At 46.2% G+C, this 72089-nt stretch overlaps 1 protein-coding gene and 1 pseudogene across 3 annotated transcripts; both read left to right on the forward strand.

The window, feature by feature from the left end:
• Positions 1-11531: 11531 nt before the first annotated feature.
• On the forward strand, positions 11532-19936 carry LOC117184542 (uncharacterized). 3 transcript variants are annotated; one of them, XM_033382722.1, is made up of 2 exons: positions 11532-11969; positions 18674-19935. In XM_033382722.1, exon 2 carries the CDS (start codon positions 18692-18694, stop codon positions 19637-19639), a length of 948 nt encoding a protein of 315 aa, XP_033238613.1. In that variant the 5' UTR covers positions 11532-11969; positions 18674-18691; the 3' UTR covers positions 19640-19935. The 3 variants fall into 3 exon arrangements, with proteins under 3 accessions (XP_033238613.1, XP_033238612.1, XP_033238614.1); XM_033382721.1 differs by lacking the exon at positions 11532-11969 and adding an exon at positions 12812-13201 and having other exon boundaries at positions 18674-19936; XM_033382723.1 differs by lacking the exon at positions 11532-11969 and adding an exon at positions 18514-18605.
• A 3646-nt stretch (positions 19937-23582) lies between these two features.
• Positions 23583-57009, forward strand: LOC117185140 (uncharacterized; annotated as a pseudogene).
• Positions 57010-72089: the final 15080 nt, after the last annotated feature.

Here is a 72089-nt window from a genome sequence, read left to right on the forward strand (position 1 = left end):
CTTGAAGCTGGTTACCAGGTGGCATGCAACAAAGAGGATTGCCGCAGGGTCGACATCACATCGTTCCAAAAGCTAATTGGAGAGTTATCTTATCTTGCTGTTATGACTCGTCCAGACATTGCGCATTCGGTGAACAAATTAGCACAACGTAACAAGGATCCTCATTCCGAGCATGAAGCGGCAGCCAAGCACATCCTTCGATATTTGGCAAAAACTATCGACTGGGAGATATGCTACACAAAGCAAGGAAAGGCAATTGAGTGTTTTGTTGATGCAGATTGGGCAAGTGATATGACGAACCGAAAGTCATTCACTGGCTATGTATGCATGTTGGCAGGAGGAGCGGTTTCTTGGGAGTCAAGAAAGCAATCGACGGTTGCCCTCAGTTCCACGGAGGCAGAGTACATAGCCTTATCATCTGCAGCAAAAGAGGCGATATACTTTCGCAGCCTACTGATTGACTTAAAGCTGATATCCAAGGAGTCAGCTATTCAGATGTACGGCGACAACATTGGAGCACAGCAGCTTGCTAGAAACCCCATGTTTCATGCACGTACAAAGCACATCGACGTCAAGATACATCATATTCGAGAGGTTCTCAAGAGAGGTGAAGTCAACATTGCATATCTGCCAACCGATGAGATGATAGCAGATGTCCTCACAAAGAACTTAGCCAAGGTTAAGCACCATAAATTTGTATTCGCATTTGGTTTAAAAGATCGTTTATAAGTGCTTGACATGTTATTGAATATTAGTTAAGTCTATTTAAAGTTAGTAAACATGCGTTGTGTTGAGGAGGAGTGTTCAAAGTGACCGCCACGATAATTAGATATTGATCTGTAACAACACTGCGCATGTGCCCTGCTGCATATCGATGTTCTCATATCGATGTTCTGTATATCGATGTTCCCTTTTCGGTGTCTCTCTCTTGCGTATGTTACTCGGAAGCACACATAATTCTGTATACTGATATTCTGCTGTCTTACAAATAAAATAACTTTAACAATTGCTATTAGACCTACTAGAAAATTTACACCGTTGTTCCTTCCACTTTGTAGATTGAATTATTTCTCGCATGAACCGTTGGGTCTTATGCTCGGATTATAATTCCCTCTACCATTTTATATCCACCACTAATTCTTTTCCTCTTATTAAATTACTAATCTTTTCACACTTTTCTAGTAAATAGTAATTGTAGTGGTATTTGTAAGTGTATTTTGAAAGCATGCTGTTCAGTTGCAGCAATATTCTTAATTAATAGTTAATAATACCCGTCGGCATAACACAGTGACACCGTGACACAGTGCTCTATATAACATGTAATTTAATACCTCACGACAACATACTAGCCATTGCAGTGAGTTCTGCTGACAATGCACTCTCTCCGCAGAGGGCGAAGACAGCGGTGCAATTGCTGACCATCACAATGTCGCAATTGCCCACCAGACATTGAAATTAACCATAATACACAAACATATATTTTTACAGACTCATCCCTTTTGTACCTTTTGTTACCTATAAATAAGAATCAATTTCATCAATAAAGTCAGTATCAGAAACAGTACCATAGCTGCCTGTCACTCATCTTCCATCGCAATCATCAAAGGCTGTCGCCGTGTCTTCAGACCTACCCAGAGTAGGATACCCACTCCGTAGTCCAACTGGTTCAAGTTCTAGTAGCGACGACCAAACTGTAGACGGTTTATGTACCGTATGCAACCCAGCTTCTTACACACACACATTAACATTTGGTGACCCCGATATTGGTCATGCTTTCAAACTGTCAGACAAGCCACAGTGAAAGGATTCGATTTGGACATCAGATTGAAGCAGTCAACAAGACATATTCAATAAAAATTTGGCATCTGGCCATACACTTACGGTAACATCTCCTACCAATGAGTATCACTTTGGCAAATCTGACATATTCAGGTTATCAGCCAACAGAAAAACAGCTATAGAATTCGATTACCACCGAGGCAATCAATTTTTGTTGTTTCGTGCGTTCCATAGATTGGAAACAGCACAAATCCCTCCATCCAACACATCACCTGTACTATCACTTTTCTGACCGACAACGGTTTCGATTCGGAGCGTATCTAGCTGCAAAGCAAATAAAACACTCCCAACGGGTCAAAAGTAATAAGTACAAACAGATAGAATGGATACACAAATGGAGGCAGAAGCTGCCGCTACAATGGCAATGGATGTGCAGCAAGAGATTGGTGAGTAAATATCGAGGTGCATTCGGAACTTTAAAAAAGATTCCCAAGAACGAAAGCAAACGGCCTCTTATTGTCAAGCCAAAATATCAGCACTCGAAAATGCGTGGAATCGCTTCAACAAAAACGACTCCAAGCTTCGCGATACAGACAAAACGGATGAATACGTAAAATTCTGTGAAGACTTACGTACAACATGTAAACAATACATTACTATTTTTACCGAATGCATTGATAAGCTATCGCAAACGTCTAGTGCTCTTGGGGAACGTCGAATCGTCCCTAAAGAAAAGCATGAGAAACCTCCAGTAGGTCCCAAAGAAAGCGATCTGATCCAGAAGTCCTCAAGGGATTACAGCAAATTGCTTTCACTATGTCGCCGATAAAAGGCCATAGTAGAGTCCGTTAAGCGAAATCTGAAACAACTTTCAGAAGCGAAAGGACACACATCAAGTGATTTGATAAAATCACTATGGACTCAAGCACAGGAAGTCCACTTCACAATTCATGAGGAATACGAGGACCCAGTGGAAGGAGGACATGGTATCCTACCTAACACTGGAAAGTAAGGTCCAAAAAGCATGGGCAAAATCAGCCACACCAAACACGGATAACGTGCAGCTTCCACGCAGCAGCATCTCAAAGTTTGATGAGGATTTATTCAAATCGACCCAGTTCTTCGATCTGTTCTCATGCGTGAAGCCAACATACCTACGGGGAACAAGATGTGGTATCTTAAAACCACCGTTAGCGGGGAGGCAGAAAGATTGATTCGACATATCGATCTAAAGGAAAAAAATTATGAAGCCACTTGAGAAATACTAGTTGACGCATACAACAATCCCAGAGATGTTTCGAATACAGTACTGAACCGCTTCCTCAATCATCAAACAACTAATGACGATCCCAAGCCATTAAATGTGTTGTACATAACAACCATAGAATCCCTTGCATCACTAAAGGGATTGGCCATCAATATATCTACATGGGATCCAATATTGATTGCCATTATCAGCAACAAACTGGTTGTTACAAATAAGGCCTTGTATGAGCAATCATTGGGAAGCTCAAAGGACATTCGAAGAATTTCGTCCAAATCTCCATCAGAACGACTGAATTGGGTACAAAAACAAAAAATGCGCGTTAATTGCTTTAGAACAAATCACAAAACAAACGCATGCCCAGGTCGAAACTGCTTCAATTGTGACAAGAAGCACAACACGATGCTACATTTGGAAACAGCATCGGGCGCAGCTACAGAATCAAGAGGCCCGACGGTTGGTGCAGCAAGTAACAACAGTTACAATCTACTGGCCACAGCAAAGGGGGCAGCAGAAGCCAACAACGGGCAGGCTGCTAACTTCAGAGCACTGCTATATTCAGGATCACAGATAAACTTGATCTCTGAACAAATGGCATCAATTTTGTCATTGAAACTAAAAGACACAACATTACGGATCGAAGGAATTGGAGTTCAATCAAAGACTAGCAAAGCACGAGTAAATGTGCTCATGAAATCCCTTCACAATGGTATTACGCAAAGAATTGAAGCTTTCGTATTACCACAGATAATAGCTGATCAACCAGCTCAGGCACTCGATACAGAGAGCTTAAACGTACCAAGCAAGATCTCACTGGCAGATCCAAACTTCCATAAGCCAGGCAAAATCGAGTGCTAATCGGAGCCGAGCATTACTACTCGTTGCTGCTACCAGATCAAAAGCAGCTAAGGACAGCAGGCCCGTCGCTACAAAACACGAAACTGGGATGGATTGTGGCAGGAAAAGTCAAATCTGCCAACAGTTTGACAACCCATTTGTGCAAAGGGAGTAAACGAGCTCATGGAAAGATTCTGGACTCTGGACAATCTAGAGACGGAAGACAAACCACGCACTGGAAACACGGTGCGAAGCTCATTTTATAGAAAATCTTGTATTTATTGTAAATTGTAAAGTTTTATTGTATTGTTTTTTTTTGTTTTATTTAAAAACTTTATTGTATTGTATGTTTATTGTAAAGCTCCCATTTTCCGAACACCCTTCAGCCCTGGGGGAGTCGTTGGAAACCGCAACAAAAATATTCCTAGCGTGGGAGCGGCGAAGCTCAACAGAAACTTGGAAGAGTTATGTGGATTTCATGGAAGAATATGAAGGACGAGGACAAATGAAGATGGTGCCAGCATCACAGGTTCCTAAAAAACACTACTTCATACCACACTGTGTACTTAGATCTCAGAGCACCACCACAAAGCTTCGGGTAGTATTCGATGCCTCATGCAAATCAGCAAGCGGGAAATCTTTGAACGACATTCTGCATGCTGGACCCACAGTTCAGAGCGGACTTATGTTTTGCTACGATTTCGACTCTTAAGTGCGTATTCACAGTGGACATAGAAAAGATGTACTGAAAATTGTGGATGAGTCCGGAGGATCAATTCCATCAGATGATAGTCTGGAGAAACAACCCTTCCGAAGATCTCAGGTACTATCGCCTGAAAACAGTCACATATGGGACAACAGCTGCTACGTTTCTAGCAACGTCATCATCCAGTAGGATCATCAACACTAAAAAACGATTTGTACGCTGACGACTGTTTAACTGCAGCAAACACTATTCCACAACAGTCTTGTCTTTGCAACAGTGCAGTCTTTGGTTCCGAACTCACAAACCGAGTCCGACAGGATCTGCACATGGACATTAACACGGTTCCAGGATGCTTTTGGAGTGATTCCACCATTGTGCTATCCTGGATAAACACATCATTATGAACATACCATACTCGCATAGGCAAAATCCAGGCGTTCACAAACCAGTTACAATGGCGTCACGTGCTATCGGCCAGCAAAGAGCAGCAAGAGTCAAACAAGCGGGTCCATTTCTTATTGCAGGCGTCGATTACTGTTGACCAATTTCGATCCACCATAAGATAAGACCAGGTAAAGCATATATCGCCGTATTCTGCTGCTTTTCCACAAAGGCAGTGCACCTGGAGCTGGTAAGCGACCTGACCACAGATGCATTCTTGGCAGCCCTGCGTCGATTCTTAAGCATTACAGTCACATTATTCAATGCGACAATGCAATGGGTGGAAATAACCAGCTCAAAGAATTAGTAGAAGCTATATCAAGCTCAAAGGCAATTGCTCTGATCACGAATCATTGCCACACAAAAAAAGTAGAATTCAAATTCATTCCCCTAGAGCTCCGTCGTTTGGCAACCTCTGGGAAGCGGCGGTTAAATCAGCAAAAAAGATTCTGATAACATTCATTAACACAACCTTCTTGCCATTTGAAGAACTAAGCACAGTGATGATCGAAATTGCAGCGATTCTCAATTCTCGAATAATTACTACAATGCCAAATGATCGAACTGATCCAACAGCGCTCACTCCAGGATACATTTTGACCCGATGTCAACACTGATTATCATGGAAAAACATTGTTAAAGCGCTGTGAATTGGTATCGCGCTGAAAAAATTCATTCTGGAAACAATGGTCTACGGAATAACTCCAAAAATTGCAAGCTCGGCATAAGTGGAAGACCGCTTTACCAAACGTACCTGAAGGATTATTAGTTTTGGTGAAGATAGAAAACCTTCCAGTATTGAAGTGGCCAATGGGTCGCATCATTAAGACATATCCTGGACAGGACAACCAAGTAAGAGTGGTTGATGTTAAGACAGCATTTGGCGTAAGCAAGCGCCCGATGACTTGTCTAGCTCCGCTATTTCCAGAAGATGTGGCAATCAAACTTTCCAACAACGTGATCAATGACATCACGGAAAATGATGAGCCACTTAAACAGCGAACAAGAATATTTTTACCTACAACATTATTAGTGATGTTGCTCATACTTCCATTAGCATTGTCACAGTCAATAAACTCGCATTAAAGCCTGTAATATTCTATGGGGAGCTTGGTACATCAATAATAGCAACTTCTGGTTGGACCATGATCGTATATTATGACTTGGAGGGTATGCAACTAATGTCTGCTGGAATGTCAGAATTACGACACATGTGCCCTGAACTAAAAAATATTCCGGCATGCAACTCCATAGTTCAACACTTTCAACATGTGTATAACGAGCTAAAAACAGGAAACGTTTTAGTGAAAAATTGTCGAAAGCGCAGATCACCGCTGGATATCATAGGAAATGTAGTAACCCGTTTTTTTGTGTTCTCGACTCAAAATACGCTGAGGAGATGACTCAATTAATTGAAAAAGTTAAAATCAATGAAGACTTCCTACTACATCTGCTTCAAAATCAAACAGCAATTGTCCACGTTACAATAAACGTACTCAAAAAAGACAAAGGACCCACGGATAATCGCGTAAAAGTTTTGGAACAGCAATTGACTACTATCAACCGAGAAAGAGGGTCATATCACAACGATAATCTGACTCAAGCGTATTTAGGATTCTATTATTCTATTCTAGCCCTTTGTTGGCTCCCTATACTCTATTTGGTGGTTCTCTTGGGAGAATTACCCTGGTGCATGATCTGGGTGCTATGTTAGACCCCAAGTTAAAGTTTTCCGGTCACATTTCTACCATGGTAAATAAGTCCATGGGCGTGCTGGTTTTATAAAGAGGTGGTCAAAGGAATTTTACGACCCCTATACAACAAAGACTCTCTATACCTCGCTTGTTCGTCCGATCTTAGAATACGGCTCCTGTGTATGGTGCCCTCAGTACAAAGTACACCAGGATCGTATAGAATCAGTACAGAAAAACTTTTTACTCTTTGCTCTGCGGGGCCTTAACTGGGATGAAGGTGTGAGACTCCCATTTTACTCTAGTAGACTACTATTAGTAAACCTCCCATCCTTAGTTAACCGTAAAAAAATGCTTGGTGTGATATTTATGCACAACTTGATCAGGGGTGACATAGACACCCCTGATCTGTTGAGCCGCATACACTTCACGATTCCTATTAGACTGACTAGAAATTTTATACCGTTGTTCCTTCCACTTTGTAGATCGAATTATTCCTTGCATGAACCGATTAGGGTCTTATGCTCGGATTATAATTCCCTCTACCATATTATATCCACCACTAATTCTCTTCCTCTTATTAAATTACTAATCCTTACACACCTTTCTAGTAATTAGTAATTGTAGTGGTATTTGTATTTTGATTGCATGCTTAGTTTCTTAGTAAGTTTAGTGCTAATTTTCCTCGAATATTAGTCTAATTGCTATCTTTCTTGCATGTTCGCGTTCGGTTCGGCTACGCACCGTGCGTCATGCGGCAGTGCCCCTCGGTCGGTTGGACGGGAGGAGGGCTGCGTTTTGCCTGGGATCCGCGCGTAACAGCCTTCTGCTGGTTTCACACGGGCCACTTGACGGTGGGATCCACTTTTGGCATCCTACAAGCTGGTGTCTATTTGACCTCAAAACCACCATAGTAACTGTGAACATCCACCGAGACCAGTTCATGGGCAATACCCAAGATGAGTTATCCTAAAGTACACAACGAGGAGTTCATCTGCTTTTACCATCAGACGATCTTCAATGTGGACAATCGCTATAAGTTTCAGCTGTTTAACAATAAAACAGAAACACTGTGTCAGGTAACACACACAAAGGCTGACATGGTGTGGCTAAAAACTCAGCATCCAAATAAATGAATCTTCGCAACGCATTCCACAACTAAACTTCAAGCAGTATGCAACGGAGTTCCGTCAACCAGAACACTAGAAGGTCTACTGTCCATGTCCCCTGGATGCACTGCTCGCAATACTGAAGTAAGCATCAGCACCTTCAGCACCTCAATCAGCGAAGTAAAATCGACCTACACTCGGTTTGGTGACGTGAGCCCACCGGAGACATCACCCTCGCCACCAATGTGGCAACTGAAGAATCAGACATCAGACTATCTACAAGAAATTGATGATCTTCCAGCAACTATTAGCCATCAATCGTCACGTGCTGCCACACCATCTCACCACCTTGCTGCACCATCAACTCCCTGCCTATGCAGGCCTAGCAATATCAATTCTATTGATCATTGCCTACACTTTCCGGAAGAAGTATCAACTATGGAAACCAAGGCCATCAAATCCCGATCCAGCCGTGTCATCACCCCCTATCCCCCTTGCACGCCAATTTGCCGTCGACTTGAGCGATGGTTGAACACGGTTTCAACGGCCTGGAGGATGTTCAGTTGCAGAAATATGCTTAATTAATAGTTAATAATACCCGTCGGCATAACACAGTGACACCGTGACACAGTGCTCTATTTAACATGTAATTTAATACCTCACGACAACACACTAACCACTGCAGTGAGTTCTGCTGACAATGCACTCTGTCCGTAGAGGGCGAAGACAGCGGTTCAATTGCTGGCCATCATAATGTCGAAATTGCCCACCAGACACTAAAATGATCCATAATACACAAAAATATATTTTTACAGACTCATCCCTTTTGTACCTTTTGTTACCTATAAATAAGAATCAATTTCATCAATAAAGTCAGTTACAGTCAGAAACAGTACCATAGCTGCCTGTCACTCATCTTCCATCGCAATCAGTAAAGGCTGTCGCCGTGTCTTCAGACCCACCCAGATTAGGATACCCACTCCGTAGTCCAACTGGTTCAAGTTCTAGTTGCGACGACCAAACTGTAGACGGTTTATGTAACGTATGCAACAGAGTTTCCTACATACACACATATTAGCACATGCTTAGTTTCTTGGGTCTGTAAGTGTGTAAGTGTTCTTGACAGTAGTTGAGCGTTTTCAAGTGCGGTTGTTTCGAATCACGGGCTCCTGATTTTCCGTTTTCAGCATCCGCGCTGCGCGTGTTACCTGGAAGAAAAACTGTTGAGAGCAGGTTGCTGTCGCACCGGTACGTACTGCGTATAAAAACCGGCCCCACCGGCATCCCGCTCTGTTGCAGGGGCACAATCAGTGCGCTCCATCCAGCAGGGGAAGGGGGGGTGAACCCTTGTTTTGGCGCCTTCCACTTCCACTTTCCACATTGTTGGTGGAGGGGAAAAAAGGAATTCTCACTCAACTTTTCTTCTTTCTTCTTCTTCTCGTCCGGAGCTTCACACACAGCAGCTGACTGCGCCGCCAGACAGGTGATCGCGTAGAGTTGCCACACGGACGGTGTTGCCAGACAGCCCCGATCTACCCAGGGCTGCCAGAGTGTTGGAAAGAGCTGGATTTGCGCGCCAACGGAGGGAGATTTCAAGTTCGAAATTCAAATACTAAAGTAATCAACGGAATGGAGGAGGAGGAAAAGCTCGCCTTCAGGAAGGGTAGCATGCTCGCCCGATCGCCGGCACCCGAGCCATCTCCATCTCCAGCAGCAGCGGCGCAGAGTCGGGACCTTGACTCTAGGGAGACCCCCAAGAGGGTTCGGGACCCAGCCAGCCCGGGAAGTTCCCAGAGGCAAACGCCGCCCAAGAAGAGCAAGGCCCACCAGGAGGCCACCTGCCTTGAGAACCTCTCGGAGCTGGGAAAAATCCTTGATGAGGTTCAGACCAGGATGATGGACAAAAATACGCGTCACATCAACATGGCCACCAGAGCACTGTTCGTGCGCATGAAGGAGCTGCACTCGAACATCATCCAATCGAGCCAAGAGGCTGCAGCGGGTAGGTGCGCGCCGCAGGAAGGCTCCGACGCCCAAGGCCTGTGCCCGAAATGCTCACAGAGCACGCGGAGCGCAGACAAGGAGCAGCAGACAACGACCGTCTGGAGGAAAGATGCCGCAGCGCAAACCGAACCGTGGCGCAGACTTAGCCAGCCATCCGTGGCCGAAGGTCCATTGGGGGAGCCGGGAACCCCACCTACGCGCCCAAGGCAGCGAAAAGGAGCTATCGCAACCAAGAGGACCCTTAAAAAGGCCCCGTTGCGGCCACGCGGAGATGTGGCGACGACCAGCGCCACGAGGCAGCCCAAGAGCCCCGGAATCCCGGACAGCGAATGGAGCGTGGTGGCCAAGAGGCCGAGAGCAGCGCGCCGCGCTCGCCCAGACGCGGTCATAGTTCAGGCCCCCGGGAAGTCGTACAGCGAGGTTCTGGCAATGGTCACCAGACGGCACGACAACCAGCTTTCTGACCTGGGAAGCTGCGTCTCCAAGGTACGCCGTACCACAAACGGCAACCTGCTGCTGGAGGTTGCAAAAGACAGCGTGGAGAGTGCTGAGGGCATGAAGGCCTGCATCGCACGTGTCCTCGGCGATGGAGCGTCTGTGCGAGCAATGACGGAAGACTCGAAGGTGGTCATACTGGAGATACGGGACATCGACTCCCTCGCGACGGAGCAGGAGATCTGTGCCGCTCTAACTCGCCAATTCAACATTGACGAGGGTCGAGTAAGAGTCCGCAGTCTGCGCCGCGGATACGCGGAGTCCCAGCTGGCGGTGGTCAGCTTGCCCTTCTCCCTGGGCCAAGCGGTCCTGAAAGGCGGCAAGGTGAGGATCGGCTGGACCATATGTAGGATCCGGGAAAGAGATGGACTCCCAAGGTGCTACCGATGCCTGGAACCCGGGCATATCGCACGGAACTGCAAGAGTTTAGTGGACAGGAGTGGCTGCTGCATCAAATGCGGGGAAAAAGGGCACAAAGTTGCAGAATGCAAAAAAGAGCCTGCGTGCTTCATCTGCTCAGCAGCTGGAAAGAAGGAGGTCACGCACCAGGCAGGCACTAAAAACTGCCCAGCCACGCGAAGCGGGGTCGGCAAAACCAGGACGACATGCAGTTGATTCAACTCAACCTGAATCACTGCAGGGCCGCACAGGATCTCCTGACACAGACGGTGCGCGAGCTTGGCTCTGATGTGGCACTCCTCAGCGAACCACATAAGGTGGGCAGCAGCAGCGACTGGGCCACGGACCTTACTGGCAAAGCGGCCCTGTGGCTCTGTGGCGTCGACGCGCCGCAATTGAGCGACACCAGGTCGGCTGACGGATTCGTCCGAGGGTATGTAGGCGGCATATGGTTCTACAGCTGCTACCTGCCACCCAGCCTCTCACTGGAGACTTTCAGCCGCATTATGGACGAGCTGAGCTGCGATCTGCGAGGACGGAACAACGTCGTAGTCGGAGGCGACTTCAACGCCTGGGCCCTGGAATGGGGGTCCTCCCGTACTAACGCCAGAGGCCGCACGGTGCTGGAGGCTTTTGCCTCTCTGGACGTCGTCCTTCTGAACGAAGGGTCCCAACAAACTTTCAGCAGGCCAGGTGTAGGGTCGGTCATCGATCTCACCTATGCCAGCAGCACGCTGGCCCGGCACGCCCGATGGAGGATCCATCGGTCGCTGGTTCAGATCCGGCTCGAAGGACCAGACGTTCAGGCCAGCAATGGACAGTTTCCGGGCACTGTGCCGGCTCCGCGCGCCTCGGTCCCGGCTCGCGCTCGCGCGCTCGGAGGGGCGCTCGGATCCACAATCCACGATCCACACGGCGCTCACGGCAGCACAAAGGCAGCATAAAGCATAGAGCATAAGGCATAGAGAGTTAGTTACGTTTTCACCCCCGCTTCAACCTGTCGACATACCGCGCGAATACCGAATCAATACATGCACAATATATATATACATATACACACAACGAAACCCATCGGCCTTTCCTTTCTGTGACGACTGCTAGGAGGGTTACTGGAACATACACCTCGCCGTTGGATAATTGATCCTCGATCCGCTCCACTACAAACATTGGTCCTTCGAGCCGGATCTTCGCCTTCCCCATAAGGAGAAGCTCACCCCAGCCAGCATCGGCGGATCGCTCCAAGTGTAAGATAAGTACAACCCTTCGATTGTGCCCAACACCAGTGCAGTGATTTTGTGCGAGTTTCCCATCCCAGTCCGAGTGCCCGCGGCATACATATGTACATATATGCCTTTCTCGCTCTAGCTCCAAATTAAACCATACTTCGTTCTGCCAACGGTTGTGGCCTCCTATTTCTCCAAAGGTTTAATTTGATCCGAGCTAGCTCCTGCGTTCCTCCTCCGATCCAGTGCCCACATTAATATATACATAGCTGTCTGTAAATCATATTCCTACCGCTCCCAGCTACCAGCTGAGCTTTCGCTGCTGACAACTGCACATGCACACCAACATACATACATATGTACATATGTATGTGTAAGCAACGCAATCCAAGCGGCTGGCAACAAACAAAAAGACATATTCTTGCAATTAATTTGGTGTTCATTCCGTGCATGCTCAACGGGTTACAGTTCTTTCGTTTGTTTTAAAGAATATAGAATAACAAATCACAAATCACAACCAATCTTTATTTAACTCATTATATTGCCAATAAAAATAAAACACGACTCCATACATATCATCTTACATATGCGCACGCATTTTCAACTAACAACTCTTGCACATCTGTATATACATACATATATTGTACTACCTCATAAAACGGTTACTCCGTTTTTTTTTTTACCCGTTGTTTCAATCTCGTCAAAAGGGGGGGTCGTTAATCCAAGCCACGGTACCTAGCACTTACACCCATACACACACACACATACAAGCAACAGCAGCGACGCATTCTGTTCATTTTTCCTTTCGCTTTCGCTTCTCCACCGTTTGCTTGCGTTGTTGTTGGTGGGAGAATATTTTTCGGTGCCGCGCTTGACCGTAACGGAACGCCAAGTGACGCGCTACCCTGCTTTTCAAGGGTATATTGTTTTGAACATTCGTTTTGTAACCGACTCTATATAGGGGGACCTTGTGCATCAATATCATTGCTCATCCATTAGTCGCTCTTGGTTGGACATTTTTTTTTGTATTTGATCGTAGTATTTTATATTTATATTCCGGCCACGGAGCCCGACTTCTACTATATAAATACTCGCGATAAATTCCGCCAAGGCCACATATCCACGGTTCGTCGTTCAAAACTTCCACTTCTCCATTCCGCTCACCTGCTTTGCGACTCTGATACGCGTTATCGCAAATCCATCAGCCAACCATGCCCACTGGTGATAAGAAATCTCGCAAGAAGTTTAAGCGGGTGAGTTCGCTGAGTTTAACCCATCCACCCAGCTCCAACGGCTCAATCGCTACGCCCACATCTTCCCGTCCGTCCCCAACTGAGCGAGGTCCGACCACGTCCAGGGCTCACGCACCACATGCCTTTGAGGCCTTGTTGCTCCCCTCGGTCGTCCCTCGCACGGTTCCGAGCACTATGGCCCAATCGGCCGCCAGTTCCGCACGGTCTAAGTTTGCCTTGGCTGCAAGCAGACTGACACGCTTCGACCAGAAGCTCAGCGCTCCAGATGCTAGCACACCAACCCGCTCGCTCTCCCAAGTCCATCGAGATCAACTCCGAAGCCTGTGGGCGAAGGTGGACGCGGAGTTCGAGGCCTGTGTGGAGGCGATAACGGAAGTAGATCCAGAGGGGGTAGCTGACGTCCAGGGGATGTACGATGACTGCTACGCGGTCTACGCGCAATGCCTTGCCGAACTGAACGATCAGCTCGAACCCCCGACTGTCCCTCACACGCCTCAACTGGCCGTTCAAGTGCCGACGTCCGGCGGTTGCCGTCTTCCTCCATGTGACACTGAAGTTTTCAGTGGGGACTATCAGCAGTGGCCCACGTTCCGAGACCTGTTCACCGCCATATATATAGAGAACCCTAGGTTGGCTCCAGTAGAAAAACTGTTCCACCTCAACAAAAAAACAAGCGGTGAGGCCCACGACATAGTGGCACAGGCTCCACTCACGAACGAAGGGTTCGCGTCCGCATGGAGCGCCCTCCGTGAGCGTTTCCAGAACAAGAGGCTGATACTCAAAGCCCAGCTGAAGATCCTTTTCAGTCTGCCCCAAATCCGCACCGAGTCAGCTGCAGCGCTAAAAGAGCTTCAGAGGGCCGTCCACAAGTGCCTTACGACACTCAACCACTCCGAGGTCTCCACAGACAGCATTTTCGCTGACGGAGTGTTAGTGTACCTCATATCCGCGAAGTTGCCGAAAACGACTTTGGAGCTTTGGGAGCAGTCCGTGACCCACAAGTCCGAAATTCCCACCTGGCACGCTATGGACAAGTTCCTGGCGGAGCGGTACCTGTCTCTCGAGGTGACCGAGGACGGCCATCCAGGCATGGAGACTCAGGCTCACTCCAGGGCGAGTCTACCCATGTCAGAGAGGTCAAAGGGCAATCCCAACCCTTTCCGTTCCCAAGAGAGCCCTGTTGCAAGGCGGGTTCACTCTTTCGGAACAACTGTGGATCCAAAGCGGAGAGCGTGTGATCTTTGCTCCAAAGAGAACCATCCGATCCGGGTGTGCCCTCAATTCCTTCAGATGAGACCTGATGCTCGCTCCAGCTATATTAAGCAAAAAATGCTTTGCTTAAACTGTTTCGCAAGAGGGCACCAGATTCGTGAATGCCAAAGCGCCCACAACTGCAACACGTGTGGAGACCGGCATCATACGCTGCTGCACCGTGGCACTTCAGTTTCCAGCCAATCCGTGCCCAATTCCGTACCACTTCCGACTCCTGCCGAAGCTCAGCCTAGCGTTCAGAACTATTTCGCCTCCGGCAAGAGGGCGGTACTCCTAGGCACGGCTATTATTAATATTTGCCACTTGGGGACAAATTTTCGCGCCCGCGCTCTAATCGACCCGGGCTCCGAGGCGACGTTCATTACGGAACGTCTCTTCCAGATCATTAAGTTGCCATTCCGACTCGCCCAGGCACAGGTCTCGGGCCTCAATCAGACAATATCCGCTCAGTCCAAGAAACTCTGCCATTTTTCCATCCGTTCCCCGACTAAGCCGGGCTTACAATTGGACGCCACAGCCTATGTCCTGCCGGAACTATCAGGCAGCCTTCCCTCCCATCCGATCCCGCAACACTCGTTGCGAGACTTGCCAAACCTGCCATGGGCAGACCCGACATTTTACGAAAGCTCACAAATAGATGTCCTGATTGGTGCCGACATCCTTCCATCCATCCTCTTGAGCGGCTCATAGACGAACATCTGTGGATCTCTCCTCGGACAGGAAACCATTTTCGGGTGGGTTCTTACAGGCCCAGTGCCAAACACGGTACAAGGCCGGGTCGCATCCTTCTCCACGCAAATTTCCACCGAGCTAGAGACTCCGTTGGACAAACTCCTCACAAAGTTTTGGGAGGTGGAGGACATTCCTACTAAAATAGAAAGCGAATCGGATTCGTACTGCGAAAGAAATTTCCTCCGAACTACGTCAAGAACGCCAAGCGGGAAATACGTCGTCACGTTACCGTTTCGCGACCCAGATCATCCCGGATCAGATCTGGGGTATTCAAGGGCAGCCGCGCTGGCCCAGTTCCTAAGAAACGAAAATCGCTTGAAAAGAAACGGTCCCCTACAAGAGCAGTACGACACCGTAATCCAAGAATACCTAGAGCTTGAACATATGACAGAAGTTCCTCCGAGTCATGGGTCCTCAACCTACTACCTTCCGCACCACGCTGTCTTCAAGCCTGAGAGCACTACCACGAAGGTCCGCGTGGTATTTAACGCATCCAGCTCGTCGACCAACGGTGTGAGTTTGAATGATCTTCTGCACGCCGGCCCGGTCCTCCAATCTGACTTGACCCTCCAGATCCTGAAGTGGCGCTATTTCCGGTACGTTTTCAACGCGGACATCACCAAGATGTATCGCCAAATTTGGGTTGACCCGAAACACACCCCTTTCCAGCGAATATTATTTCGAAACAAGGAGGGACTCATCCGCGACTATGAACTTAAGACCGTAACCTTCGGAGTCAATTGCGCTCCTTTTCTTGCCATCCGAGTGTTGCAACAGCTAGCAAGCGACGTCCAGTCCAGATTTCCGAAAGCAAGTCGCATTATCCGATCATTCATGTATGTCGACGATGTCCTAGCCGGAGCGGATTCTACCGATGAGGCTCGACTAACGATCCGCGAGTTGCAGGCCGCACTTAGCTCTGCAGGTTTTCCGCTGCGGAAGTGGACTTCAAACCACAAAGCTATTCTGGCAGGAATTCCGAGTGCTCATCGTCTCCACACAGATTTTCTGGAGATGGAGGAAGAGAGCACGGCTAAGACTCTCGGGATTCGCTGGAAAGCGACTTCAGACGAGTTTTTTTTTGTCCCTCCCGAGTTGGCGCCTGAGTCGTCATACACCAAGCGAGCAGTTCTGTCCCAGATCGCAAGGCTGTTCGACCCCGCGGGGTGGTTGGCCCCATTCATTGTTCGGTCCAAGATCTTCATGCAAGAAATCTGGTTGCAGGACCTGGGATGGGACGATGAGCTTCCAAGCGAGATGCGCCAGCGCTGGCAAAGTTTCCTGCGGAGCTACTCCGCTCTCGACCAAATCCATATTCCAAGATGGGTCGGCTCCCGGCCAGCAGTAAAAGTCGAACATCATGGGTTCTGCGATGCATCCGAGAGGGCTTACGGTGCCGCCATCTACGTCCGCATTGAGGTTGACCGTTTGGTCGAGGTGCAGCTTCTCACAGCGAAAACGCGAGTCGCACCCGTGAAAACCGTGTCGCTCCCCCGGTTAGAGCTTTGCGGGGCAGTGCTTTTGTCCGAAATGGCGGCGGCTATCCTGCCGAATATGCCAACAGCAAGTACGAGCTGCTATTGCTGGACCGATTCCACCATAGTCCTCGCCTGGCTGGCAAAGCCCGCGTGTCACTGGACCACGTTCGTGGCCAACCGAGTGACTAGGATATCTCAAGCGACCGATATTGAGAAGTGGTGCCACGTTCCATCCGAACAGAACCCCGCGGACTTAGCCAGCAGAGGCGTGCCGTTACAGGAGTTGGTGGAGAACCAACTCTGGTGGCACGGACCAACTTGGCTGCAGAAGGGCCGAGATCAATGGCCGGCACCAGTTAATAACTCCCCCGTTATGACCTGAGAGCAGCGAACTGTAAAAGCCCATTTCGCACTCAACCCAGCCGAAGACTTCCTCGAACGATTCTCCAATCTGGAGAGAGCTCTACGAGTCCGTGCATATATCTTGCGCTTCACCAAGCGCTGCCGGAAGTTAGCCACCGCGCAAAAGGGCCATCTTACGAGCGGCGAAATTACCGAAGCTGAAAAAACTCTTATCCTAGAGACGCAGCGTAGAGAATACCCCGAGGAGTACCGCTGCCTAAGCGGTAAGCGGCCAACGCCAAGGTCAAGTTCTATCCTGAACATGAACCCTTTCCTAGACCGCCATGGGTTGATCAGAGCATGCGGCCGTGTCGCAGGCTCTGAAGTGCTAAGATACGACGAACGACATCCGATCATTCTCCCATATAATTGTCAATTGTCTCGCCTTCTCGCGCAATTTACACACCGGATAACTCTTCATGGCGGCAACCAATTGATGGTGCGCCTCATTCGATCAAAGTATTGGATTCCAAAGGTTCAAAGGCTTATGAAGGGGGTCGTGAACTCCTGCAAGGTCTGCGTTATTCACAAAAGAAGGTTGCAAACCCAAATGATGGGAGATCTCCCAACCGAGCGGTCGTCCTTTTCCAGACCGTTTACGCATACAGGGATTGATTACGCGGGTCCTTTCGAAATACGGAACTATACAGGGAGATCATGTCTGATCACGAAGGGGTATGTGTGCGTATTCGTGTGTTTTTCCACAAAGGCGATACATTTAGAACCCACGTCCGACCTCACCACCGAAAAATTTCTCGCCGCCTTCGCTCGTTTCGTCGCAAGGCGCGGATGTCCACAGCGTATCCATTCAGATAATGGAAAAACCTTCGTTGGTGCAGCAACCCTGCTTTCCAGTGACTTCCTTGACGCGTTTAAGGACTCGGTGACTGATGCGTATAGCCATCAGCGGGTTTCGTGGCGCTTCATCCCACCAGGAGCTCCACATATGGGAGGCCTATGGGAAGCCGGAGTGAAGAGTTTCAAAACTCTCTTCTACAAGGCCACGTCCACTCGGAGGTATACGTTTGAAGAGCTTTCTACGCTGCTCGCGAAGATTGAAGCGTGCCTCAACTCCAGGCCGCTCTCACCGATGTCCGATGATCCGACGGAGCTGCTAGCCCTCACTCCCGGGCACTTCCTTATTGGGGGGCCCTTAATGAGTACGGCCGAGCCCGAAATAAAGGGGAACCTTAATTCGATCATCAATCGGTGGCAGCATTTGAAGGCCCTCAACCAACAGTTCTGTCAAAGGTGGAAGGAGGAATACCTCAAGGAGCTCCACAAACGGACTAAGTGGCAGACGCCGACGCCAAATCTGCAGGTTGGCGATATGGTAGTCATCAAGGAGGATAACCTGCCGTCCAACGAATGGCGGCTCGGAAGGATAACTTCCGTGTATCCCGGTGCCGACGACAGGGTCCGTGTGGTGGATATCCTTACTGCCCGCGGTACCCTCAAAAGACCGATTGTCAAGGTCGTTCTCCTGCCAGTAGAACCCCGTAGTTCCATCCAACAATAACGTGAATGTGCACTTGTCCCATTCACAGCTCCGTACTAATACTTCTTCGACTTCTCTATTCCATCCTAGTTCCATCCTCATCCAGACATGGCCCCACGGATCCGCGCCAGCCGCACCACGGAGAGCCGGCGTGATCGAGGGATCAACTCGTACCGTTGCCGGGTCTGCCGAGGAATTCATCCGCTACGGACCTGTCACCATTTCCTTCGCCTGAGCCCTGAGAAGAGACTCCGAGCTGTCCTCATTAACAAATATTGCGGGAACTGCCTGGCCCACCAACACTCCGGCCAGGATTGTCGCAGTGGCGGGCTGTGCCGGGTGTGTGGAAAAAACCACCACACTCTACTCCACATACCCTCGTCGCGTCGTCCAGTCCGCTCGGCCTCAGGAGCATCGTCGCCATCTACAGCGCCCCACGTCAAACGCCGACCTCGGTGTCCAGCCCGCTCAGCCTCGGCTGCATCGTCGCCATCCACGTCGGCCCACGCCGACCGCCGCCCGCGTCTTCCCGTGAGCCGCCCCGTGGCAGGGCCCCCGGCACCATCCGTCGACTCACTTCTACAACATCGAAGCCTCATACTACTCCCGACGGCGCTGGTGGTCTTGGATACGGGTTCCAAAAACTTCGAGACGGCGGCGCTCATCGACCCATGCACGCCGGTGAGCTGTATTGACGACTCCTTGGCCAGCGCCTTCAAGTTGCCCACCACTTGTGTGGGGGACGAGAAAGTGTGTACGGCGGTGATCCGCGCCAAAATGGGCGACTTCCAGTTGGAGACGATGCTCAAGGTCGAGCCCCGTGTGCGCATCCGCACGCCTATCCGACAGCTGAGCGATTCCGTGCGGGCGCGTTTCGGTGACCTGAGGCTTGCCGATGAACAATTCCATCGACCGGCGACAATCTCGCTCATCTTGGGAGCAGATGTCTACCCGAAGGTGATCCAGCCCGGGTTCCTTGCGCGTGAGGACGGCCTGCCGGTGGCCCAGAGCACCGTTTTTGGATGGATCGTGTCGGGGGCGTGCACCCAGCCATAGGCCACCCCATTATACTTTGCAATCCTGCAAGGGGGGGGGAGGACGTTCAGGCCAGCAATGGACAGTTTCCGGGCACTGTGCCGGCTCCGCGCGCCTCGGTCCCGGCTCGCGCTCGCGCGCTCGGAGGGGCGCTCGGATCCACAATCCACGATCCACACGGCGCTCACGGCAGCACAAAGGCAGCATAAAGCATAGAGCATAAGGCATAGAGAGTTAGTTACGTTTTCACCCCCGCTTCAACCTGTCGACATACCGCGCGAATACCGAATCAATACATGCACAATATATATATACATATACACACAACGAAACCCATCGGCCTTTCCTTTCTGTGAAGACTGCTAGGAGGGTTACTGGAACATACACCTCGCCGTTGGATAATTGATCCTCGATCCGCTCCACTACAAACACTGTCTTCAAGCCTGAGAGCACTACCACGAAGGTCCGCGTGGTATTTAACGCATCCAGCCCGTCGACCAACGGTGTGAGTTTGAATGATCTTCTGCACGCCGGCCCGGTCCTCCAATCTGACTTGACCCTCCAGATCCTGAAGTGGCGCTATTTCCGGTACGTTTTCAACGCGGACATCACCAAGATGTATCGCCAAATTTGGGTTGACCCGAAACACACCCCTTTCCAGCGAATATTATTTCGAAACAAGGAGGGACTCATCCGCGACTATGAACTTAAGACCGTAACCGTCGGAGTCAATTGCGCTCCTTTTCTTGCCATCCGAGTGTTGCAACAGCTAGCAAGCGACGTCCAGTCCAGATTTCCGAAAGCAAGTCGCATTATCCGATCATTCATGTATGTCGACGATGTCCTAGCCGGAGCGGATTCTACCGATGAGGCTCGACTAACGATCCGCGAGTTGCAGGCCGCACTTAGCTCTGCAGGTTTTCCGCTGCGGAAGTGGACTTCAAACCACAAAGCTATTCTGGCAGGAATTCCGAGTGCTCATCGTCTCCACACAGATTTTCTGGAGATGGAGGAAGAGAGCACGGCTAAGACTCTCGGGATTCGCTGGAAAGCGACTTCAGACGAGTTTTTTTTTGTCCCTCCCGAGTTGGCGCCTGAGTCGTCATACACCAAGCGAGCAGTTCTGTCCCAGATCACAAGGCTGTTCGACCCCGCGGGGTGGTTGGCCCCATTCATTGTTCGGTCCAAGATCTTCATGCAAGAAATCTGGTCGCAGAACCCATGATGTTCGACTTTTACTGCTGGCCGGGAGCCGACCCATGTTGGAATATGGATTTGGTCGAGAGCGGAGTAGCTCCGCAGGAAACTTTGCCAGCGCTGGCGCATCTCGCTTGGAAGCTCATCGTCCCATCCCAGGTCCTGCAACCAGATTTCTTGCATGAAGATCTTGGACCGAACAAGAAGCACAAGGATCCAGTTTTCTGGTGGAGCGAAGCGATCGCGGCGCTCCGTAGAACCTGCCACCGGGCCAGAAGGCTGCTCCAGCGAGCCAGAGGCACACCGCGCTTGGCGCGATGCAGCGAGTCCTACAAAGCGGCGAGGAAGGAGCTGAAGACCGCCATAAGGAACAGCAAGAGGGAATGCTTCCTTAAGCTGTGTGATGCCGCCGAAGAGGACCCCTGGGGAGGCGCGTACAGGATGGTGGTGAAGAGGCTGAACGCAGGCAGCAAAGCTCCAACGGATCCAGAGGCACCGAAGTGTATAGTCAGGGTACTGTTTCCTCGAGGACGGCAGATCCCTAGCTCCCTGCAGTTCGAGCATAGCCCAAGCGACATCTGCGAGGTTACGGAAGCCGAGATGTTGCAGGCAGGCAGAAACCTGATACCTAGGAAGGCTCCGGGTCCGGATGCGATCCCCAACAGCGCGTTGAAGCTGGCACTTCTTCTACTCCCGAGGGAAGTTGCGGGCCTTTTCAACAAATGCCTCCAGGAGGGGACGTTCCCCGAGAGGTGGAAAAGGCAACGGCTCCTACTACTAACCAAGCCGGGCAAGCCGCCAGGGGTGGCCTCTTCCTACAGGCCCATCTGCCTTCTGGACTCCATGGGAAAAGTCTTCGAAAGGGTGATCGGTGCGAGGCTGAGCGCAGCCATCGAAGCAGCAGGCGGTCTCTCCCAGAACCAATACGGGTTCAGGAAAGGGAGGTCGACGCTGGACGCCATCTTGAGGGTCGTACAAACGGCGGAGGCAGCCATTGCTGGGACCAGGTGGAGAGGCGGAACCAAGTCCTATTGTCTGGTGGTGACACTGGACATAAGGAACGCCTTCAACTCGGCCGACTGGACCCGGACGCTGGAGGCACTGAGGTCCTTCAACATCCCGGGCTACCTACTGAATATAGCGCGCAGCTATTTCAGCAATAGGGTGCTGACAATGGACACATGTCGGGGCTCTAGGGCATACGAAGTCTCAGCCGGAGTCCCGCAGGGCTCCGTTTTGGGACCTCTGCTCTGGAACGCTATGTACGACGGGGTCCTACGGCTCCCGATGCCAGCCAACACTAACCTGGTGGGCTTCGCTGACGACGTCGCAATAGTGGCGGTAGCGAAGGAACTTGCCGCAGTGGAGGAGCTTGCCAACGTCGCCATACAAGCCGTCGAGGCGTGGCTATCCGCCGCGGGGCTGGAGCTGGCGGCCCAAAAAACGGAGGCGGTCCTGATATCCAGCCGTAAAGTGGTCGAGACCGCCAGAGTACAGGTTGGTGGGACCGCGATCGAATCGCAGAGGTCCATCAAGTACCTTGGAGTCCTCATCGACACGCGCCTTTCCTTCAAAGAGCATCTGGAATACGTCCACACGAAGGCCGGTGGGACCGCGGGAGCGCTATCCAGGATGCTGCTAAACACCAGAGGGCCAAAGCAGGCAACGAGAAAACTGCTGACGAGCGTCGTGACGTCGCAGATGCTCTACGCCGCTCCGGTGTGGGCAGAAGCCGCGAAGGTGAGGAGCTACATGCGAGGAGTAGAGGCAACGTACAGACTGTGCGCCATTAGGATCGCGTGCTCGTTCCGGACCATCTCAGACGAAGCCGCGTTAGTCATTGCCGGGCAAGTCCCGCTCAGGGAGCTGATAAGGGAGAGGAAGGAGATCCATGATGCCATGACGGACAGTGCAGCCGAGGCACGCTCCAAAGCAGAAATTAAGGACGCCGCCAGAAGGACCAGCATAGACAGATGGCAGACTCGATGGGACCACTCACCCAAAGGCCGATGGACCCACACCCTCATCCCAAGCATAGCATGCTGGGTTGAAAGGAAGCACGGCCAGGTGGATTTCTACCTTACCCAGGCACTGAGCGGACATGGCTGCTTCCGCGGCTACCTCAAGCGCTTCGGCCACGAGACAGAGGACTGGTGCCCCGAGTGTGGCTTAGGCATAGAGGAGGACGCTCGCCACGTCCTCTTCGACTGCCACAGGTTTGACCTCGAGCGTCAGACATTGGAGACAGTAGCAGGGTCTAGGGTCAGCACCGAGACTCTGGTGCCGCTGATGCTGGCAGACCCGAAGGTGTGGGATGCGGCCGCGGAGTTCGCCTCTAGCGTGATGCGCACGCTTAGGTCCTTGGAGAGAAGGCGGAAGGAGCAGACGGAGTAGGAGTCCACGCCACTGCGAAGCAATGCTTTGCGGCAGTACCGCAGTCCGCGGGGCCCCTAGTCCCAACACACTCTTGTCCGATAAATATAAATTGTAAATATTATAGAGCAAATAAATAAGTAAAAAAAAAAAAAAAAAATAAGTATGCTTAGTTTCTTAGTAAGTGTAGTGCTAATTTCCTCGAATATTAGTCTAACATCTTTCCTGCATGTGCGCATTTGGTTCGGCTACGCGCCGTGCGTCATACGGCAGCGCCCCTCGGTCGGTTGGGCGGGAGGAGGGCTGCGTTTTGCCTGGGATCCGCCCGTAACAGCCTTCTGCTGGTGTCACACGGGACACTTGACGGTGCAGTAATTGCATCGCCTCTTGTAAGATGCAGTCATTGCATGTCAACCCTTCAATTCTATAGACATATTAGAGTGTCCGTTATATGGGGGGAAATTTTTTTTTCCGAATTCATTCACGCATACCCTCTTATTTTTTTCTTTTTGCCTTAAAGTATATGTGTTTAAAATATTAATTGAAAATGTTGTCCTTAACCCATGCCGAATCACACTCAAAGTTTTACATATGTGAAAGGCTTTTGAGAAATTTTACTTAGTCCCCGATTTTTACAATAATACAATTTTAACCACGCAGTTCTAATATTTTATTGAGAATATTTTCTTTTTAAAGTCTCCTTTTACAATACGGGTACACTTTTCTATATTCTATGTTCCACATCCACTGTTCGACGGCCGTGAATGTCTTGCATCAAATTCACAGCTCTTTCTGCTGTATCATTTACTGCCTTAAGTAATGAAAGACTCTTCTTGCTTTTTAAGTAAGATGGCTTACTGTTCCATGATAAAGGTCACAGGCTCAGAAAACCGTCATCAATTTTAAGGCGATCAAATGATGTCCTGCCTTTTATAGATATAAAATCGTCCATATGTTTGTCTAAAATGGAAAGAAAACAAAAAATTGCATATTAGACTTAATCGTTCGTTCTCTTTCGTAGTGATCAGACGTGTTTTTGTTTTGCGCTCCGCATTTTTTCCTTTTGTTTTGAATAAACAGCCGGTGTTTTCCTAACTAAATTCTAATTATACTTCCTAACCAGACAACAATCTGGAAACCTATTCTATTACGCGAGTGCATGCCTTTTGATTTGTGTTAAAATATTATTTAACTTTTTATTTTTCGGCGTCGGCTTGTGTTGTGTTGTGTTGTTGCAGTGAGTGAGTATTGCATTGCAGTCCGCTCTCGTCTGGTAGCTTTTGTTGTTTTATCACTCTCTCGCTATCACCTCAACTTCAATAACTGTTTTTTCTCTCTCGCTCTTTAAACTTTCTGAGCAATAGTGCTCTCTGTTTAGTAGCTCTCGCTATAACCGCTCTCCACTCTGCACATTGTCTGTCTGTCTGGCACATTGGTCTGATACCAATTTGTTTTGTAAATTTTTTTGAGCAAATACATATATAAAATGGAATACGCTGTGGTCTGCGCCAAAAAAACCTGTAAGAAGCAGATCACTCACGATCAACCGATTATCCCCTGCTGGGTCTGCGTCAGCGTAGTGCACGCAAAATGCGCTGGATTTTCTGGCCTTGTGAGTGATGCCATTTCAAAGCGTAATGGCTTGCACTACAGTTGCGAGGCATGCCGTGTGGTGGAGAAAGACATGGTAGCTTTTATGAGGCAGACGCGGAGTGGCTTTAAGGAGCTGCCTGTTGGTTTTAAAAACCAATACGATCGGCTCCTAGCCATGGAGGCTCAGTTTAGCGGTTTAAAACTGCTGAATGAGTCTCCGAGGCGCAAAAAGGTCACTCCGCGTGATCTGCAAGTGCCAACCATCACTCAGCCGTGCGCCGCCGAAAAACTGACTCCGACTACTCCAAGGGTGCAGCAGTTGATCTCGCTTGCCACTCCAAGGGCAACGACAGCTGCTGGCGATGCAGATTCGGTAGCCGAATTCATCGCCTCGGAGAATGTGCAGCCAAGTACGTCTGCAGCGTCCGTGTCCGTGGTGTCCGCAAGTTCGCTAGCAGTCCCGCCTATCCTAATCCCACCAGTAAATAGACGTTCCGGACCTCCGGATATTGCCACCACAGGTACTAGGCCTGTGGTGACTAAACCACTGGTGGGAGTCCCACCAAAACGACAAGTTTTTGTTTCACGGCTGGCCCCTGACCTCACGTGTAATGATGTAATTGCTTTTATTCTAAGCAAAATAAAAGCCGTGGGATTAAAGGTATAGAAGTTCAACTTCTCTTATGCCAGGGAGATAGCCTCGTTTAAGATAAGCATCTCCCCAACTCAATTTGACACCATTTGCTCCGCCAAATTTTGGCCAGAGCATTTGGTGGTGAAGGAGTTTAAGGCTAAGAAGAAGAATACGCCCCCCATATCCTTTCCAAATCTTTCCAGTGTGCCACCCTCAATCTCAACTTCCTCTTCCTCAACTTCCCGTCTTGCTTCCACCTTTCCAAAAAACTAACTTCTCTTTTAGTAACCTATCAGAATGTAAGAGGCTTGCGTAGTAAGCTCAGCATTCTTTTCCGGGAATTTTTAGAATGCTCTTGACACATTTTTTTAAACTTGTGTCCCGCTTTCTTGTCCGGTTAGATCGGGAAATGACAGTCCCTTGTTAAATGAATGTTCTTTACTTCATAATCTTCGACTAGTTAAGACGGTGTTTTCACCGCCGAGGCTTTGTGTGGACCCTTGCTTAAACTATTCACCCTATTCATCGATTCTTCTTGCTTCCCCCCATCTGGAAGGAATCGTTTATAATTCCTCTCCATAAAAAAGGTAGCAAGTCTGGTGCAAAAAATTATTGAGGTAAAGCTAAGTTATCCGCTATTCCTAAAATGGTTGAGAAGGTTTTCACTCCGCACTTGCAACATCTCTGCAAGTCACGTATATCTCCAACTCAGCATGGATTTATAAGGCGCCGATCAACCACCACAAACTTGTTAGAGTTTACCTCTTTTATTATTGAAGGCTTTCAAGGTAACTTACAGACGGATGTTATTTACACCGACTTTAATAAAGCATTCGACTCTGTAAACCATTCTCTTTTAGCGCATAAACTTGACCTTTTAGGATTTCCGCCCAACCTCCTGAGATGGATTTCTAGCTATCTTTGTTTCAGGTCTCAAAGAGTCCTCTTCAAAAACTCCTTCTCTTCACAAGTAAAGGTGTCTTCGGAAGTACCACAGGGCAGCCATCTAGGCCCCTTACTCTTTACACTCTTTATTAATGACTTACCTTCGGTATTAACATATTCTCGAGTACTTATGTATGGGTGTTATTTTAGACCCCAAGTTAAAGTTTTCCGAACACATTTCTACCATGGTAAATAAGGCCATGGGCCTGCTTGGGTTTATAAAGAGGTGGTCAAAGGAATTTTACGACCCCTATACAACAAAGACTCTCTATACCTCGCTTGTTCGTCCGATCTTAGAATGCGGCTCCTGTGTATGGTGCCCTCAGTACAAAGTACACCAGGATCGTATAGAATCAGTACAGAAAAACTCTTTACTCTTTGCTCTGCGGGGCCTTAACTGGGATGAAGGTGTGAGACTCCCATCTAACTCTAGTAGACTACTATTAGTAAACCTCCCATCCTTAGTTAACCGTAAAAAAATGCTTGGTGTGATATTTATGCACAACTTGATCAGGGGTGACATAGACACCCCTGATCTGTTGAGCCGCATACACTTCACGATTGCTATTAGACCTACTAGAAAATTTACACCGTTGTTCCTTCCACTTTGTAGATCGAATTATTTCTCGCATGAACCGTTTAGGGTCTTATGCTCGGATTATTATTTCTGTTCGGGCGAAGCCCGAGTGTAAATTTTATACCATTGTTTTATTGCCTATCAATTCACTTTCTTTTCTATTTTGGTCATTATACTAAACTAACGTAACGTAAGCGTAGCTTTATCTATGCTCGCTCAGCAACATGCTCTCATTTAATCATCTATTCTTATCTATGCTCGCTCTTGTTATCTTTTCTTTCCTATGCCGTCGCTAAGCCGTCAGCAGCTGCGCCTGCTCTAGCAGTTACCGCTTGATATAGTTGGAGAACAGACCCTTTTTGTCCCCAATCTATTACTTTGGCTCGAGATCGGCTCGCTTGCCTCATCCAAGTGTGTCACTCTAATACTATTGTAAAAGGCTCTGGCATCTTCGGCCACCCTCAACACACAAAATACCTATAATAAAATTTATAACGTTTTCGGAAATTAATAATTTGTGAAATTATTGAACAATCATAGTCAGCGAAAAAGCTCGTTGTCTCAACATTTGGTGACCCCGACGTGATCGTCAGTAACAATTTGGAAATAAACAATTATAAACAGTGAAAATTATCCGCTAAACATAACTGTTCGAACGCGAAGCGGTTAGTTCCCATTTCGTCGCGCGCTTGCTTACAAGCACTAATACAGCTACGTGCATTAGCGGCTTCGGGTTCGCTGCACTTGCGCTTGCATACCAAAAAAAATCAAACGGTTGGTTCTTCGATTCTTCTTTGTGCTTTGCTCGCTGCTGCCTGTCGAAAATGGATGAGTCTAATGACGTGCCGGAAAACAGGGTGTCTTTTTACAAACTAAAGGCACTCTCAATATACAAAAAAGCCGTTTCACTTCGAGAGACGATATTGAATGATGAAAACAACCCAATCAGTGAAGATGCGCTAAGTGTTCATTTAAAATTCTTGGAAAAAATGTCCGACTCATTTAATGTTACTCATTCTAATTTAGAAGAGCTTGATGTAAGCGAAATTGGCAGCGACTTAAGCAACAATTTTGAGGATTTGGCGATGGAAATCGAAGTTCGTATTCGCTCAGCACTCCGCAGGACTACCCAGAACATGCCGCATCACTCAACGATACGACCCGAACTCAACGTTACTGCCTCCGGAAATGTACGGTCACGATATCATATTCCTGACATTAAACTTCCCACTTTCCGTGGAGGTTATACTGAGTGGGCAGACTTTTACTCGATGTTTAGCACAGTAATAGATCAGGAGCCCTTTCTATCAAAGATTGAGAAGTTCCAGCACCTGCGCTCATGTTTGGATGGACCTGCCCTGGAGGCTGTTCGCTCTTTGGAAGTATCGGAGAGCAATTATGATATTGCATTGGACATTTTAAACAATCGTTTCAATAATAAACGTTTAATCTTTCAGGCACACGTCGCTGAGATTCTGAGGCATGAGAAGGTTGAAGATGGGTCAACTACAAAGCTACGTACTTTATCGGACAAGCTTCATTCTCACATGAGAGCGCTTAGATCGATGGGTACCATGGAGGAAATAGCTGGATGCATCATCGTTCACTCCACATACAAGTATCTCGACTCTGATACCAGGACCAAATGGGAGGAGCTGTCGCCCCCTAACGTCATACCAACATGGGACCATTTTTCGGCTTTTTTGGAGAGGAGATGTCAAGCCATGGAGACCATGGATCAAGCTATGTTGATTCAAATCCATAGCAGTCAGGTTGGAAAACATAAACGAATCACTCATTCAAAACACAGTCTTGTTGCTATAAATACAATCGTATTGGAATGCGTGTTCTGTGATAATAAAGGGCATAACATTTACAGCTGCACTCGCTTTGGAAACCTTTCGCCATCTTTGCGTCTTAGAGAGGCAAGGAAGCTTAGAGTTTGCTTCAACTGTTTGAAGAAGGGACATCGGAATACCTCCTGCAGTTCAGGCTCTTGTCGCACATGCGGTGAAAAGCATCATACCCTTTTACATATCAACAATCCGCTGCCTACGTCAGTTAACACGGAACCTGCAAACGCTACTACGTCTCCTATTCAGACAGACTTATGCCCAGGCCCCAATCTTTCAAGTTCTCTTGTTGCCGCTTCATCACCATGCTCGCCTCCTGCTCAGAATCTTAGCTCAGACGTAGTGCTTCTAGCCACGACAGTCATTATGATAAAGAGTCAAGTTGGTGATCTTCTTCCTTGCCGGGCTCTTCTGGATTCAGGCTCTCAGATTAATTTAATAACCTCTCGCTTTGCTCAGAGGCTTCAGCTGAAACGAGCCAAAGGGTCGGTATCAGTATCGGGTATCGGCGCTGATTCTGCATTTCACACGGAAGGTTCAGTTAATTTGGTCATTCAATCCAGGACTTCCGATTACTTCACGAGTCTCACAGCTCTCGTTGCTCCACGTATTACAGGAAACCAGCCTGCTTCTTCATTTGATGTATCCAAATGGGAAATGCCATCCAATATCAGCCTTGCTAACCCACACTTTAACAAATCTCAGCGCATCGATGTACTTATTGGAGACAGCTTATTTTACGACATTTTATGCGTTGGACAGATCAAATTGGAGAGGGGACTTCCTATAATACAAAAAACCCGTCTCGGCTGGGTTGTCACAGGTGGAGGTCAGTACTCCCGCAGCTCAGTGCTCCTAGCTGCCTCTAGTTCGACGGAATTGAGTCAAACGCCTACCGTTGGTTTGGATGAGCTAGTGCGAAGGTTCTGGGAAGTGGAAAACTGCCACGGTCCCGCTACAGAAGCAACAAAGGAGGAAATTGCTTGCGAGGAACATTTCAAAAAACATTGCGGTCGGCTTCCAAGTGGCGAATATTGCGTTCAATTGCCTTTAAAGCTGAGTGACAGTCTTCTTGGAGATTCTTATCAACAAGCCTATCGCAGATTTCTCAATCTAGAGCGCAAGTTGGTTCGCAAACCGCTTCTCAAGGCCCAATACGCCGCATTTATAAAGGAATACGTCGATTTGAATCACATGTCCCCTGTCAAAAGTGACGCACTTAAACAATGCAAATTTTTTCTTCCTCATCACTGCGTCTTAAGAGAAGACAAAACCACCACAAAACTCCGAGTAGTTTTCGACGGATCCGCTTGTACATCTACAGGATATTCCCTCAACGATATATTGATGTCTGGCCCAACAATTCAGCCAAAGTTAGTTACGACTCTTCTTCGATTTCGTACCTTTCGTATAGCATTGACTGGTGACATTTGTAAAATGTATAGATGCGTCCGTGTCTCGCCCCAAGATAGTTTTCTGCAGTGCATACTGTGGCGTGACTCACCCCTCGAGGAGCTAAGGACATTCAAGCTGGATACCGTGACCTATGGAACGAAACCAGCAGCATTTCTGGCCGTCCGTTCTATGCACCAACTAGCGGCAGACGAGAGTTCGTCATATCCAATTGGCTCTGAAGTTGTGCTGCGGGACTTTTACGTGGATGATTTGCTAACGGGGGGAGATACTACAAATGAGGTGCTGGAAATAATTCGCCAGGTGTCAGGACTATTAGCCAAAGGAAATTTCAAGATCAGAAAATGGTGTTCCAACGATACATATGTACTCGATCAAACACCCCATGAAGATAGGGAAACATTTGTTAAATTTACTGATGGCAGCGATGTAACCAAGACGCTAGGTTTAGCATGGAATCCCACTTCGGATGAGCTATTATTTTCATTGTGTCCCAATCAAGTCCCTTCGAAACCAACTAAGCGAGTTGTATTGTCAACTATTGCACGATTTTATGATCCACTCGGACTTATAGGGCCAGTTATTACTAAAGCAAAAATATTTCTACAGCAGCTGTGGAAAGAAAAGCTTCATTGGGATGAAAGTCTGCCAGTCTCCTTACGCACAACTTGGATCAACTTTATTCAGCAGTTTGACTCTATGCAACAAATTTCTTTCCCGCGCCTATCTTTCCTTCGAAGCAGCAACCTTGAAATGCATGGATTTTGTGATGCCAGCATGAGTGCTTATGGAGCTTGCATCTACGCTGTTTCGCAAGGCGACAATGGAGTCAAGGCAAATCTTCTATCTTCCAGATCTCGTGTAGCGCCACTGAAGACTATCACAATACCCAAGTTGGAATTATGTGGTGCAGCGCTACTCGCTCAGCTTATGCATGAAGTGTCTTTGATGAACTTCAAGTGCTCTTATTATTGCTGGTGTGACTCCACAGTCGTTTTGGCTTGGATCAAGAATCAACCATCCAACTTCAATGTATTTGTCGCTAATAGACTTTCTGTTATTCAGGAACTCACATCTGGAATGTCTTGGCTGCACGTGCCAACTGATCTAAACCCTGCCGATATGCTTTCTCGAGGATCATTACCAGCTGAGCTCATCAATTCTCATCTTTGGAAGTATGGACCTACATACTTGACAGCCAGTAAGGATCAACGGCCAAGTACACCTGCTCTTCCAGAGCCGGTTTTGGAGGCACGAAAAACCATACTAATTACAAACTGCGCGTCAAGATATTTGGTGGAAGAATCAAAGTTTGTAAATTCCTTCCCCAAAATGCAACGAATTTTTGCGTATGTATGCAAATTCATTCATCGACGAAAGTCTGGAATAACTGTGGAGGACTTGCGTTTGGGAACCGAACTGCTTATTCGTCTTACTCAACAATCTCGTCTATCCACTGAAATAAGAGCCCTGGAAACGCGAAAGGACATCAAGGCTTCAAGCTCGATCGCCTCTCTTTCGCCATTTTTAGATGATTGCGGTTTGCTTCGAGTTGGAGGGCGTCTTAAAAACTCTACCTTGGACTTTGAAGCACGGCATCCCATAATATTGCCCAAGAATCATTCCATCACTTCTGCTCTGATACGGCACTTACACGAAAAGCACCTTCACGCTGGACCCCAGTCGCTATTAGCCATCATTCGTCAAACGTACTGGCCAATCGGTGGCCGAAAGACCGTAGCACACGTAATCCAAAAGTGTGTCAGATGCTTTAGAGTGAAGCCTCGAACTCTCGAGCAAATAATAGCAGATCTTCCGGTGGACAGAGTCAGCGAATCTCGTGCATTTTTAGTTACCGGCGTGGACTATTGCGGTCCGTTCCTGTATAAATCAGAAGTTCGAAACCGGCCCCCACTAAAGTGCTACATGAGCATTTTTATATGCTTCTCCACCAAGGCGGTTCACATCGAGCTTGTGAAGGATCTTACAACATCTGCGTTCCTCTCTGCTCTTCGCCGTTTCATTTGCACCCGTGGAAGACCGATTCGTATTTGGTCAGATAATGCCACAAATTTTGTTGGAGCGCGGAACGAACTGGCGGAACTTAAGTCGCTATTCCTAAGCGACAGTCATCAAGAAGCCGTGCATCAAGCTTTTCTCAACGATTGCATCGATTGGCGTTTCATTCCTCCTAGATCGCCACATTTTGGAGGATTGTGGGAGGCGTCAGTCAAGCTTGCTAAGCATCATCTTCGACGTGCCCTCGGATCCTCGCTTCTTGGATTTGATGAGCTGCGCACTCTCGCGTGCAATATCTGTGCAATCATTAATTCAAGGCCATTGTTTCCTCTTTCAGAGAACCCTGCAGATCTCGATGTACTCACGCCCAGCCATTTTCTAGTTGGCGCCCCTATCACAACCTTCTTGGAGCCTGACTTGGTTCATTTAAACGTCGATCGCTTGGACCGTTGGCAGAAGGTCACACAGCTTCAGCAAATCTTTTGGTCTCGCTGGCGCCAATCGTATTTAACCAGTCTTCAAGAAAGAACGAAGTGGCGCACCCGGAATCCTGAGCTTCACGTCAATGATGTCGTTCTTGTTAAGGACGAGAACTTCCCTCCTCTGAAGTGGCCTCTAGCGAGAATCCTCGAGCTCATCCCAGGAGCTGATGGCTGGTATCTCGAGTCGCCTTGATCAGGATGGCTACAGGTGTTAGCCGAAGAGCACTTGCAAAACTATGTCTATTGCCTCTACGAGATGAGGTGAAAGGCATGGATCCTTCCACGGGGGGAGTATGTTCGGGCGAAGCCCGAGTGTAAATTTTATACCATTGTTTTATTGCCTATCAATTCACTTTCTTTTCTATTTTGGTCATTATACTAAACTAACGTAACGTAAGCGTAGCTTTATCTATGCTCGCTCAGCAACATGCTCTCATTTAATCATCTATTCTTATCTATGCTCGCTCTTGTTATCTTTTCTTTCCTATGCCGTCGCTAAGCCGTCAGCAGCTGCGCCTGCTCTAGCAGTTACCGCTTGATATAGTTGGAGAACAGACCCTTTTTGTCCCCAATCTATTACTTTGGCTCGAGATCGGCTCGCTTGCCTCATCCAAGTGTGTCACTCTAATACTATTGTAAAAGGCTCTGGCATCTTCGGCCACCCTCAACACACAAAATACCTATAATAAAATTTATAACGTTTTCGGAAATTAATAATTTGTGAAATTATTGAACAATCATAGTCAGCGAAAAAGCTCGTTGTCTCAACAATTTCCTCTACCATATTATATCCACCACTAATTCTTTTCCTCTTATTAAATTACTAATATTTTCACACTTTTCTAGTTAATAGTAATTGTTGTGGTATTTGTAAGTGTATTTTGAAAGCATGCTGTTCAATTGCAGAAATATGCTTAATTAATAGTTTATAATACCCGTCGGCATAACACAGTGACACCGTGACACAGTCTTCTTTTTAACATGTAATTGAAATTAACCATAATACACAAACATATATTTTTACAGACTCATCCCTTTTGTACCTTTTGTTATCTATAAATAAGATTGAATTTCAACAATAAAGTCAGTATAAGAAACAGTACCATAGCTGCCTGTCACTCATCTTCCATCGCAATCATCAAAGGCTGTCGCCGTGTCTTCAGACTCACCCAAAGTAGGATACCCACTCCGTAGTCCAACTGGTTCAAGTTCTAGTTGCGACGACCAAAATGTAGACGGTTTATGTACCGTATGCAACCCAGCTTCTTACACACACACATTAACATTTGGTGACCCCGACATGGGTCATCCTTTTAAACTGTCAGACAAGCTACAGTGAAAGGATTCGATTTGGACATCAGATTGAAGCAGTCAACAAGACATATTCAATAAAAATTTGGCATCCGGCCATACACTTACGGTAACATCTCCTACCAATGAGTATCACTTTGGCAAATCTGACATATTCAGGTTATCAGCCAACAGAAAGACAGCTATAGAATTCGATTACCACAGAGGCAATCAATTTTTGTTGTTTCGTGCGTTCCATAGATTGGAAACAGCACAAATCCCTCCATCCAACACATCACCTGTACTATCACTTTTCTGACCGACAACGGTTTCGATTCGGAGCGTATCTAGCTGCAAAGCAAATAAAACACTCCCAACGGGTCAAAAGTAATAAGTACAAACAGATAGAATGGATACACAAATGGAGGCAGAAGCTGCCGCTACAATGACAATGGATGTGCAGCAAGAGATTGGTGAGGAAATATCGAGGTGCATTCGGAACTTTAGAAAAGATTCCCAAGAACGAAAGCAAACGGCCTCTTATTGTCAAGCCAAAATATCAGTACTCGAAAATGCGTGGAATCGCTTCAACAAAAACGACTCCAAACTTCGCGATACAGACAAAACGGATAAATACGTAAAATTCCGTGAAGACTTACGTACAACATGTAAGCAATACATTACGATTTTTACCGAATGCATTGATAAGCTATCACAGACGTCTAGTGCTCGTGGGGAACGTCAAATCATCCCTAAAGAAAAGCATGAGAAAACTCCAGTAGGTCCCAAAGAAAGCGATCTGATCCAGCAGTTCTCGAAGGATTACAGCAAACTGCTTTCACTATGTCGCCGACAAAAAGCCATAGTAGTGAAAGAACTTTCAGAGGCGGAAAGACGCACATCAAGTGATTTGATAAAATCACTATGGACTCAAGCACAGGAAGTTCACTTCACAATTCATGAGGAATACGAGGACCCAGTTTAAGGAGGATATGACATGGAATCCTACCGAACACTGAAAAGTAAGGTCCAAAGAGCATGGGCAAAATCAGCCACACCAAACACGGATATCGTGCAGCTTCCACGCAGCAGCATCCCAAAGTTTGATGGGGATCTATTAAAAAGGACCCAGTTCTTCGATCTGTTCTCATGCATGGTGCATGAGAACAACATGCCTACCAACATGTGGTATCTTAAAACCACCGTTACCGGCGAGGCAGAAAGATTGATTCGACATATCGATCTAAAGGAAAAAAATTATGAAGCCGCTTGAGAAATACTAGTTAACGCATACAACAATCCCAGAGATGTTTCGAATACAGTACTGAACCGCTTCCTCAATCATCAAACAATTAATGACGATCCCAAGTCATTAAAAGAGTTGTACATAACAACCATAGAGTCCCTTGCATCACTCAAGGGATTAGTCATCAATATATCTACATGGGATCCGATATTGATTGCCATTATCAGCAACAAACTGGTTGTTACAAATAAGGCCTTGTATGAGCAATCATTGGGAAGCTCAAAGGACATTCGAAGAATTTCGTCCAAATCTCCATCAGAACGACTGAATTGGGTACAAAAACAAAAAATGTGCGTTAATTGCTTTAGAACAAATCACAAAACAAACGCATGCCCAGGTCGAAACTGCTTCAATTGTGACAACAAGCACAACACGATGCCACATTTGGAAACAGCATCCGGCGCAGCTACAGAATCAAGAGGCCCGACGGTTGGTGCAGCAAGTAACAACAGTTACAATCTACTGGACACAGCAAAGGGGGCAGCAGAAGCCAACAACGGGCAGGCTGCTAACTTCAGAGCACTGCTAGATTCAGGATCACAGATAAACTTGATCTCTGAACAAATGGCATCAATTTTGTCATTGAAACTAAAAGACACAACATTACGGATCGAAGGAATTGGAGTTCAATCAAAGACTAGCAGAGCACGAGTAAATGTGCTCATGAAATCCCTTCACAATGGTATTACGCAAAGAATTGAAGCTTTCGTATTACCACAGATAATAGCTGATCAGCCAGCTCAGGCACTCGATACAGAGAGCTTAAACGTACCAAGTGTTCAGGCCAGCAGTAGACAGTTTCCGCGCACCGGCTCCGCGCGCCTCGGTCCCGGCTCGCTCTCGCTCGCTCGGAGGGGCGCTCGGATCCACAATCCACGATCCCTACGGCGCTCACGGCAGAAAAAGCACCGTAAGGCATAAAGTTAAGTAGTGACGTTTCAACCCCCATTTCAAACGCAGGACCGCGCGACCCCCCCGAAATAAATAATACCCATTTACCACAAATCACCACAGCATTTTCTTTCCTTGCGACGGCTACAGGAGTTTTCACTTCATCATCCATATCGTCGTTGGAGACTTGAGCTTCACGTCCGCCCCCTACAAACATTGGTCCTTCGAGCCGGATCTTCGCCTTCCCCATAAGGAGACGCTTACCCCAGCCAGCATCGGCGGATCGCTCCAAGTTCAAGATAAGTAAGTTAAACACCAGTGCAGTGATTTTGTGCGAGTTTTCTATCTCGGTCCGAGTTCCCGTGGCATATGTACATACATATGTATTCATTTCTCGCTCTAGTTCCAAATTAAACCATACTTCGTTCTACCAACGGTTGTGGCCACCTACTTCTCCAAAGGTTTAATTTGATCCGAGCAAGCTCCTGCGGTCAACCTCCGATCCAGTATATATATTCCTACCTCTCCCAGCTATCCGCTGAGCTTTGGTTGCTGACATATGCACATGCATACAAGCACATGTACACATCGCAACGCAATCCAAGCGGCTGAAAATAATCATAAATTCATATTCTTGCAATTACTTTGTTGTTTTTTTTCCATGCTCAACGTACCATAGTTTTTCGGTTTTATGAATAAATAAAATAAATCACTGCGTCTCCGTATTTAACTAATGATATTGCCAGCAAAACTAAGACACGATCCATACATACGGCACAACATATGTATTTATCTTACATATAAATACATACGTACGCATTTTAAATTATACATATTGTATATAAAACGGTTATCCATCGTCTTAGCCGTTGTTTTACATCTCGTCAAAAGGTTGGTTCGTCAACCCAAGCCACGGTACATAGCACTTACATCCATACGCACACACATACAAGCAGCAGCAGCGGTGCATTCGTTTTGTTTTCCATTTCGCATTCGCTTCTCCACCGTTTGCTTGCGTTGTTGTTGGTGGGAGAATATTTTTCGGTACTGCGCTTGACCGTAACGGAACGCCAAGTGACGCGCTACCCTGCACTTCGAGGGTATATTGTCTTCAACATTGCCCCAGCTGAGCGAGGTCCGACCACATCCAGGGCTCACACACCACATGCCTTTGAGGCCTTGTTGCTCCCCTCGGGAGTCCCTCGCACGGTTCTGAGCACTATGGCCCAATCGGCCGCCAATTCCGCACGATCTAAGTTTGCCTTGGCTGCAAGCAGACTGACACGCTTCGACCAGAAGCTCAGCGCTCCTGATGCTAGCACACCAACCCGCTCGCTCTCCCAAGTCCATCGAGATCAACTCCGAAGCCTGTGGGCGAAGGTGGACGCGGAGTTCGAGACCTGTGTGGAGGCGATAACGGAAGTAGATCCACAGGGGGTAGCTGAAGTCCAGGGGATGTACGATGACTGCTACGCGGTCTACGCGCAATGCCTTGCCGAACTGAACGATCAGCTCGCACCCCAGACTGTCCCTCACACTCCTCAACTGGCCATTCAAGTGCCGACTTCCGGCGGTTGCCGTCTTCCTCCATGTGACACTGAAGTTTTCAGTGGGGACTACCAGCAGTGGCCCACGTTCCGAGACCTGTTCACCGCCATATATATAGAGAAACCGAGGTTGGCTCCAGTAGAAAAACTGTTCCACCTCAACAAAAAAACAAGCGGTGAAGCCCACGACATAGTGGCACAAGCTCTACTCACGAACGAAGGGTTCGCGTCAGCATGGAGCGCCCTCCGTGAGCGTTTCCAAAACAAGAGGCTGATACTCAAAGCCCAGCTGAAGATCCTTTTCAGTCTGCCCCAAATCCGCACCGAGTCAGCTGCAGCGCTAAAAGAGCTTCAGAGGGCCGTCCACAAGTGCCTTACGACACTCAACCACTCCGAGATCTCCACAGACAGCATTTTCGCTGACGGAGTGTTAGTGAACCTTATATCCGCGAAGTTGCCGAAAGCGACTTTGGAGCTTTGGGAGCAGTCCATGACACACAAGTTCGAAATTCCCAGCTAGCACGCTATGGACCAGTTCCTGGCGGAGCGGTACCTGTCTCTCGAGGTGACCGAGGACGGCCATCCAGGCATGGAGACTCAGGCCCACTCCAGGGCGAGTCTACCCATGTCAGAGAGTTCAAAGGGCAATCCCAACCCATTCCGTTCCCAAGGGAGCCCTGTTGCAAGGCGGGTTCACTCGTTCGGAACAACTGTGGATCCGAAGCGGAGAACGTGTGATCTTTTCTTCAAAGATAACCATCCGATCCGGGTATGCCCTCAATTCCTTCAGATGAGACCTGATGCTCGCTCCAGCTATATTAAGCAAAAAATGCTTTGCTTAAACTGTTTCGCAAGAGGTCACCAGATTCGTGAATGCCAAAGCGCCCACAACTGCAACACGTGTGGAGACCGGCATCATACGCTGCTGCACCGTGGCACTCCAGTTTCCAGCCAATCCGTGCCCAACTCCGTACCACTTCCGACTCCTGCCGAAGCTCAGCCAAGCGTTCAGAACTATTTTGCCTCCGGCAAAAGGGCGGTACTCCTGGGCACATTAATGGGCATTATTAATATTTGCCACTTGGGGACACATTTTCGCGCCCGCGCTCTAATCGACCCGGGTTCCGAGGCGACGTTCATTACGGAACGTCTCTTCCAGATCATTAAGTTGCCGTTCCGACTCGCCTAGGCACAAGTCTCGGGCCTCAATCAGACAATATCCGCTCAGTCCAAGAAGCTCTGCCATTTTTCCATCCGCTCCCCGACTAAGCCGGGCTTACACTTGGACGCCACAGCCTATGTCCTGCCGGAACTATTAGGCAGCCTTCCCTCCCATCCGATCCCGCAACACTCGTTACGAGACTTGCCGAACCTGCCATGGGCAGACCCGACATTTTACGAAAGCTCACAAATAGATGTCCTGATTGGTGCCGACATCCTTCCATCCATCCTCTTGAGCGGCTCACAGACGAACATCTGTGGATCTCTCCTCGGACAGGAAACCATTTTCGGATGGGTTCTTACAGGCCCAGTGCCAAACACGGTACAAGGAAGGGTCGCATCCTTCTCCATACGTCGTCACGTTACCGTTTCGCGACCCAGATCATCTCGGATCAGATCTGGGGTATTCAAGGGCAACCGCGCTGGCCCAGTTCCTAAGAAACGAAAATCGCTTGAAAAGAAACAGTCCCCTACAAGAGCAGTACGACACCGTGATCCAAGAATACCTAGAGCTTGAACACATGACAGAAGTTCCTCCGACTCATGGGTCCTCAACCTACTACCTTCCGCACCACGCTGTCTTCAAGCCTGAGAGCACTACCACGAAGGTCCGCGTGGTATTTAACGCATCCAGCCCGTCGACCAACGGTGTGCGTTTGAATGATCTTCTGCACGCCGGCCTGGTCTTCCAATCGCACTTGACCCTCCAGATCCTAAAGTGGCGTTATTTCCGGTACGTTTTCCACGCAGACATCACCAAAATGTATCGCCAAATTTGGGTTGACCCGAAACACACCCCTTTCAAGCGAATATTATTTCGAAACAAGAAGGGACATAAGACCGTAACCTTCGGAGTCAATTGCGCTCCTTTTCTTGCCATCCGAGTGTTGCAACAGCTAGCAAGCGATGTCCAGTCCAGATTTCCGAAAGCGAGTCGCATTATCCGGTCATTCATGTATGTCGACGATGTCCTAGCCGGAACGGATTCTACCGATGAGGCTCGACTAACGATCCGCGAGTTGCAGGCCGCACTTAGCTCTGCAGGGTTTCCGCTGCGGAAGTGGACTTCAAACCACATAGCTATCCTAGCAGGATTTCCGAATGCTCATCATCTCCACACCGATTTTCTGGAGATGGAGGAAGAGGGCACGGCTAAGACTCTCGGGATTCGCTGGAAAGCGACTTTAAACGTGATTTTTTTGTCCCTCCCGAGTTAGTACCTGAGTCGTCATACACCAAGCGAGCAGTTCTGTCCCAGATCGCAAGGCTGTTCGACCCCGCGGGGTGGTTGGCCCCATTCATTGTCCGGCCCAAGATCTTCATGCAAGAAATCTGGTTGCAGGACCTGGGATGGGACGATGAGCTTCCAAGCGAGATGCGCCAGCGCTGGCAAAGTTTCCTGCGGAGCTACTCCGATCTCGACCAAATCCATATTCCAAGATGGGTTGGCTCCCGGCCAGCGGTAAAAGTCGAACATCATGGGTTCTGCGATGCATCCGAGAAGGCTTACGGTGCTCCCATCTACGTGCGCATTGAGGTTGACCGTTTGGTCGAGGTGCAGCTTCTAACAGCGAAAACGCGAGTCGCACCCGTGAAAACCATGTCGCTCCCCCGGTTAGAGCTTTGCGGGGCAGTGCTTTTGGCTATCCTGCCGAATATGCCAACAGCAAGTACGAGCTACTATTGCTGGACCGACTCCACCATAGCCCTCGCCTGGCTGGCAAAGCCAGCGTGTCACTGGACCACGTTCGATACCGACCGATATTGAGAAGTGGGGCCACGTTCCATCCAAACAGAACCCCGCGAACTTAGCCAACAGAGGCGTGCCGTTACAGGAGTTGGTAGATAACCAACTCTGGTAGCACGGACCAACTTGGCCGCAGAGCGGCCGAGATCAATGGCCGGCACCAGTTAGTAACTCCCCCGTTATGACCTTAGAGCAGCGAACTGTAAAGGCCCATTTCGCACTCAACCCAGCCCAACCTTCCTCGAACGATTCTCCAATCTGGAGAGAGCTCTACGAGTCCGAGCATATATCCCGCGCTTTACCAAGCGCTGCCGGAAGTTAGCCACCGCGCAAAAGGGCCATCTTACGAGCGGCGAAATTACCAAAGCTGAAAAAACTCTTATCCTAGAGACGCAGCGTAGAGAATACCCCGAGGAGTATCGCTACCTAAGCGGTAAGCGGCCAACGCCACGGTCAAGTTCTATCCTGAACATGAACCCTTTCCTAGACCGCCATGGGTTGATCAGAGCATGCGGCCGTATCGCTGGCTCTGAAGTGCTAAGATACGACGAACGACATCCAATCATTCTCCCATACAATTGTCGATTGTCTCGCCTTCTCGCGCAATTCACACACCGGATAACTCTTCATGGCGGCAACCAATTGATGGTGCGCCTCATTCGATCAAAGTATTGGATTCCAAAGGTTCAAAGGCTTATGAAGGGGGTTGTGAATTCCTGCAAGGTCTGCGTGATTCACAAAAGGAGGTTGCAAACCCAAATGATGGGAGATCTTCCAACCGAGCGGTCGTCCTTTTCCAGACCGTTTACGCATACAGTGTTTGATTCCGCGGGTCCTTTCGAAATACGGAACTATACAAGGAGAGCATGTCTGATCACGAAGGGGTATGTGTGCGTATTCGTGTGCTTTTCCGCAAAGGCGATACATTTAGAATCCACGTCCGACCTCACCACCGAAAAATTTCTCGCCGCTTTCGCTCGGTTCGTCGCAAGGCGGATGTCCACAGCGTATCCATTCATATAATGGAAAAACTTTCGTTGGTGCAGCAACCCTGCTTTCCAGTAACTTCCTTGAAGCGTTTAAGGACTCGGTGACTGATGCGTATAGCCATCAGCGGGTTTCGTGGCGCTTCATCCCACCAGGAGCTCCACATATGGGAGGTCTATGGGAAGCCGGAGTGAAGAGTTTCAAAACTCTCTTCTACAAGGAGGAGCTTTGAGGAGCTTACTACGCTGCTCGCGAAGATTGAAGCGTGCCTCAATTCCAGGCCGCTCTCACCGATGTCCGATGATCCGACGGAGCTGCTAGCCCTCACTCCCGGGCACTTCCTTATTGGGGGACCCTTAATGAGTACGGCTGAGCCCGAAATAAAGGGGAACCTTAATTCGATCCTCAATCGGTGGCAGCATTTGAAGGCCCTCAACCAACAGTTCTGTCAAAGGTGGAAGGAGGAATACCTCAAGGAGCTCCACAAGCGGACTAAGTGGCAGACGCCGACGCCAAATCTGCAGGTTGGCGATATGGTGGTCATCAAAGAGGATAACCTGCCGTCCAACGAATGGCGGCTCGGAAGGATAACTTCCGTGTATACCGGTGCCGACGACGGGGTCCGTGTGGTGGATATCCTTACCGCGGTACCCTAAAGAGACGGGTTGTAAAGGTCGTTCTCCTGCCAGTAGAGCCCCGTAGTTCCATCCAACAATAACGTGAATTTGCACTTGTCCCATTCACAGCTCCGCACTAATACTTATTCGACTTCTCTATTCCATCCTAGTTCCATCCTCATCCAGACATGGCCCCACGGATCCGCGCCAGCCGCACCACGGGGAGCCGTCGTGATCGAGGGATCAACTCGTACCGTTGCCGGGTCTGCCAAGGAGTTCATCCGCTGCGGACCTGTCACCATTTCCCTCGCCTGAGCCCTGAGAAGAGACTCCGAGCTGTCCTCGTTAACAAATATTGCGGGAACTGCCTGGCCCACCAACACTCCGGCCAGGATTGTCGCAGTGGCGGGCTGTGCCGGGTGTGTGGCAAAAACCACCACACTCTACTCCACATACCCTCGTCTCGTCGTCCAGTCCGCTCGGCCTCAGGAGCATCGTCGCCACCTACAGCGCCCCACGTCAGACGCCGTCCTCGGCGTGTAGCCCGCTCGGCCTCAGGAACATCGTCGCCATCTACAGCGCCTCACGTCAAACGCCGACCTCGGCGTCCAGCCCGCTCAGCCTCGGCTGCATCGTCGCCATCCACGTCGGCCCACGCCGACCGCCGCCCGCGTCTCCCCGTGAGCCGCCCCGTGGCAGGGCCCCCGGCACCATCCGTCGACTCACTTCTACAACATCGAAGCCTCATCATCCTCCCGACGGCGCTGGTGGTCTTGGATACGGGTTCCAAAAACTTCGAGTCGGCGGCGCTCATCGACCCATGCACGCCGGTGAGCTGTATTCACGACTCCTTGGCCAGCGCCTTCAAGTTGCCCACCACTTGTGTGTGGGACGAGAAAGTGTGTACTGCGGTGATCCGCGCCAAAATGGGCGACTTCCAGTTGGAGACGATGCTCAAGGTCGAGCCCCGTTTGCGCATCCGCACGCCTACATTCGGTGACCTGAGGCTTGCCGATGAACAGTTCCATCGACCGGCTACAATCTCGCTCATCTTGGGAGAAGATGTCTACCCGAAGATGATCCAGCCCGGGTTCCTTGCGCGTGAGGACGGCCTGCCGGTGGCCCAGAGCACCGTTTTTGCCATAGGCCATAGGCCACCCCATTATACTTTGCAATCCTGCAAGGGGTGGGGGAGGGGGGGGGGGGGGAGGATGTTCAGGCCAGCGGTAGACAGTTTCCGCGCACTGTGCCGGCTCCGCGCGCCTCGGTCCCGGCTCGCTCTCGCGCGCTCGGAGGGGCGCTCGGATCCACAATCCACGATCCACACGGCGCTCACGGCAGAAAAATCACCATAAGGCATGGAGTTAAGTAGTGACGTTTTAACCCCCGTTTCAAACGCAGGACCGCGCGACCCCCCGAAATAAATAATACCCATTTACCACAAATCACCACGGCATTTTCTTTTCTTGCGACGGCTATAGGAGGTTTCACTTCATCATCCATATCGTCGTTGGAGACTTGAGCTTCACGTCCGCCCCCTACAAACACCAAGCAAGATTTCACTGGCAGATCCAAACTTCCATCAGCCAGGCAAAATCAAATGCTAATCGGAGCCGAGCATTACTACTCGTTGCTGCTACCAGATCAAAAGCAGCTAAGGACAGCAGGCCCGTCGCTACAAAACACGAAACTGGGATGGATTGTGGCAGGAAAAGTCAAATCTGCCCACAGTTCCTCACCCAATTGTGCAAAGGGAGTAAACGAGCTCATGGAAAGATTCTGGACTCTGGACAATCTAGAGACGGAAGACAAACCACGCACTGGAAACACGGGGCGAAGCTCATTTTATAGAAAATCTTCAGACAGCTTCAGACGGCCGGTTTATTGTAAAGCTCCATTTTCCGAACACCCTTCAGCCCTGGGGGAGTCGTTGGAAACCGCAACAAAAAGATTCCTAGCGTTGGAGCGGCGAAGCTCAACAGAAACTTGGAAGAGTTATGTGGATTTCATGGAAGAATATGAAGGACGAGGACAAATGAAGATGGTGCCAGCATCACAGGTTCCTAAAAAACACTACTTCATACCACACTGTGTACTTAGACCTCAGAGCACCACCACAAAGCTTCGGGTAGTATTCGATGCCTCATGCAAATCAGCAAGCGGGAAATCTTTGAACGACATTCTGCATGCTGGACCCACAGTTCAGAGCGGACTTATGTTTTGCTACGATTTCGACTCTTAAGTGCGTATTCACAGTGGACATAGAAAAGATGTACTGAAAATTGTGGATGAGTCCGGAGGATCAATTCCATCAGATGATAGTCTGGAGAAACAACCCTTCCGAAGATCTCAAGTACTATCGCCTGAAAACAGTCACATATGGGACAACAGCTGCTACGTTTCTAGCAACGTCATCATCCAGTAGGATCATCAACACTAAAAAACGATTTGTACGCTGACGACTGTTTAACTGCAGCAAACACTATTCCACAACAGTCTTGTCTTTGCAACAGTGCAGTCTTTGGTTCCAAACTCACAAACCGAGTCCGACAGGATCTGCACATGGACATTAACACGGTTCCAGGATGCTTTTGGAGTGATTCCACCATTGTGCTATCCTGGATAAACACATCATTATGAACATACCATACTCGCATAGACAAAATCCAGGCGTTCACAAACCAGTTACAATGGCGTCACGTGCTATCGGCCAGCAAAGAGCAGCAAGAGTCAAACAAGCGGGCCCATTTCTTATTGCAGGCGTCGATTACTGTTGACCAATTTCGATCCACCATAAGATAAGACCAGGTAAAGCATATATCGCCGTATTCTGCTGCTTTTCCACAAAGGCAGTGCACCTGGAGCTGGTAAGCGACCTGACCACAGAGGCATTCTTGGCAGCCCTGCGTCGATTCTTAAGCATTACAGTCACTGTGGAGATAATGTTTTTTATCCCCAATCGGCCGACTAATTATTTCAATTAAATAAAACTCGGCGCAGAAATAAAATTGCGATATGTTCTTTAATGCGTGACATCCAAATTGCAAGTGTGGCTTGCCTGCCCTTTACATTGCCGCTCCGATCGCTAAGCGCAGTTTCGCTCGGCCGACGTCGGTAGGCAGACGCAAAGCGGAGATAGCGAAGAGCGAGCTGGCAGAGAGCGTTTAGCAGGGCAAGCAATCGCAAAGCTTTAACAAACAAATGAGTGACATAGACATAAGTAACAAACAAAATAAGCGGCTGAGGGCCAAGAATTAGGTGCTATTTGGTAAGCAGCTAATCGGCTGGGTTCTGCTCCGAACATTCACCCCCCGTTGGAAGGCAAAGGCTTTCAACAGATCCATCCTGAAGGGGCAGAACCGCTATTTTTCCAACGGCCCTCTTGAAGATGCTTGCTTGGGCGCAGCTGGCGGCTACGCTGGGATGATCGTCGAACGCAGCAATCGGCGCTTCTTTACGAAGGCGGCTTGTCGTGATTACGTCTTGATCATCGGGAACCTCTGTAATTGCATAGAATGGCAGGAAATTTGGCAATGTAGAAATTGTTGAAAGTTGAATTTCATTTAGCGTGGATATGTAGGTTTTTAATATATCGGAAAGTTCGCGCTGCAGTTCCTGATTCTCCGATCGCAGTTTTTCCACTTGCACCTGGCACTCGAGCAGCTGCTTCCTGCATTGCTGCTCTAAGTTTTGGTACTCCAGCGTTGTGGGCCGAAAATCTTCATTAGAGATGGAGGAGGAATTTTCAAAAGCGGCTAAAACTGCACGCTTATTCTCCGAGCTATCAATGCTTCCTGACACTATCCAACCAAGTTTTGTCTCCTGCAATTTTGGCAATTGGTCTGATAGTCGAATCTGTCCGACGCACATTAAATCGAAGAACAAACCACCACCGATCAACAGATCGATACGTTGGGGCTTGGAGAAATTAGGACCAGCTAGTTTTAGATTATTCGGCATGGGCCAATCCTTTGCGTCTAGGCCGAAGTTAGGCTGCATTTCCGTAATTGAGTTGGTGACAATTGTAGCGAAGGAAGCTCGATAGCTTGCGTCCTGAGATTGTACAACTATATGTACAGACTTGCTCGAAGGTAGAATGGAATCTCCGATTCCAGAGATGTGAACATAAGTCGAGCGATGATCCAACTGCAACTGATCAGCAAGTCTAGATGTTACAAAGTTTACCTGTGACGCAGAATCCAAAATGGCACGACATGGGATAAGTGCTCCATAACGATCTGTTACATGGACGAGGGCAGTAGGTAGCAACACGTTCTGGCTAGGCTGAGATTTCTGGATCGAGGGGGGAGGGCTAGAACACCCGCTTGCTAGAAGCACAGTCGCGGCCTCTTGCTGGATCGATTCCTCGGCCGGTGAAGAGGAAGATGAAGCACCAGTTCCCGATGGAATGTGGAGTAGCGTGTGAGGTTTGGCCTGGCAATGCCTGCAAAGTCCTGACCTGCACCTCTGCAATTCATGGCCTTTGTTGAGGCAGTTCAAACACAAGCGGCTCTTCTTTGCTTCTTTGTATCTTTCAAACGCAGAGAGATTCAGGAATGCCTGACATCTAGATATGTAATGCTCGGAGGAATTGCAATGGTTACATATGGGGTTAGGATGGTCGTTACTGGAGGTGATAAGGGTGACAGGTTTGTCTTCTCCCATCTGTTGACTAGGACTTGTTGCCATGGCTGATCCCAAATTCTCCAGCATCCGACATCTCGCTTCCAAAAATGAGGCCATGCTTGACCACCGAGGCAATCCTGACGTCGGCAAGTTCTCTTCCCATTTCTCCTTTGTTTTGTGGTCCAGTTTCGTGCCTATGATGAAGATCAGCAACCCATCCGAAATCTCCTGCGGGGTCGCCAAGGTCTGAAGTGCACGCAAGTGCGAATTGATTTTGTCGCTGAGCGCGCGCAAGCCGATAGCTGAGCCCTTCTCCACCCCTTGCAGCCCGAAAATAGCCTTGACGTGTGCCTGAAAATTTAACAGTTTATTATCGAATCGCAACATTAGCAAATTCAACGCCTTGTCGTAATTCTCCTCAGAAAGTTCCAAGGAACGAATCGTATCCAGCGCAGCACCATCTAGACATCCACGAAGATATTGGAATTTTTCGATGATTGGGATACGATGGTCTTTGTGCACCATTGTCGAGAACATCGAGTGGAATTCTGGCCAATCCATGTAGTTCCCACCGAATCGCGGAAGCTGCAACTCGGGCATTCGAGAACGGCCTATACTATTATAGGCGAACAACGACGAATTCCCCTCGAGAGTATGCCGAGCTGTTGAATTGGCAACATTTACCGTGCGAGCAGCCATCAACTCCCGCGACAGCCTGGACCTAACCTTGACATAAACATTCGCAAAGTCCAGCCGGGCATCATGGGCTAACTGCAGGAAATCCAACCTTTCAAGGCTCGTTTTAGCGGCATCGAAATCCGCATTCATTCGCTCAATTTGCTCTAAGCGAGCTTGAAGTTTTGCCTCATCTAACTCGGCAAGCTCTTCCTTGGTGAGAAAGCGATCCATGGCCTTTAGTTGGCGCGCAATGGACTCGGCCTTGTGCCTGTAGAAATCTACATCACTCGGCATTGCTGCGTTCGCGACATTGGTAGGCTCAGGTGCTGCCATGTTGAGGTTTTAAAAGAGTCACTCAGCACGACCGAAAAAAACACCCTGTATACGTATAAACGTGGGAACCGAAAGCAAAGGGATAACAGCTAATGCCTTTAGCTGTGCGGCTGTGCGAGCTGTCCGATTCCGCTTTGTACTCAGCTTGTGTGTATTAGTGAGTTCGCTGCACTGCACTGACCGAATTGTCGCGACAGAGAAATTAATAGCCAGCAATGCGTGTATGTAGGTGTATGTAAGTATGTTTTAGCACCGAATTGTGCTTAACCGCCGAAAATTTGTTAAGGCTAACGAATGTCGATCGCGAATGATAATTAATTGACACTGCAACTCAGAGATCACGTCGGGGTCACCAAATTTTATGTGGAGATAATGTTTTTTATCCCCAATCGGCCGACTAATTATTTCAATTAAATAAAACTCGGCGCAGAAATAAAATTGCGATATGTTCTTTAATGCGTGACATCCAAATTGCAAGTGTGGCCTGCCTGCCCTTTACATTGCCGCTCCGATCGCTAAGCGCAGTTTCGCTCGGCCGACGTCGGTAGGCAGACGCAAAGCGGAGATAGCGAAGAGCGAGCTGGCAGAGAGCGTTTAGCAGGGCAAGCAAGCGCAAAGCTTTAACAAACAAATGAGTGACATAGACATAAGTAACAAACAAAATAAGCGGCTGAGGGCCAAGAATTAGGTGCTATTTGGCAAGCAGCTAATCGGCTGGGTTCTGGTCACATTATTCAATGCGACAATGCAATGGGTGGAAATAACCAGCTCAAAGAATTAGTAGAAGCTATATCAAGCTCAAAGGCAATTGCTCTGATCACGAATCATTGCCACACAAAAAAAGTAGAATTCAAATTCATTCCCCGTCGTTTGGCAACCTCTGGGAAGCGGCGGTTAAATCAGCAAAAAAGATTCTGATAACATTCATTAACACAACCTTGTTGCCATTTGAAGAACTAAGCACAGTGATGATCGAAATTGCAGCGATTCTCAATTCTCGAATAATTACTACAATGCCAAATGATCGAACTGATCCAACAGCGCTCACTCCAGGATACATTTTGACCCGATGTCAACACTGATTATCATGGAAAAAATTTGTTAAAGCGCTGTGAATTGGTATCGCGCTGAAAAAATTCATTCTGGAAACAATGGTCTACGGAATAACTCCAAAAATTGCAAGCTCGGCATAAGTGGAAGACCGCTTTACCAAACGTACCTGAAGGATTATTAGTTTTGGTGAAGATAGAAAACCTTCCAGTATTGAAGTGGCCAATGGGTCGCATCATTAATACATATCCTGGACAGGACAACCAAGTAAGAGTGGTTGATGTTTAGACAGCATTTGGGGTAAACAAGCGCCCGATGACTTTTCTAGCTCCGCTATTTCCAGAAGATGTGGCAATCAAACTTTCCAACAACGTGATCAATGACATCACGGAAAATGATGAGCCACTTAAACAGCGAACAAGAATATTTTTACCTACAACAACATTTTTAGTGATGTTGCTCATACTTCCATTAGCATTGTCACAGTCAATAAACTCGCAATAAAGCCTGTAATATTCTATGGGGAGCTTGGAACATCAAGAATAGCAACTTCTGGTTGGACCATGATCGTATATTATGACTTGGAGGGTATGCAACTAATGTCTGCTGGAATGTCAGAATTACGACACATGTGCCCTGAAAAATATTCCGGCATGCAACTCCATAGTTCAACACTTTCAACATGTGTATAACGAGCTAAAAACAGGAAACGTTTTAGTGAAAAATTGTCGAAAGCGCAGATCACCGCTGGATATCATAGGAAATATAGTAACCCGTTTTTTTGTGTTCTCGACTCAAAATACGCTGAGGAGATGACTCAATTAATTGAAAAAGTTAAAATCAATGAAGACTTCCTACTACATCTGCTTCAAAATCAAACAGCAATTGTCCACGTTTCAATAAACGTACTCAAAAAAGACAAAGGACCCACGGATAATCGCGTAAAAGTTTTGGAACAGCAATTGACTACTATCAACCGAGAAAGAGGGTCATATCACAACGATAATCTGACTCAAGCGTATTTAGGATTCTATTATTCTATTCTAGCCCTTTGTTGGCTCCCTATACCCTATTTGGTGGTTCTCTTGAGAGAATTACCCTGGTGGATGATCTGGGTGTTATTTTAGACCCCAAGTTAAAGTTTTCCGGTCACATTTCTACCATGGTAAATAAGTCCATGGGCGTGCTTGGTTTTATAAAGAGGTGGTCAAAGGAATTTGACGACCCCTATACAACAAAGACTCTCTATACCTCGCTTGTTCGTCCGATCTTAGAATACGGCTCCTGTGTATGGTGCCCTCAGTACAAAGTACACCAGGACCGTATAGAATCAGTACAGAACAACTTTTTACTCTTTGATCTGCGGGGCCTTAACTGGGATGCGGGTGTAAGACTCCCATCTTACTCTAGTAGACTACTATTAGTAAACCTCCCATCCTTAGTTAACCGTAGAAAAATGCTTGGTGTGATATTTATGCACAACTTGATCAGGGGTGACATAGACAGCCCTGATCTGTTGAGCCGCATAAACTTCACGATTGCTATTAGACCTACTAGAAAATTTACACCGTTGTTCCTTCCACTTTGTAGATCGAATTATTCCTTGCATGAACCGTTTAGGGTCTTATGCTCGGATTATAATTCCCTCTACCATATTATATCCACCACTAATTCTCTTCCTCTTATTAAATTACTAATCCTTACACACCTTTCTAGTAATTGGTAATTGTAGTGGTATTTGTATTTTGATTGCATGCTTAGTTCCTTAGTAAGTTCAGTGCTAATTTTCCTCGAATATTAGTCTAATTGCTATTTTTCTTGCATGTTCGCGTTCGGTTCGGCTACGCACCGTGCGTCATGCGGCAGCGCCCCTCGGTCGGTTGGACGGGAGGAGGGCTGCGTTTTGCCTGGGATCCGCGCGTAACAGCCTTCTGCTGGTTTCACACGGGCCACTTGACGGTGGGATCCACTTTTGGGATCCTACAAGCTGGTGTCTATTTGACCTCAAAACTACCATAGTAACTGTGAACATCCACCGAGACCAGTTCATGGGCAATACCCAAGATGAGTTATCCTAAAGTACACAACGAGGAGTTCATCTGCTTTTACCATCAGACGATCTTCAATGTGGACAATCGCTATAAGTTTCAGCTGTTTAACAATAAAACAGAAACACTGTGTCAGGTAACACACACAAAGGCTGACATGGTGTGGCTAAAAACTCAGCATCCAAATAAATAAATCTTCGCAACGCATTCCACAACTAAACTTCAAGCAGTATGCAACGGAGTTCCGTCAACCAGAACACTAGAAGGTCTACTGTCCATGTCCCCTGGATGCACTGCTCGCAATACTGAAGTAAGCATCAGCACCTTCAGCACCTCAATCAGCGAAGTAAAATCGACCTACACTCGGTTTGGTGACGTGAGCCCACCGGAGACATCACCCTCGCCACCAATGTGGCAACTGAAGAATCAGACATCAGACTATCTACAAGAACTTGATGATCTTCCAGCAACTATCAGCCATCAATCGTCACGAGCTGCCACACCATCTCACCACCTTGCAGCACCATCAACTCCCTGCCTATGCAGGCCTAGCAATATCAATTCTATTGATCATTGCCTACATTTTCCGGAAGAAGTATCAACTATGGAAACCAAGGCCATCAAATCCCGATCCAGCCGTTTCACCACCCCCTATCCCCCTTGCACACCGATTTGCCGTCGACTTGAGCGATGGTTGAACACGGTTTCAACGGCCTGGAGAATGTTCCGTTGCAGAAATATGCTTAATTAATAGTTATTAATACCCGTCGGCATAACACAGTGACACCGTCACACAGTGCTCTATTTAACATGTAATTTAATACCTCACGACAACACACTAACCACTGCAGTGAGTTCTGCTGACAATGCACTCTGTCCGTAGAGGGTGAAGACAGCGGTTCAATTGCTGGCGATCACAATGTCGAAATTGCCCACCAGTCACTAAAATTATCCATAATACACAAAAATATATTTTTACAGACTCGGCACTTTTGTACCTTTTGTTACCTATAAGTATCAGTAGTATCAGAAACAGTACCATAACTGCTTGTCACTCATCTTCCATCGCAATCATCAGAGGCTGTCGCCGTGTCTTCAGACCCACCCAGAGTAGGATACCCACTCCGTAGTCCAACTGGTTCAAGTTCTAGTTGCGACGACCAAACTGTAGACGGTTTATGTAACGTATGCAACAGAGTTTCCTACATACACACATATTAGCACATGCTTAGTTTCTTAGTAAGTGTAGTGCTAACTTCCTCGAATATTAGTCTAACAACCATCTTTCCTGCATGTTCGCATTTGGTTCGGCTACGCGCCGTGCGTCATACGGCAGCGCCCCTAGGTCGGTTGGGCGGGAGGAGGGCTGCGTTTTGCCTGGAATCCGCGCGTAACAGCCTTCTGCTGGTGTCACACGGGACACTGGACGGTGCAGTAATTGCATCGCCTCTTGTAAGATGTGTTAGAGTGTCCCTTGTATGGGGGAACATTTTTTTTCCGAATTCAATCACACATACCCTCTTATTTTTTTTCTTTTTGCCTTAAAGTATATGTGTTTAAAATATTATTTGAAAATGTTGTCGTTAACCCATGCCGAATCACACTCAAAGTTTTACATATGTGAAAGGCTTTTGAGAAATTTTACTTAGTCCCCGATTTTTACAATAATACAATTTTAATCACGCAGTTCTAATATTTTATTGAGAATATTTTCTTTTTAAAGTCTCCTTTTTACAATACGGGTACACTTTTCTATATTCTATGTTCCACATCCACTGTTCGACGGCCGTGAATGTCTTGCATCAATTTCACAGCTCTTTCTGCTGTATCATTTACTGCCTTAAGTAATGAAAGACTCTTCTTGCTTTTTAAGTAAGATGATGGCTTACTGTTCCATGATAAAGGTCACAGGCTCAGAAAACTGTCATCAATTTTAAGGCGATCAAATGATGTCCTGCTTTTTATACCCGATACTCAAAATGAGTATTGGGGTATATTAGATTTGTGGTGAAAATGGATGTGTGTAACGTCCAGAAGGAATCGTTTCCGACCCCATAAAGTACATATATTCTTGATCAGCATCAATAGCCGAGTCAATTGAGCCATGTCTGTCTGTGCGTCTGTCCGTCCGTCCGTCTGTCCGTCCCCTTCAGCGCCTAATACTCAAACACTATGAGAGCTAGAGCAACGATGTCTTGGATCCATAACTAAGTTATAGTCAAAATATCGCGTCAAAAGTCTCGATTTGCGCGCACGCGTCCTGTACAAAAGTTACCTGAAAAGTTAAAAGAAAACCCAAACCCAACCCAGGGAAAAGGAAACCCTATCCAGTTAATCCAAACAATCCGAATAGTTGATGAAGTAAGCACAAAAGTAAGAAGAGAAAGGCTCAAACGCGGAAATCAATGGAATCTAGACACATATTAAATATAGAATACCTAACTAATTCTACCAGTCTGTCTGCCAATCGTTGGATTGGATCGATTTGCAATTATGACCATTGAAAGTGGGCAGAATATCTGTTTCGTAGCCTCATATTTCTAGTTTTGTGTCTTTTCTCTCTCCATCTCTCTCTCTCTCTCTCTCTCCATGGCGGTTAACAAGTTTTGGTTTTTGGCAATACAGATGTACCTACCTACTCTTCTTTCCCCACCGCCCCCCCTCACACTATCCTCAGGCTCCGATGGCCTTTGCTTGGATTTCTTCTTTTTTATGTGGGTTTTCATATCCTCTTAAAAGATATCTCCCAAGACAGGATCGGATCCGACCATAGTGTTGTTAACCCGAGACCTTCCGCTCACTATACCTGAAGACGCCTACCACCCTACTTTCGAGGTGTCGCTAGATATAGGACCCACTTTATTGGATCGGTCGAGTAGACTACCTGAACGTGTCCGCTGCTTTCGTAAAGCCGAGTTTGCGAAGCTTAATAACCTCATTAGGGATTTTGATTGGTCCGCTTTGTACTTGTGCACTGATGTCATAAAAGGCATAAACATTTTTTAGAATCAGTCAATTGCCGATCTTTTTGCCCAATTTTTCGAAACCACCTATTCTGAGGAAAGCTACTCTGGTTATCCGTACACATACGGTTTACCGAGGTCGAACGGCATTTTCAGTCCCTTGTTAAATGAATGTTCTTTACTTCATGATCTTCGACTAGTTAAGTCGGTGTTTTCACCGCCGAGGCTTTGTGTGGACCCTTGCTAAAACTATTCACCCTGTCCATCGATTATTCTTGCTTCCCCCCATCTGGAAGGAATCGTTTATAATTCCTCTCCATAAAAAAGGTAGCAAGTCTGATGCAAAAAATTATAGAGGTATAGCAAAGTTATCAGCTATTCCTAAAATGTTTGAGAAGGTTTTCACTCCGCACTTGCAACATCTCTGCAAGTCACGTATATCTCCAACTCAGCATGGATTTATAAGGCGCCGATCAACCACCACGAACTTGTTAGAGTTTACCTCTTTTATTATTGAAGGCTTTCAAGGTAACTTACAGACGGATGTTATTTACACCGACTTTAATAAAGCATTCGACTCTGTAAACCATTCTCTTTTAGCGCATAAACTTTTAGGATTTCCGCCCAACCTCCTGAGATGGATTTCTAGCTATCTTTGTTTCAGGTCTCAAAGAGTCCTCTTTAAAAACTCCCTCTCTTTACCAGTAAAGGTTTCTTCGGGAGTACCACAGGGCAGCCATCTAGGCCCCTTACTCTTCACACTCTTTATTAATGACTTGCCTTCAGTATTAACATATTCTCGAGTACTTATGTATGCGGATGATGTTAAACTCTATGTCCAGTATAAGGACATTTAATTTCATTCTCGCTTGCAATCCGATCTCAATAACTTGCAGTCATGGTGTTGTGCAAACTTGTTACACCTTAATGCCTCGAAAAGCAAAGTTATGACATTTCATCGTTCTAGCCCTTTGTTGGCTCCCTATACCCTATTTGGTGGTTCTCTTGACAGAATTACCCTGGTGGATGATCTGGGTGTTATGTTAGACCCCAAGTTAAAGTTTTCCGAACACATTTCTACCATGGTAAATAAGGCCATGGGCGTGCTTGGGTTTATAAAGAGGTGGTCAAAGGAATTTGACGACCCCTATATAACAAAGACTCTCTATACCTCGCTTGTTCATCCGATCTTAGAATACGGCTCCTGTGTATGGTGCCCTCAGTACAAAGTACACCAAGATCGTATAGAATCAGTACAGAAAAACTTTTTACTCTTTGCTCTGCGGGGCCTTAACTGGGATGAAGGTGTGAGACTCCCATCTTACTATAGTGGACTAATATTAGTAAACCTCCCATCCTTAGTTAACCGTAGAAAAATGCTTGTTGTGATTTTTGTGCACAACTGGATCAGGGGTGACATAGACAGCCCTGATCTGTTGAGACGCATAAACTTCACGATTGCTATTAGACCTACTAGAAAATTTACACCGTTGTTCCTTCCACTTTGTAGTTCGAATTATTCCTCGCATGAACCGTTTAGGGTCTTATGCTCGGATTATTATTCCCTCTACCATATTATATCCACCACTAATTCTTTTCCTCTTATTAAATTACTAATCTTTACACACTTTTCTAGTAAATAGTAATTGTAGTGGTATTTGTAAGTGTATTTTGAATGCATGCTGTTCAGATGCAGAAATATGCTTAATTAATAGTTTATAATAGCCGTCGGCATAACACAGTGACACCGTGACACAGTCTTCTATTTAACATGTAATTTAATACCTCACGACAACATACTAGCCATTGCAGTGTGCAGTAGTGCTAACTTCCTCGAATATTAGTCTAACAACCATCTTTCCTGCATGTTCGCATTTGGTTCGGCTACGCGCCGTGCGTCATACGGCAGCGCCCCTCGGTCGGTTGGGCGGGAGGAGGGCTGCGTTTTGCCTGGGATCCGCGCGTAACAGCCTTCTGCTGGTGTCACTCGGGACACTTGACGGTGCAGTAATTGCATCGCCTCTTGTAAGATGCAGTCATTGCATGTCAACCCTTCAATACTATATACATATTAGAGTGTCCCTTGTATGGGGGAACATTTTTTTCCGAATTCAATCACACATACCCTCTTATTTTTTTCTTTTTGCCTTAAAGTATATGTGTTTAAAATATTATTTGAAAATTTTGTCCTTAACCCATGCCGAATCACACTCAAAGTTTTACATATGTGAAAGGCTTTTGAGAAATTTTACTTAGTCCCCGATTTTTACAATAATACAATTTTAATCACGCAGTTCTAATATTTTATTGAGAATATTTTCTTTTTAAAGTCTCCTTTTTACAATACGGGTACACTTTTCTATATTCTATGTTCCACATCCACTGTTCGACGGCCGTGAATGTCTTGCATCAATTTCACAGCTCTTTCTGCTGTATCATTTACTGCCTTAAGTAATGAAAGACTCTTCTTGCTTTTTAAGTAAGATGATGGCTTACTGTTCCATGATAAAGGTCACAGGCTCAGAAAACTGTCATCAATTTTAAGGCGATCAAATGATGTCCTGCTTTTTATACCCGATACTCAAAATGAGTATTGGGGTATATTAGATTTGTGGTGAAAATGGATGTGTGTAACGTCCAGAAGGAATCGTTTCCGACCCCATAAAGTACATATATTCTTGATCAGCATCAATAGCCGAGTCAATTGAGCCATGTCTGTCTGTGCGTCTGTCCGTCCGTCCGTCTGTCCGTCCCCTTCAGCGCCTAATACTCAAACACTATGAGAGCTAGAGCAACGATGTCTTGGATCCATAACTAAGTTATAGTCAAAATATCGCGTCAAAAATCTCGATTTGCGCGCGCGCGTCCTGTACAAAAGTTACCTGAAAAGTTAAAAGAAAACCCAAACCCAACCCAGGGAAAAGGAAACCCTATCCAGTTAATCCAAACAATCCGAATAGTTGATGAAGTAAGCACAAACGCGGAAATCAATGGAATCTAGACACATATTAAATATAGAATACCTAACTAATTCTACCAGTCTGTCTGCCAATCGTTGGATTGGATCGATTTGCAATTATGACCATTGAAAGTGGGCAGAATATCTGTTTCGTAGCCTCATATTTCTAGTTTTGTGTCTTTTCTCTCTCCATCTCTCTCTCTCTCTCTCTCTCCATGGCGGTTAACAAGTTTTGGTTTTTGGCAATACAGATGTACCTACCTACTCTTCTTTCCCCACCGCCCCCCCTCACACTATCCTCAGGCTCCGATGGCCTTTGCTTGGATTTCTTCTTTTTTATGTGGGTTTTCATATCCTCTTAAAAGATATCTCCCAAGACAGGATCGGATCCGACCATAGTGTTGTTAACCCGAGACCTTCCGCTCACTATACCTGAAGACGCCTACCACCCTACTTTCGAGGTGTCGCTAGATATAGGACCCACTTTATTGGATCGGTCGAGTAGACTACCTGAACGTGTCCGCTGCTTTCGTAAAGCCGAGTTTGCGAAGCTTAATAACCTCATTAGGGATTTTGATTGGTCCGCTTTGTACTTGTGCACTGATGTCATAAAAGGCACAAACATTTTTTAGAATCAGTCAATTGCCGATCTTTTTGCCCAATTTTTCGGAACCACCTATTCTGAGGAAAGCTACTCTGGTTATCCGTACACATACGGTTTACCGAGGTCGAACGGCATTTTCAGTCCCTTGTTAAATGAATGTTCTTTACTTCATGATCTTCGACTAGTTAAGTCGGTGTTTTCACCGCCGAGGCTTTGTGTGGACCCTTGCTAAAACTATTCACCCTGTCCATCGATTATTCTTGCTTCCCCCCATCTGGAAGGAATCGTTTATAATTCCTCTCCATAAAAAAGGTAGCAAGTCTGATGCAAAAAATTATAGAGGTATAGCAAAGTTATCAGCTATTCCTAAAATGTTTGAGAAGGTTTTCACTCCGCACTTGCAACATCTCTGCAAGTCACGTATATCTCCAACTCAGCATGGATTTATAAGGCGCCGATCAACCACCACGAACTTGTTAGAGTTTACCTCTTTTATTATTGAAGGCTTTCAAGGTAACTTACAGACGGATGTTATTTACACCGACTTTAATAAAGCATTCGACTCTGTAAACCATTCTCTTTTAGCGCATAAACTTGACCTTTTAGGATTTCCGCCCAACCTCCTGAGATGGATTTCTAGCTATCTTTGTTTCAGGTCTCAAAGAGTCCTCTTTAAAAACTCCCTCTCTTTACCAGTAAAGGTTTCTTCGGGAGTACCACAGGGCAGCCATCTAGGCCCCTTACTCTTCACACTCTTTATTAATGACTTGCCTTCAGTATTAACATATTCTCGAGTACTTATGTATGCGGATGATGTTAAACTCTATGTCCAGTATAAGGACATTTAATTTCATTCTCGCTTGCAATCCGATCTCAATAACTTGCAGTCATGGTGTTGTGCAAACTTGTTACACCTTAATGCCTCGAAATGCAAAGTTATGACATTTCATCGTTCTAGCCCTTTGTTGGCTCCCTATACCCTATTTGGTGGTTCTCTTGACAGAATTACCCTGGTGGATGATCTGGGTGTTATGTTAGGCCCCAAGTTAAAGTTTTCCGAACACATTTCTACCATGGTAAATAAGGCCATGGGCGTGCTTGGGTTTATAAAGAGGTGGTCAAAGGAATTTGACGACCCCTATATAACAAAGACTCTCTATACCTCGCTTGTTCATCCGATCTTAGAATACGGCTCCTGTGTATGGTGCCCTCAGTACAAAGTACACCAAGATCGTATAGAATCAGTACAGAAAAACTTTTTACTCTTTGCTCTGCGGGGCCTTAACTGGGATGAAGGTGTGAGACTCCCATCTTACTATAGTGGACTAATATTAGTAAACCTCCCATCCTTAGTTAACCGTAGAAAAATGCTTGTTGTGATTTTTGTGCACAACTGGATCAGGGGTGACATAGACAGCCCTGATCTGTTGAGACGCATAAACTTCACGATTGCTATTAGACCTACTAGAAAATTTACACCGTTGTTCCTTCCACTTTGTAGTTCGAATTATTCCTCGCATTATTATTATTCCCTCTACCATATTATATCCACCACTAATTCTTTTCCTTTTATTAAATTACTAATCTTTACACACTTTTCTAGTAAATAGTAATTGTAGTGGTATTTGTAAGTGTATTTTGAATGCATGCTGTTCAGATGCAGAAATATGCTTAATTAATAGTTTATAATAGCCGTCGGCATAACACAGTGACACCGTGACACAGTCTTCTATTTAACATGTAATTTAATACCTCACGACAACATACTAGCCATTGCAGTGAGTTCTGCTGACAATGCACTCTCTCCGTAGAGGGCGAAGACAGCGGTGCAATTGCTGATCATCACAATGTCGCAATTGCCCACCAGACACTGAAATTAACCATAATACACAAGCATATATTTTTACATACTCGGCACTTTTGTACCTTTTGTTACCTATAAATAAGAATCAATTTCATCAATAAAGTCAGTATCAGAAACAGTACCATAGCTGCCTGTCACTCATCTTCCATCGCCATCATCAGAGGCTGTCGCCGTGTCTTCAGACCCACCCAGAGTAGGATACCCACTCCGTAGTCCAACTGGTTCAAGTTCTAGTTGCGACGACCAAACTGTAGACGGTTTATGTAACGTATGCAACAGAGTTCCCTACATACACACATATTAGCACATGCTTAGTTTCTTAGTAAGTGTAGTGCTAACTTCCTCGAATATTAGTCTAACAACCATCTTTCCTGCATGTTCGCATTTGGTTCGGCTACGCGCCGTGCGTCATACGGCAGCGCCCCTAGGTCGGTTGGGCGGGAGGAGGGCTGCGTTTTGCCTGGAATCCGCGTGTAACAGCCTTCTGCTGGTGTCACACGGGACACTGGACGGTGCAGTAATTGCATCGCCTCTTGTAAGATGTGTTAGAGTGTCCCTTGTATGGGGGAACATTTTTTTTCCGAATTCAATCACACATACCCTCTTATTTTTTTCTTTTTGCCTTAAAGTATATGTGTTTAAAATATTATTTGAAAATGTTGTCGTTAACCCATGCCGAATCACACTCAAAGTTTTACATATGTGAAAGGCTTTTGAGAAATTTTACTTAGTCCCCGATTTTTACAATAATACAATTTTAATCACGCAGTTCTAATATTTTATTGAGAATATTTTCTTTTTAAAGTCTCCTTTTTACAATACGAGTACACTTTTCTATATTCTATGTTCCACATCCACTGTTCGACGGCCGTGAATGTCTTGCATCAATTTCACAGCTCTTTCTGCTGTATCATTTACTGCCTTAAGTAATGAAAGACTCTTCTTGCTTTTTAAGTAAGATGGCTTACTGTTCCATGATAAAGGTCACAGGCTCAGAAAACTGTCATCAATTTTAAGGCGATCAAATGATGTCCTGCTTTTTATACCCGATACTCAAAATGAGTATTGGGGTATATTAGATTTGTGGTGAAAATGGATGTGTGTAACGTCCAGAAGGAATCGTTTCCGACCCCATAAAGTACATATATTCTTGATCAGCATCAATAGCCGAGTCAATTGAGCCATGTCTGTCTGTGCGTCTGTCCGTCCGTCCGTCTGTCCGTCCCCTTCAGCGCCTAATACTCAAACACTATGAGAGCTAGAGCAACGATATCTTGGATCCATAACTAAGTTATAGTCAAAATATCGCGTCAAAAGTCTCGATTTGCGCGCGCGCGTCCTGTACAAAAGTTACCTGAAAAGTTAAAAGAAAACCCAAACCCAACCCAGGGAAAAGGAAACCCTATCCAGTTAATCCAAACAATCCGAATAGTTGATGAAGTAAGCACAAAAGTAAGAAGAGAAAGGCTCAAACGCGGAAATCAATGGAATCTAGACACATATTAAATATAGAATACCTAACTAATTCTACCAGTCTGTCTGCCAATCGTTGGATTGGATCGATTTGCAATTATGACCATTGAAAGTGGGCAGAATATCTGTTTCGTAGCCTCATATTTCTAGTTTTGTGTCTTTTCTCTCTCCATCTCTCTCTCTCTCTCTCTCCATGGCGGTTAACAAGTTTTGGTTTTTGGCAATACAGATGTACCTACCTACTCTTCTTTCCCCACCGCCCCCCCTCACACTATCCTCAGGCTCCGATGGCCTTTGCTTGGATTTCTTCTTTTTTATGTGGGTTTTCATATCCTCTTAAAAGATATCTCCCAAGACAGGATCGGATCCGACCATAGTGTTGTTAACCCGAGACCTTCCGCTCACTATACCTGAAGACGCCTACCACCCTACTTTCGAGGTGTCGCTAGATATAGGACCCACTTTATTGGATCGGTCGAGTAGACTACCTGAACGTGTCCGCTGCTTTCGTAAAGCCGAGTTTGCGAAGCTTAATAACCTCATTAGGGATTTTGATTGGTCCGCTTTGTACTTGTGCACTGATGTCAAAAAAGGCACAAACATTTTTTAGAATCAGTCAATTGCCGATCTTTTTGCCCAATTTTTCGAAACCACCTATTCTGAGGAAAGCTACTCTGGTTATCCGTACACATACGGTTTACCGAGGTCGAACGGCATTTTCAGTCCCTTGTTAAATGAATGTTCTTTACTTCATGATCTTCGACTAGTTAAGTCGGTGTTTTCACCGCCGAGGCTTTGTGTGGACCCTTGCTAAAACTATTCACCCTGTCCATCGATTATTCTTGCTTCCCCCCATCTGGAAGGAATCGTTTATAATTCCTCTCCATAAAAAAGGTAGCAAGTCTGATGCAAAAAATTATAGAGGTATAGCAAAGTTATCAGCTATTCCTAAAATGTTTGAGAAGGTTTTCACTCCGCACTTGCAACATCTCTGCAAGTCACGTATATCTCCAACTCAGCATGGATTTATAAGGCGCCGATCAACCACCACGAACTTGTTAGAGTTTACCTCTTTTATTATTGAAGGCTTTCAAGGTAACTTACAGACGGATGTTATTTACACCGACTTTAATAAAGCATTCGACTCTGTAAACCATTCTCTTTTAGCGCATAAACTTGACCTTTTAGGATTTCCGCCCAACCTCCTGAGATGGATTTCTAGCTATCTTTGTTTCAGGTCTCAAAGAGTCCTCTTCAAAAACTCCCTCTCTTTACCAGTAAAGGTTTCTTCGGGAGTACCACAGGGCAGCCATCTAGGCCCCTTACTCTTCACACTCTTTATTAATGACTTGCCTTCAGTATTAACATATTCTCGAGTACTTATGTATGCGGATGATGTTAAACTCTATGTCCAGTATAAGGACATTTAATTTCATTCTCGCTTGCAATCCGATCTCAATAACTTGCAGTCATGGTGTTGTGCAAACTTGTTACACCTTAATGCCTCGAAATGCAAAGTTATGACATTTCATCGTTCTAGCCCTTTGTTGGCTCCCTATACCCTATTTGGTGGTTCTCTTGACAGAATTACCCTGGTGGATGATCTGGGTGTTATGTTAGACCCCAAGTTAAAGTTTTCCGAACACATTTCTACCATGGTAAATAAGGCCATGGGCGTGCTTGGGTTTATAAAGAGGTGGTCAAAGGAATTTGACGACCCCTATATAACAAAGACTCTCTATACCTCGCTTGTTCATCCGATCTTAGAATACGGCTCCTGTGTATGGTGCCCTCAGTACAAAGTACACCAAGATCGTATAGAATCAGTACAGAAAAACTTTTTACTCTTTGCTCTGCGGGGCCTTAACTGGGATGAAGGTGTGAGACTCCCATCTTACTATAGTGGACTAATATTAGTAAACCTCCCATCCTTAGTTAACCGTAGAAAAATGCTTGTTGTGATTTTTGTGCACAACTGGATCAGGGGTGACATAGACAGCCCTGATCTGTTGAGACGCATAAACTTCACGATTGCTATTAGACCTACTAGAAAATTTACACCGTTGTTCCTTCCACTTTGTAGTTCGAATTATTCCTCGCATTATTATTATTCCCTCTACCATATTATATCCACCACTAATTCTTTTCCTCTTATTAAATTACTAATCTTTACACACTTTTCTAGTAAATAGTAATTGTAGTGGTATTTGTAAGTGTATTTTGAATGCATGCTGTTCAGATGCAGAAATATGCTTAATTAATAGTTTATAATAGCCGTCGGCATAACACAGTGACACCGTGACACAGTCTTCTATTTAACATGTAATTTAATACCTCACGACAACATACTAGCCATTGCAGTGAGTTCTGCTGACAATGCACTCTCTCCGTAGAGGGCGAAGACAGCGGTTCAATTGCTGGCCATCACAATGTCGAAATTGCCCACCAGACACTAAAATGATCCATAATACACAAAAATATATTTTTACAGACTCATCCCTTTTGTACCTTTTGTTACCTATAAATAAGAATCAATTTCATCAATAAAGTCAGTTACAGTCAGAAACAGTACCATAGCTGCCTGTCACTCATCTTCCATCGCCATCATCAGAGGCTGTCGCCGTGTCTTCAGACCCACCCAGAGTAGGATACCCACTCCGTAGTCCAACTGGTTCAAGTTCTAGTTGCGACGACCAAACTGTAGACGGTTTATGTAACGTATGCAACAGAGTTCCCTACATACACACATATTAGCACATGCTTAGTTTCTTAGTAAGTGTAGTGCTAACTTCCTCGAATATTAGTCTAACAACCATCTTTCCTGCATGTTCGCATTTGGTTCGGCTACGCGCCGTGCGTCATACGGCAGCGCCCCTAGGTCGGTTGGGCGGGAGGAGGGCTGCGTTTTGCCTGGAATCCGCGTGTAACAGCCTTCTGCTGGTGTCACACGGGACACTGGACGGTGCAGTAATTGCATCGCCTCTTGTAAGATGTGTTAGAGTGTCCCTTGTATGGGGGAACATTTTTTTTCCGAATTCAATCACACATACCCTCTTATTTTTTTTCTTTTTGCCTTAAAGTATATGTGTTTAAAATATTATTTGAAAATGTTGTCGTTAACCCATGCCGAATCACACTCAAAGTTTTACATATGTGAAAGGCTTTTGAGAAATTTTACTTAGTCCCCGATTTTTACAATAATACAATTTTAATCACGCAGTTCTAATATTTTATTGCGAATATTTTCTTTTTAAAGTCTCCTTTTTACAATACGAGTACACTTTTCTATATTCTATGTTCCACATCCACTGTTCGACGGCCGTGAATGTCTTGCATCAATTTCACAGCTCTTTCTGCTGTATCATTTACTGCCTTAAGTAATGAAAGACTCTTCTTGCTTTTTAAGTAAGATGGCTTACTGTTCCATGATAAAGGTCACAGGCTCAGAAAACTGTCATCAATTTTAAGGCGATCAAATGATGTCCTGCTTTTTATACCCGATACTCAAAATGAGTATTGGGGTATATTAGATTTGTGGTGAAAATGGATGTATGTAACGTCCAGAAGGAATCGTTTCCGACCCCATAAAGTACATATATTCTTGATCAGCATCAATAGCCGAGTCAATTGAGCCATGTCTGTCTGTGCGTCTGTCCGTCCGTCCGTCTGTCCGTCCCCTTCAGCGCCTAATACTCAAACACTATGAGAGCTAGAGCAACGATATCTTGGATCCATAACTAAGTTATAGTCAAAATATCGCGTCAAAAGTCTCGATTTGCGCGCGCGCGTCCTGTACAAAAGTTACCTGAAAAGTTAAAAGAAAACCCAAACCCAACCCAGGGAAAAGGAAACCCTATCCAGTTAATCCAAACAATCCGAATAGTTGATGAAGTAAGCACAAAAGTAAGAAGAGAAAGGCTCAAACGCGGAAATCAATGGAATCTAGACACATATTAAATATAGAATACCTAACTAATTCTACCAGTCTGTCTGCCAATCGTTGGATTGGATCGATTTGCAATTATGACCATTGAAAGTGGGCAGAATATCTGTTTCGTAGCCTCATATTTCTAGTTTTGTGTCTTTTCTCTCTCCATCTCTCTCTCTCTCTCTCTCCATGGCGGTTAACAAGTTTTGGTTTTTGGCAATACAGATGTACCTACCTACTCTTCTTTCCCCACCGCCCCCCCTCACACTATCCTCAGGCTCCGATGGCCTTTGCTTGGATTTCTTCTTTTTTATGTGGGTTTTCATATCCTCTTAAAAGATATCTCCCAAGACAGGATCGGATCCGACCATAGTGTTGTTAACCCGAGACCTTCCGCTCACTATACCTGAAGACGCCTACCACCCTACTTTCGAGGTGTCGCTAGATATAGGACCCACTTTATTGGATCGGTCGAGTAGACTACCTGAACGTGTCCGCTGCTTTCGTAAAGCCGAGTTTGCGAAGCTTAATAACCTCATTAGGGATTTTGATTGGTCCGCTTTGTACTTGTGCACTGATGTCAAAAAAGGCACAAACATTTTTTAGAATCAGTCAATTGCCGATCTTTTTGCCCAATTTTTCGAAACCACCTATTCTGAGGAAAGCTACTCTGGTTATCCGTACACATACGGTTTACCGAGGTCGAACGGCATTTTCAGTCCCTTGTTAAATGAATGTTCTTTACTTCATGATCTTCGACTAGTTAAGTCGGTGTTTTCACCGCCGAGGCTTTGTGTGGACCCTTGCTAAAACTATTCACCCTGTCCATCGATTATTCTTGCTTCCCCCCATCTGGAAGGAATCGTTTATAATTCCTCTCCATAAAAAAGGTAGCAAGTCTGATGCAAAAAATTATAGAGGTATAGCAAAGTTATCAGCTATTCCTAAAATGTTTGAGAAGGTTTTCACTCCGCACTTGAAACATCTCTGCAAGTCACGTATATCTCCAACTCAGCATGGATTTATAAGGCGCCGATCAACCACCACGAACTTGTTAGAGTTTACCTCTTTTATTATTGAAGGCTTTCAAGGTAACTTACAGACGGATGTTATTTACACCGACTTTAATAAAGCATTCGACTCTGTAAACCATTCTCTTTTAGCGCATAAACTTGACCTTTTAGGATTTCCGCCCAACCTCCTGAGATGGATTTCTAGCTATCTTTGTTTCAGGTCTCAAAGAGTCCTCTTCAAAAACTCCCTCTCTTTACCAGTAAAGGTTTCTTCGGGAGTACCACAGGGCAGCCATCTAGGCCCCTTACTCTTCACACTCTTTATTAATGACTTGACTTCAGTATTAACATATTCTCGAGTACTTATGTATGCGGATGATGTTAAACTCTATGTCCAGTATAAGGACATTTAATTTCATTCTCGCTTGCAATCCGATCTCAATAACTTGCAGTCATGGTGTTGTGCAAACTTGTTACACCTTAATGCCTCGAAATGCAAAGTTATGACATTTCATCGTTCTAGCCCTTTGTTGGCTCCCTATACCCTATTTGGTGGTTCTCTTGACAGAATTACCCTGGTGGATGATCTGGGTGTTATGTTAGACCCCAAGTTAAAGTTTTCCGAACACATTTCTACCATGGTAAATAAGGCCATGGGCGTGCTTGGGTTTATAAATAGGTGGTCAAAGGAATTTGACGACCCCTATATAACAAAGACTCTCTATACCTCGCTTGTTCATCCGATCTTAGAATACGGCTCCTGTGTATGGTGCCCTCAGTACAAAGTACACCAAGATCGTATAGAATCAGTACAGAAAAACTTTTTACTCTTTGCTCTGCGGGGCCTTAACTGGGATGAAGGTGTGAGACTCCCATCTTACTATAGTGGACTAATATTAGTAAACCTCCCATCCTTAGTTAACCGTAGAAAAATGCTTGTTGTGATTTTTGTGCACAACTGGATCAGGGGTGACATAGACAGCCCTGATCTGTTGAGACGCATAAACTTCACGATTGCTATTAGACCTACTAGAAAATTTACACCGTTGTTCCTTCCACTTTGTAGTTCGAATTATTCCTCGCATTATTATTATTCCCTCTACCATATTATATCCACCACTAATTCTTTTCCTCTTATTAAATTACTAATCTTTACACACTTTTCTAGTAAATAGTAATTGTAGTGGTATTTGTAAGTGTATTTTGAATGCATGCTGTTCAGATGCAGAAATATGCTTAATTAATAGTTTATAATAGCCGTCGGCATAACACAGTGACACCGTGACACAGTCTTCTATTTAACATGTAATTTAATACCTCACGACAACATACTAGCCATTGCAGTGAGTTCTGCTGACAATGCACTCTCTCCGTAGAGGGCGAAGACAGCGGTTCAATTGCTGGCCATCACAATGTCGAAATTGCCCACCAGACACTAAAATGATCCATAATACACAAAAATATATTTTTACAGACTCATCCCTTTTGTACCTTTTGTTACCTATAAATAAGAATCAATTTCATCAATAAAGTCAGTTACAGTCAGAAACAGTACCATAGCTGCCTGTCACTCATCTTCCATCGCCATCATCAGAGGCTGTCGCCGTGTCTTCAGACCCACCCAGAGTAGGATACCCACTCCGTAGTCCAACTGGTTCAAGTTCTAGTTGCGACGACAAAACTGTAGACGGTTTATGTAACGTATGCAACAGAGTTTCCTACATACACACATATTAGCACATGCTTAGTTTCTTAGTAAGTGTAGTGCTAACTTCCTCGAATATTAGTCTAACAACCATCTTTCCTGCATGTTCGCATTTGGTTCGGCTACGCGCCGTGCGTCATACGGCAGCGCCCCTCGGTCGGTTGGGCGGGAGGAGGGCTGCGTTTTGCCTGGGATCCGCGCGTGACAGCCTTCTGCTGGTGTCACACGGGACACTGGACGGTGCAGGAATTGCATCGCCTCTTGTAAGATGCAGTCATTGCATGTCAACCCTTCAATACTATATACATATTAGAGTGTCCCTTGTATGGGGGAACATTTTTTTCCGAATTCAATCACACATACCCTCTTATTTTTTTCTTTTTGCCTTAAAGTATATGTGTTTAAAATATTATTTGAAAATTTTGTCCTTAACCCATGCCGAATCACACTCAAAGTTTTACATATGTGAAAGGCTTTTGAGAAATTTTACTTAGTCCCCGATTTTTACAATAATACAATTTTAATCACGCAGTTCTAATATTTTATTGAGAATATTTTCTTTTTAAAGTCTCCTTTTTACAATACGGGTACACTTTTCTATATTCTATGTTCAACATCCACTGTTCGACGGCCGTGAATGTCTTGCATCAATTTCACAGCTCTTTCTGCTGTATCATTTACTGCCTTAAGTAATGAAAGACTCTTCTTGCTTTTTAAGTAAGATGGCTTACTGTTCCATGATAAAGGTCACAGGCTCAGAAAACTGTCATCAATTTTAAGGCGATCAAATGATGTCCTGCTTTTTATACCCGATACTCAAAATGAGTATTGGGGTATATTAGATTTGTGGTGAAAATGGATGTGTGTAACGTCCAGAAGGAATCGTTTCCGACCCCATAAAGTACATATATTCTTGATCAGCATCAATAGCCGAGTCAATTGAGCCATGTCTGTCTGTGCGTCTGTCCGTCCGTCCGTCTGTCCGTCCCCTTCAGCGCCTAATACTCAAACACTATGAGAGCTAGAGCAACGATATCTTGGATCCATAACTAAGTTATAGTCAAAATATCGCGTCAAAAGTCTCGATTTGCGCGCGCGCGTCCTGTACAAAAGTTACCTGAAAAGTTAAAAGAAAACCCAAACCCAACCCAGGGAAAAGGAAACCCTATCCAGTTAATCCAAACAATCCGAATAGTTGATGAAGTAAGCACAAAAGTAAGAAGAGAAAGGCTCAAACGCGGAATTCAATGGAATCTAGACACATATTAAATATAGAATACCTAACTAATTCTACCAGTCTGTCTGCCAATCGTTGGATTGGATCGATTTGCAATTATGACCATTGAAAGTGGGCAGAATATCTGTTTCGTAGCCTCATATTTCTAGTTTTGTGTCTTTTCTCTCTCCATCTCTCTCTCTCTCTCTCTCTCTCCATGGCGGTTAACAAGTTTTGGTTTTTGGCAATACAGATGTACCTACCTACTCTTCTTTCCCCACCGCCCCCCCTCACACTATCCTCAGGCTCCGATGGCCTTTGCTTGGATTTCTTCTTTTTTATGTGGGTTTTCATATCCTCTTAAAAGATATCTCCCAAGACAGGATCGGATCCGACCATAGTGTTGTTAACCCGAGACCTTCCGCTCACTATACCTGAAGACGCCTACCACCCTACTTTCGAGGTGTCGCTAGATATAGGACCCACTTTATTGGATCGGTCGAGTAGACTACCTGAACGTGTCCGCTGCTTTCGTAAAGCCGAGTTTGCGAAGCTTAATAACCTCATTAGGGATTTTGATTGGTCCGCTTTGTACTTGTGCACTGATGTCATAAAAGGCACAAACATTTTTTAGAATCAGTCAATTGCCGATCTTTTTGCCCAATTTTTCGAAATCACCTATTCTGAGGAAAGCTACTCTGGTTATCCGTACACATACGGTTTACCGAGGTCGAACGGCATTTTCAGTCCCTTGTTAAATGAATGTTCTTTACTTCATGATCTTCGACTAGTTAAGTCGGTGTTTTCACCGCCGAGGCTTTGTGTGGACCCTTGCTAAAACTATTCACCCTGTCCATCGATTCTTCTTGCTTCCCCCCATCTGGAAGGAATCGTTTATAATTCCTCTCCATAAAAAAGGTAGCAAGTCTGATGCAAAAAATTATAGAGGTATAGCAAAGTTATCCGCTATTCCTAAAATGTTTGAGAAGGCTTTCACTCCGCACTTGCAACATCTCTGCAAGTCACGTATATCTCCAACTCAGCATGGATTTATAAGGCGCCGATCAACCACCACGAACTTGTTAGAGTTTACCTCTTTTATTATTGAAGGCTTTCAAGGTAACTTACAGACGGATGTTATTTACACCGACTTTAATAAAGCATTCGACTCTGTAAACCATTCTCTTTTAGCGCATAAACTTGACCTTTTAGGATTTCCGCCCAACCTCCTGAGATGGATTTCTAGCTATCTTTGTTTCAGGTCTCAAAGAGTCCTCTTCAAAAACTCCCTCTCTTTACCAGTAAAGGTTTCTTCGGGAGTACCACAGGGCAGCCATCTAGGCCCCTTACTCTTCACACTCTTTATTAATGACTTGCCTTCAGTATTAACATATTCTCGAGTACTAATGTATGCGGATGATGTTAAACTCTATGTCCAGTATAAAGACATTTAATTTCATTCTCGCTTGTAATCCGATCTCAATAACTTGCAGTCATGGTGTTGTGCAAACTTGTTACACCTTAATGCCTCGAAATGCAAAGTTATGACATTTCATCGTTCTAGCCCTTTGTTTGCTCCCTATACCCTATTTGGTGGTTCTCTTGACAGAATTACCCTGGTGGATGATCTGGGTGTTATGTTAGACCCCAAGTTAAAGTTTTCCGAACACATTTCTACCATGGTAAATAAGGCCATGGGCGTGCTTGGGTTTATAAAGAGGTGGTCAAAGGAATTTGACGACCCCTATATAACAAAGACTCTCTATACCTCGCTTGTTCGTCCGATCTTAGAATACGGCTCCTGTGTATGGTGCCCTCAGTACAAAGTACACCAGGACCGTATAGAATCAGTACAGAAAAACTTTTTACTCTTTGCTCTGCGGGGCCTTAACTGGGATGAAGGTGTGAGACTCCCATCTTACTATAGTGGACTAATATTAGTAAACCTCCCATCCTTAGTTAACCGTAGAAAAATGCTTGTTGTGATTTTTGTGCACAACTGGATCAGGGGTGACATAGACAGCCCTGATCTGTTGAGCCGCATAAACTTCACGATTGCTATTAGACCTACTAGAAAATTTACACCGTTGTTCCTTCCACTTTGTAGATCGAATTATTCCTTGCATGAACCGTTTAGGGTCTTATGCTCGGATTATTATTCCCTCTACCATATTATATCCACCACTAATTCTTTTCCTCTTATTAAATTACTAATCTTTACACACTTTTCTAGTAAATAGTAATTGTAGTGGTATTTGTAAGTGTATTTTGAATGCATGCTGTTCAGTTGCAGAAATATGCTTAATTAATAGTTAATAATACCCGTCGGCATAACACAGTGACACCGTGACACAGTGCTCTATTTAACATGTAATTTAATACCTCACGACAACACACTAACCACTGCAGTGAGTTCTGCTGACAATGCACTCTGTCCGTAGAGGGCGAAGACAGCGGTTCAATTGCTGGCCATCACAATGTCGAAATTGCCCACCAGACACTAAAATGATCCATAATACACAAAAATATATTTTTACAGACTCATCCCTTTTGTACCTTTTGTTACCTATAAATAAGAATCAATTTCATCAATAAAGTCAGTTACAGTCAGAAACAGTACCATAGCTGCCTGTCACTCATCTTCCATCGCAATCATCAAAGGCTGTCGCCGTGTCTTCAGACCCACCCAGAGTAGGATAAACACTCCGTAGTCCAACTGGTTCAAGTTCTAGTTGCGACAACCAAACTGTAGACGGTTTAAACTGTCAGACAAGCTACAGTGAAAGAATTCGATCTAGACATCAGATTGAAGCAGTCAACAAGATATCTTCAAAAAAAATTTGGCATCCGGCCATACACTTACGGTAGCATCTCCTACCAGTGAGTATCACTTTGGCAAATCTGACATATTTAGGTTATCAGCCAACAGAATGACAGCTATAGAATTCGATTACCACCGAGGCAATCAATTTTTGTTGTTTCGTGCGTTCCATAGATTGGAAACAGCACAAATCCCTCCATCCAACACATCACCTGTACTATCACTTTTCTGACCGACAATGGTTTCGATTCGGAGCGTATCTAGCTGCAAAGCAAATAAAACACTCCCAACGGGTCAAAAGTAATAAGTACAAACAGATAGAATGGATACACAAATGGAGGCAGAAGCTGCCGCTACAATGACAATGGATGTGCAGCAAGAGATTGGTGAGGAAATATCGAGGTGTATTCGGCACTTTAGAAAAGATTCCCAAGAACGAAAGCAAACGGCCTCTTATTGTCAAGCCAAAATATCAGCACTCGAAAATGCGTGGAATCG

This window comes from Drosophila pseudoobscura, chromosome X (genome assembly GCF_009870125.1).
Source record: "Drosophila pseudoobscura strain MV-25-SWS-2005 chromosome X, UCI_Dpse_MV25, whole genome shotgun sequence".
NCBI classification, from domain to species: domain Eukaryota; kingdom Metazoa; phylum Arthropoda; class Insecta; order Diptera; family Drosophilidae; genus Drosophila; species Drosophila pseudoobscura.

Bases quoted from the DNA above. Each gene is read 5' to 3' on its own strand.
- LOC117184542 (XM_033382721.1), top strand. From the start codon at position 13,160: ATGCCCACTGGTGATAAGAAATCTCGCAAGAAGTTTAAGCGG. The intron at 13,202-18,673 runs GTGAGTTCGCTG...ATTCCATCCTAG, and splicing joins CTCGCAAGAAGTTTAAGCGG to TTCCATCCTCATCCAGACAT.